Raw genomic sequence first — 72089 nt, 5'->3', positions numbered from 1 at the left:
GGACATGGCTCCCGACAGAGATCAACTCCGGGCCATGACTTAAAAGGATAGAGAAAGCTTCAAGGAATACGCTCAGAGATGGCGTGAAGTAGCTGCTCAAATCTGTCCACCACTTGAAGAGAAAGAAATGACTAAAATCTATCTCAAGACATTGAGTCCATTTTACTACGGACGAATGGTTGCAAGTGCACCAAGTGACTTTACCGAGATGGTAAACATGGGTGTGCGGTTAGAAGAAGCAGTTCGAGAAGGACGCTTGAACAAAGAACTAGAATCTTCTATTGGTCCTAGAAAATATGGAAGTTCTTTCCAAAAGAAAAAGGATCAAGATGTTAGCAATGTCTTGCACAAAACCAGAAAGAGGTTTCAACCTCAGGTTGCAACAATAACTCCGGTTGTTAACTCAGCGCCAGCTTATCAACCTCAGGTGTCGCAACAACCATTTCAACAAAGGTCACAACAACATCAGCACAGGTTCGACCTCCAAATTACAACAATCGGGTTTCAAGGTATCCTCCTTTTGACCCCATGCCAATGCCGTATGCGGAATTATTTCCAACACTACTGGCGAAAGGACTCATTTAGACAAGGAGCCCTCCAAATCCTGCAAATGAATCATCACATTGGTTCAAGGCTGACCAATCTTGTCCCTATCATCAAGGGGCACCAGGTCACAACATTGAGAGATGTCTCAATTTCAAGATCGACGTTCAAAAATTAGTGAAGAGTGGGATGTTGTCCTTCAAAGATACTAATCCCAATGTCCAGGCAAATCCTTTGCCGCAGCATAAAGAAGCTTCAGTGAATCTGATAGATCAACACTCCAACATCATTCAAATCTACGACATTCGTCAGATAGGGGAGAATCTTGTCAAGATGCACGCTAGACAAGCTGGATACGGCCATGTGCGACCTCACAACTACTTCACATGTGAAATTTGTCCAAAGAATAATCAAGGATGTGCTGTAGTTCAAGCTGCATTACAAGAACAAATGGACTTAGGATGGATTCAACACAATCTGGTCAAAACTGAGTACGACGTCAACATGGTTCAAGGATGTCCAGGAGAATACAAAATCTACAAAGTTGAAGATCTCGAAGGATTGGTAGTCAGGTTCCATAAGACTTTAAATGGACTTGCCTACTTTGGAACAGATTTCCATCCTTACAGTAGATGCAGAATCTGTCGAAGAAATTCACGAGGATGTTTGTGCGTTCGCAACGACATTCAGAAACTAATGGATGAAAATACCATTATAGTTCTTGCCAACAGAGAAGATGATGAAATCTTTACCGTGTCTCCTCAAATTAATCAAGTTGAACCAACGCAAGTCAAGTATGACAACAGGAAGACAGCAATTGCTCCGTTAGTCATCTACTTACCAGGTCCTGTACCGTATGAGTCCAGCAAGGCTATACCATACAAGTACAACGCTACATTCTTTGAAAATGGTAAGGAAATACCATTACCGTCTGTTGTCAACATTACTGACGTTAGTCGAGTCACTAGAAGTGGACGAGTCTTCAATAGAACAACATAAAATGTGGAAAAGCCTTCGGTAGAAATACCACATAGGCAAGACAATCATCCGACCAATGCTGTTCAAGCAAAAGAAAATGATGAGATCTTGAAATTAATCCAGAGGAGTGAATACAACATCGTAGACCAGCTGCTACATACTCCGTCTAGGATATATGTTCTCTCCCTACTATTGAGTTCTGAAGCTCATAAGGAAGCTCTACAGAAAGTTTTGGAACAAGCTTTTGTAGAACCAAGTGTTACAGTAAGCCAATTCAACAACATCGTTGCCAACATCTCCGCAAGAACTAACCTGAGTTTCAATGACGAAGATCTTCCCAAAGAAGGAGTCGACCATAATCTGCCACTTCACATCTCAGTTAGCTGCATGAATGATACCCTCACAGGAGTCCTAATAGACAATGGATCCTCTCTCAACGTTATGCCCAAATCAACATTGTCAAGATTATCCTTCAAAGATTACCCGCTAAGGGACAGTCACGTCATCGTCAAAGCATTTGATGGATCAAGGGAGTCAGTTTTTGGAGAAGTAGATCTTCCCATAACTATTGGACCTCAGACGTTCAATATCCCAGCACAATACAGTTGTTTGCTAGGTCGCCCATGGATTCATGAGGCTGCGGCAATTACTTCAACGCTTCATCAAAAACTGAAGTTTATAAGGAATGACAAATTGGTAACTGTATGTGGAGAACAGGCTTTATTCGTCAGCAACCTGTCATCATTCTCCGACATAGAACCAAAAGAAGTCGTTGGAACTAAATTCCAAGCACTTTCCTTGGATAAGGAAAAAGGAAAGGAGAAAGCAGCATCTATTTCTTCCTACAAAGATGCAATCCAAATTGTGAAGGATGGCACTACCAATGGTTGGGGGCACATTAATATTCCTACCAACAACAAGAACAGAACAGGAGTTGGATTCTTTCCAACATCATCAAAGGCTATTCTAGGAATTGAGGTAGTTTTTCCAATTCAAGAAACTTTCCACAGTGGAGGATTTCTTCAACCTGTTCAACAAACAGTCAATACCATCGGTACGGAAAACACCGATGAGAATTTTGAAGTGGAATGTATGTCCTACCTTCTCGAGGCAGGATACATAGCCCTATCAGAGTCTGATTCACCTTGTTGTTATCCAACTAAAGAATCTGAAAATAAGACTCAACCAAGCAGTGACGAAGTTACAAACAGCTTCACCACCAGAAGTCATGGTTCATCAGAAGAAGTTCCTCCTATCCCCGAAGAAACTTGGGATACATTAGGAGAACCAAGCGGAAAATTCAACTACATGGTGAAATACTCCGCTCCTGAAAGTTCAAAAATCTCTCTTGAAGACATTGTTCCAACTGGATGGAACATGGATTACGAGTTCCTCACTCAGCCAAAAGAGATATACAAACCTTGCTATTCATTATCATCGACTGGCGAAGTCATCATTGAGGATTATATCCCCAAGTCACCTTCCGAGGCTACGGATTTAGAGTATACATACCTAGTCAATGCCATCTTGGGAGAAGAGCAAGACCAAAATACAGAAGAGGATGATCTCAAAAGTGTCTCCGACAATGACTCTCTCCATTCAGAAGATTGGAAGTTTCCTCAAAAGAAAAACCGACATACTCCACTTGGAAATGGGTATGCTCACACCGCTCAGTCTGTTGAAGTAGAGGAAGATCGTCTGAGTGTTGCAAAAACAGTGGTTGGTAAATCAAGACCTACCATAGGCCAGCTTAAGCCTAAGGTTCCAGATTACCTAGTGCACAATGGGGTTCGCCATTATTGGACAGCTGTTGAAGTTTCGACTGTTGTTCGCACTCCTAAGTAGGAACTTTCACCGTTATTTTATCCTCTCACCATAGCCCAGGGTGAAGAGATGTTTCATAGGGCTTTGCATTTTACTATTTCTTAGGAAAATGTCCCTCTTTGCTTCGCCCAAAGCAATAGAGTTTTGTTTTATAGGTTCTTTGTTTCAAGAAATGACTGTCGATAAATAAAAATGTCATTTTGTTCCTTCGTTAGTTTCTCCCTTTTCTTTTTTCGGAAATTGGTAATCCTAAAAAAAACCCTTAAAAAACATAAAAAATTCTATTAACTGCATACACCGAGTCTTCCCTCGTTGTCTAAATAAAACTCATCACACATATGCAGATTAATCATAAAACACCCCGTTGAAACGTACGATCGTATGACTTCTCCAAGCTCTGGGTTTCTTGTATTCGAGGCAGAGGAAGAAGAAGACGAAGAAATATCAAATGAAATTTCACGGTTACTTCAACAAAAGGAAGAGGCCATTCAGCCATACAATGAGCCTCTAGAGATCATTAACCTTGGTTCCAATGGAAACAGAAAAGAGGTTAAGATTGGAGCTTCGCTCAGTTCAGAGATCAGAGAGAGTTTGATACAGCTGCTTAGAGAATTCTCAGATGTCTTCGCTTGGTCCTATCAGGATATGCCAGGGTTGGATACCAGTGTAGTGGAGCATCACTTACCATTAAAAGCAGAGTGCCCTCCGGTTAAGCAAAAATTGAGAAGAACTCATCCGGAGATGGCTATGAAAATCAAAGAGGAAGTTCAAAAGCAAATCAACACTGGTTTCCTCTTCACTTCAGAATACCCTCAGTGGTTAGCTAACATTGTTCCCATTCCTATGAAAGACGGAAAGGTCCGCATGTGCGTCGACTATAGAGATTTGAACAAAGCTAGCCCTAAGGATGATTTTCCTTTACCACATATTGATATGATGGTTGACAGTACAGCAAAATCCAAAGTTTTCTCATTCATGGACGGATTTTCGGGATACAACCAAATCAAGATGGCACCTGAAGACATGGAGAAAACGGCTTTCATCACCCCCTGGGGAACGTTCTGCTACCGCGTTATGCCTTTTGGACTAAAGAACGCAGGGGCAACATATCAAAGAGCCATGACTACACTTTTCCACGACATGATGCATAAGGAAGTGGAAGTTTATGTGGATGACATGATTGCCAAATCAGAAAATGAGGAAGATCACATACAGAATCTGACAAATTTATTTCAACGCTTACAGAAGTTTCAGCTTTGCCTGAACCCCAACAAGTGTACCTTTGGTGTTTACTCAGGAAAACTCCTTGGTTTCATCGTCAGCAAACGAGGAATTGAAGTGGATCCAGACAAAGTCAAGGCAATTCAAGAAATGCCTTCACCCAGAACCGGGAAACAAGTTAGAGGATTTCTTGGACGTCTGAATTACATCTCAAGATTCATATATCTCATGACTGCAACTTGTGCTCCAATTTTCAAACTTCTACGGAAAAATCAAAGTTCCGTTTGGACAGACGATTGTCAGAAAGCGTTCGAAAGCATTAAGGAATATTTGCTCGAACCACCCATCCTGTCTCCTCTAGTGGAAGGAAGACCTTTGATAATGTACTTAACCGTCTTAGAAGATTCCATGGGTTGTGTCCTTGGACAGCAAGACGAGACGAGAAGAAAAGAGCATGCCATCTACTACCTAAGCAAGAAATTCACTGACTGTGAATCCCGCTACTCCATGCTCGAGAAGACCTATTATGCTTTGGCCTGGGCTGCCAAGCGTCTCCGCCAGTACATGATTCGACATACTACTTGTTTGATCTCCCATATGGATCCAATCAAGTACATCTTTGAGAAGCCTGCCTTAACTGGGAGAATTGCCCGTTGGCAGATGTTGTTATCAGAATATGACATTGAGTATCACGCACAGAAAGCCGTGAAAGGAAGTATCCTAGTTGAGCACCTGGCTCACCATCCACTCAATGGTCATGAATCAACCAGTTTTGACTTTCCAGACGAGGACGTTATGTACCTCAAGATGAAAGATTACGACGAGCCACTACCAGACGAAGGACCTGAGATAGGATCCCAGTGGGGCTTAATTTTTGACGGAGCTGTCAATGCTTATGGACGAGGAATTGGGGAAATCATTGTTACCCCTCGAGGTACCCATATTCCACTTACTGCCAGATTAACTTTCAAATGCACAAATAATGAGGCCGAATATGAAGCTTGCATCATGGGTCTCGAAGAAGCCGTGGATCTAAGAATCAAACACTTGGACGTATACGGAGATTCTGCTTTGGTCATCAATCAAATCAAAGGAGAATGGGAAACACGCTAACCAGGGCTAATCCCTTACAAAGACTACGCGAGAATATTGTTACCATTCTTCGACAGAGTAGATTTTCATCACATTCCTCGTGAAGAAAATGATCGGTAAAATAGAAAGTGTACTATTTTGCCTCTTGTAATAATAGGGAAAATTCCCCAAATATCGATCTCAGGGACTACGCAGGAATGATGAGTTCAATTCAAAGTTCAATTAAACAAAAACTTCAATTGGGTTTTGTTTGGTGATTATCACTTAGCGAAAAGTAAAATAAGCAGTAAATGAAATTGACTTTTTAACAAATATGAGTAACATGCTAGGGATAGTGGATGATTGACAATGTAACAACTCTGAAATCTCTATTGCAATAACTTATTTTCAATAATCAATTACCGGTTCTTAAGGTTGTTTGATCCTAAGTCCTTAGTGAAAAACCTTTGATCCTTCATCCTAAACCCTAAGTCCTTAGAAGCTTATATGATCGTCTCTACCGAAATAATCAGGGAAGTCTTTTATTAAAGTTCTTCGAGTATTTATTTCAGGGGGAGATTATTTATCTCAGGGGGAGATTGTTAATCTCAGGGGGAGACATATTCATATGCTTATGCTATAGCTGTGTAATTTGTCTTTTGCCGTCTGCTCTTTCTGATCGCAAATTCATATCATTTATATATGTTTTTGTCATCATCAAAAAGGGGGAGATTGTTAGAACAAGATTTGTTCTGATCAATTATCTTAGTTTTGATGATAACAATAATATGAATTTTGCTTAAGATAATATGGTACTCTAATCCAATGCAATTTCCTTTTCAGGAAATATATAAAGAGTATGCATAATTCAGCGCTCAGAAGCTTTGTCTCAAAGGGTTCAGCATGCAACATCAGAACATGGTCTGGCAAGACATCAGAAGATGGTCGAAGCAGAATCAGAACATGGGTCTATGGAAGCATCAGAAGAACATGAGATCAGAAGCACTGAAGTTCTGATGGTATCACGCACAGAAGCACTTCAAGGTCAGAAGATCAGAAGATGCTTTGCACCAAGCTGTTTGACTCTGATGATATTCAAACGTTGTATTCACAAAACATCAGATCAGAAGGAAGTACAAGTGGCAAGCTACGCTGACTGACAAAAGGAACGTTAAAAGCTACTAAAGGCAACGTCAGTAGACACAGCGTGAACAAGGCTCGAGGTAGTTGACAAAAGCGTATAACATTAAATGCGATGCTGTACGGAACACGCAAAGCATTAAATGCACTCAACGGTCATCTTCTCCAACGCTTATAAATATGAAGTTCTGATGAGAAGCAAGGTTAACGATTCTGCACAAAACAACTCATATTAACTTGCTGAAACTCTGTCTATTCAAAGCTCAGAATCTTCATCTTCATCAAAGCTCACTACATTGCTGTTGTAATATATTAGTGAGATTAAGCTTAAACGTTAAGAGAAATATCACAGTTTGTGATTATAGCTTTTAAGAAGCAATTGTAATACTCTTAGAATTGATTACATTAAGTTGTAAGGAACTAGAGTGATCGTGTGGATCAGAATACTCTAGGAAGTCTTAGAGGTTATCTAAGCAGGTTGTAACTAGAGTGATCGTGTGGATCAGAATACTCTAGAAAGTCTTAGAGGGTATCTAAGCAGTTGTTCCTGGAGTGATCAGTGTGTGATCAGAAGACTCTGGAAGACTTAGTTGCTGACTAAGTGGAGAACCATTGTAATCCGTGCGATTAGTGGATTAAATCCTCAGTTGAGGTAAATCATCTCTGCGGGGGTGGACTGGAGTAGTTTAGTTAACAACGAACCAGGATAAAAATAACTGTGCAATTTATTTTTATCTGTCAAGTTTTTAAAGCTACACTTATTCAAACCCCCCCCCCCCTTTCTAAGTGTTTTTCTATCCTTCAATTGGCATCAGAGCGCCGGTTCTAAGGTGCAAGCACTTAACCGTGTTTAGAAAAGATTCAGGAAGAGAAAAACGCTTCAGTAAAAGATGGCTGATGAAACTGCAAAGTCTACATCTACATCTGGCTCTGCTGAGCAACACAACGGTAACAATGGTTATACTAGACCGCCGGTATTTGATGGTGAAAACTTTGAATACTGGAAAGATAAACTGGAAAGTTACTTTCTTGGTCTAGATGGTGATCTATGGGATCTTCTGATGGATGGTTACAAACATCCAGTAAATGCCAGTGGCGTAAAGCTGACAAGGCAAGAAATGAACGATGATCAGAAGAAGCTTTTCAGGAATCATCATAAATGCAGAACTGTTTTGCTGAATGCTATCTCTCATGCTGAGTATGAGAAGATATCTAACAGGGAAACGGCCTATGACATATATGAGTCTTTGAAAATGACTCATGAAGGAAATGCTCAAGTCAAGGAGACTAAAGCTCTCGCTTTAATCCAGAAGTATGAAGCCTTCAAGATGGAGGATGATGAAGACATTGAAAAGATTTTTTCAAGATTTCAAACTCTTACTGCTGGATTGAGAGTTCTTGACAAGGGATACACCAAGGCTGATCACGTAAAGAAGATCATCAGAAGCTTACCCAGAAGATGGGGTCCTATGGTGACTGCATTCAAGATTGCAAAGAATCTGAATGAAGTTTCTCTGGAAGAGCTTATCAGTGCCTTGAGAAGCCATGAAATAGAGCTGGACGCAAATGAGCCTCAAAAGAAAGGTAAGTCTATTGCATTAAATCCAATATCAAGAAATGCACTAACGCTTTTCAGGCTAGAGAAGAAGATCCTGAAGAATCAGAATCTGAAGAAGAAGATGAACTGTCCTTGATCTCCAGAAGGCTAAATCAACTCTGGAAGAACAAGCAAAGGAAGTTCAGAGGCGTCAGAAGTTCAAAGAAATTTGAACGTGGAGAATCTTCTGATGACAGAAGATTTGACAAGAAGAAGGTCATGTGCTATGAATGCAATGAGCCTGGACACTTCAAGAATGAATGTCCAAAACTTCATAAGGAAAATCCCAAGAAGAAGTTTCATAAGAAGAAAGGTCTTATGGCAACCTGGGATGAGTCAGAAGATGATTCAGACTCTGAAGATGAGCAGGCTAACTGTGCGCTGATGGCGACAGAAGATGACGGATCAGAATCTACATCAGAATCAGATTCTGAAGAGGTATTTTCTGAACTTACTAGAGATGAGTTAGTTTCCGGTCTAACTGAACTTCTGGAATTCAAGTCTCAGATTAGTCTCAAATACAAAGAGCTGAAAAAGCTATTTGAATTTGAAACAAAGAAGCTTGAGTTGGAGAATTCTGAATTAAAAGAAAAACTTTTAAAATTATCCAATAATGTTGGATCTCCTTCTGATTCAGAAAAATCCACTCCTAGTCTAAACCATATTCTGAAAGAATATGATTTAAGTTTCAGGAAGTTCTTATCTAGAAGTATTGGCAGAAGTCAGCTAGCTTCTATGATATATGCTGTGTCTGGAAACAAAAGAGTCGGCATTGGTTTTGAGGGTGAAACCCCATACAAACTTGAACCTGTTGATGAAATGAAATTCACATACAAGCCATTGTATGATCAGTTCAAGTATGGCCACTCCCATGATATTAGGCACACTTCACATGCTCAAAGCTTTCACATAACACACATCAAAAAGCATGTGACACAACCTAGGAAATATCATGAAACTCACATTAAAAATTATCATGCTGTTCCTCCTATTGCTTACAATGTTAAACCCAAGTTCAATCAGAACTTGAGAAAATCTAACAAGAAAGGACCCAAGAAAATGTGGGTACCTAAGGATAAGATTATTCCTATTGCAGATATCCTTGGCTGCAAAAAGGACAAAGCACAACATGTCGTGGTACCTGGACTCTGGATGCTCATGACACATGACAGGAAGAAGGTCTATGTTCCAAAACCTGGTGCTTAAGTCTGGAGGAGATGTCAAGTTTGGAGGAGATCAGAAGGGCAAGATAATTGGCTCTGGAACTATAAAGTCTGGTAACTCTCCTTCCATTTCTAATCTACTTCTTGTAGAAGGATTAACACATAACCTCTTATCTATCAGTCAAGTGAGTGACAATGGTTATGATATAATCTTTAATCAAAAGTCTTGCAAGGCTGTAAATCAGAAGGATGGCTCAATCCTATTTACAGGCAAGAGGAAGAACAACATTTATAAGACAGATCTGCAAGATCTTATGAGTCAGAAGGTGACTTGTCTTATGTCTGTTTCTGAAGAGCAGTGGGTCTGGCACAGAAGATTAGGTCATGCTAGTTTGAGAAAGATTTCTCAGATTAACAAACTGGATCTTGTCAGAGGACTCCCTAATCTGAAATTCAAATCAGATGCTCTTTGTGAAGCATGTCAGAAGGGCAAGTTCTCCAAACCTGCATTCAAGTCCAAGAATGTTGTTTCTACCTCAAGGCCATTAGAACTCTTGCACATTGATCTGTTTGGCCCAGTCAAAACAGCATCTGTCAGAGGGAAGAAATATGGATTAGTCATCGTAGATGATTATAGCCGCTGGACGTGGGTAAAATTCTTGAAACACAAGGATGAGTCTCATTCAGTGTTCTTTGATTTCTGCATTCAGATTCAATCTGAAAAAGAGTGTAAAATCATAAAGGTCAGAAGTGATCATGGTGGTGAATTTGAGAACAGATCCTTTGAAGAATTCTTCAAAGAAAATGGTATTGCCCATGATTTCTCTTGTCTTAGAACTCCACAGCAAAATGGAGTTGTAGAACGAAAGAATAGGACTCTGCAAGAAATGGCCAGAACCATGATCAATGAAACCAATATGGCTAAGCATTTCTGGGCAGAAGCAATAAACACTGCATGCTATATTCAGAATAGAATCTCTATCAGACCTATTCTAAATAAGACTCCTTATGAATTGTGGAAGAATAAAAAGCCCAACATTTCATATTTCCATCCTTTTGGATGTGTATGCTTTATTCTGAACACTAAAGATCATCTTGGTAAGTTTGATTCCAAAGCACAAAAATGTTTCCTTCTTGGATATTCTGAACGCTCAAAAGGCTACAGAGTATACAATACTGAAACATTGATTGTAGAAGAATCAATCAATATCAGGTTTGATGATAAGCTTGGTTCTGAAAAACCAAAGCAGTTTGATAATTTTGCAGATTGTGATATTGATATATCAGAAGTTGTTGAGCCAAGAAGCAACGCATCAGAAGCAGAGCTTCTCAGAAGCAAAGAATCTGAAGATCAAGTATCAGCTTCTCTGGAGAATCTAAGCATTTCTGAAGAACCATCTGTCAGAAGATCATCCAGACTCATCTCTGGTCATTCAGAAGATGTCATTCTTGGAAAGAAGGATGATCCAATCAGAACAAGAGCATTCCTTAAGAACAATGCAGACTGTCAATTAGGCCTTGTATCTTTGATCGAGCCAACTTCTGTTGATCATGCTCTAGAAGATCCAGACTGGATAATTGCTATGCAAGAAGAACTGAATCAGTTTACAAGGAATGATGTTTGGGATCTTGTTCCTAGACCAGATGGATTCAATATAATCGGTACAAAATGGGTCTTCAGAAACAAGCTCAGTGAGAAAGGTGAAGTGGTAAGGAACAAAGCCAGACTGGTGGCTCAGGGTTATAGTCAGCAAGAAGGGATTGACTATACAGAAACCTTTGCACCAGTGGCCAGGTTAGAATCTATTCATCTATTAATTTCATTTGCCACTCAACATAACATCACTCTTTATCAGATGGATGTTAAGAGTGCCTTCTTAAATGGTTATATAGATGAAGAAGTTTATGTCCATCAACCTCCTGGTTTTGAAGACTCTATGTCTCCTAATCATGTTTTTAAATTAAAGAAATCGTTGTATGGATTGAAACAAGCTCCCAGAGCTTGGTATGAACGCTTAAGTTCTTTCCTTCTGGATAATGGTTTCACTAGAGGAAAAGTGGACACTACTCTCTTTTGTAAAACCTTTAAAAGGGATATTTTAATTTGTCAAATATATGTAGATGATATTATTTTTGGAACATCTAATGCTACACTTGGAAAGGAGTTTGCTGAGTCCATGCAGGCTGAGTTTGAAATGAGCATGATGGGAGAACTCAAGTATTTCCTTGGAATACAAATAAATCAAACATCAGAAGGAACGTATGTTCACCAAACCAAGTATGTGAAGGAACTTATGAAGAAGTTTAATCTTCTAGACTGCAAAGAAGCCAAAACTCCTATGCATCCAACATGCATCCTAGGTAAGGATGAGGTAAGTAAGAAGGTAGATCAGAAGTTATACAGAGGTATGATTGGATCTCTTCTATATTTGACTGCTTCTAGACCTGACATTCTGTTCAGTGTTTGTTTGTGTGCTAGATTCCAATCAGATCCTAGAGAATCTCATTTAACTGCTGTTAAGAGAATTCTAAGGTATCTGAAAGGTACTACTAATGTTGGCTTAGTTTACAGAAAATCTAAAGAATACAACTTAGTAGGATTCTGCGATGCTGACTATGCTGGAGACAGAATTGAAAGAAAGAGTACTTCAGGAAGTTGCCAATTTCTTGGAAGTCATTTGATCTCCTGGTATAGCAAGAAGCAAGCAACTATTGCTCTATCAACAACAGAAGCAGAATATGTCGCTGCTGCTGGTTGCAGTACACAGATGCTCTGGATGAAGAGTCAGTTAGAAGATTATCAGATATATGAGAGTAACATTCCTATATTCTGTGATAATACTTCTGCTATATGTTTATCTAAGAATCCTATTCTTCATTCAAAAGCTAAACATATTGAGATTAAACATCATTTCATAAGGGACTATGTTCAGAAGGGTGTTATATCTTTAAACTTTGTGGATACAGACCATCAATGGGCTGATATCTTTACAAAACCCCTGGCTGAAGATAGGTTTAAGTTCATTCTGAAGAACATCAGTATGGATTTATGCCCAGAATGAGAAGATGAGAAGTTCTTACGTATGAGTATCTTCTGAAATGAATGTGGATTTTTTTTAGAAGTTCTGATTGAAATCTTTTAGAAATTATGATTCGGTTATTACTAACGTTTCATTGTCTAAGTTGATTCAGAACCTCTTTTAAAGCAAAACAGATGTGACGTTTTATCTCGGGATGGTAAACCTGTCGTTACTGTTCATGGATAAGCGCGCGTGCAGTTGAAGGGACGCCGACCATAGGTAACTGTGCTAGTCACCTCATTTGTCTTTATTATCTCTCCTCATGTCACGTAACATTAAATGCTATCCATCATTTGTTTCATTTTATTTTCTTTTAAATACTCTTCAAACGCTTCTCCTTCCCTCCTATATTTTCTCTATTACACTCTGTCTCTGTTTTTCTTCTCTATCTCTTTGCATTCCTCATCAAGTTTTTTCTCTCTCTCTCTCTCCTGTTTTTTTTTCTCTTGCTCTTCATCTAAATCTTTTGAAATATTCTTTTTGATGTTATGACAAAAAGGGGGAGAAGATAAATGAAAAATGATTTGATTAATCTATCAGTTGCTTGGTATAGCTCCCACACATTGACTAACAAGAACTGCAAGTTCTATATGGTTTAAGTGTTTTGCAGGTATAAAGAAGTGAAGAGAATCTTCAAAGCAAACACAAGAAGCAAAACCATAAGAAGTGTTATTCTGTAAAAAGAATAAACTCATGGAAACTGAAGCAAGCTGAGTGCTGTCAAGCTTCAGAAATCAGAAGCAAGAAAGAAGAATGAATCAGAAGCACTGATAATAAGTGTTTGATCCATATCTGACAAAATTCTATTTGCTCTGATACATTATTTTACCCTATATGGCTCTGATACATATCATGTGTTCGAATATACATTTTATGTTCTGACTCGTTCATGCTGACTTTTGTCGTTTAGTTTTTGTTCTGTAACATTTCAGGATGTAGAGATGCTCTGATGATGCTCTAGTACATTCAACAATGTTCTGATACAAATCTAGCATGAAGTGATGATTGGTAGAAATTCAAAGCTCTGAAGCTATCCGAGGGAAGCAGAAATCAGAAGCTGTGAATGTTCTAAAGATCCAGAAAACTCAAGTTCTGAAGCTGTCCTAAATGGAAGCAGAAATCAGAAGCTGTGAATGTTCTGAAGATCAAAGAAATTCAAGTTCTGAAGCTGTCCTAAATGGAAGCAGAAATCAGAAGCTGTGAATGTTCTGAAGATCAAAGAAATTCAAGTTCTGAAGCTGTCCTAGATGGAAGCAGGAATCAGAAGCTGTGAGTGTTCTAAGGATCTAAAGAAATTCTAGTTCTGAAGCTGTCCAATGGAAGCAGAAGTCAGAAGCTATGAATTCTCTGAAGACAGAAGCTTATATGATCGTCTCTACCGAAATAATCAGGGAAGTCTTTTATTAAAGTTCTTCGAGTATTTATTTCAGGGGGAGATTATTTATCTCAGGGGGAGATTGTTAATCTCAGGGGGAGACATATTCATATGCTTATGCTATAGCTGTGTAATTTGTCTTTTGCCGTCTGCTCTTTTTGATCGCAAATTCATATCATTTATATATGTTTTTGTCATCATCAAAAAGGGGGAGATTGTTAGAACAAGATTTGTTCTGATCAATTATCTTAGTTTTGATGATAACAATAATATGAATTTTGCTTAAGATAATATGGTACTCTAATCCAATGCAATTTCCTTTTCAGGAAATATATAAAGAGTATGCATAATTCAGCGCTCAGAAGCTTTGTCTCAAAGGGTTCAGCATGCAACATCAGAACATGGTCTGGCAAGACATCAGAAGATGGTCGAAGCAGAATCAGAACATGGGTCTATGGAAGCATCAGAAGAACATGAGATCAGAAGCACTGAAGTTCTGATGGTATCACGCACAGAAGCACTTCAAGGTCAGAAGATCAGAAGATGCTTTGCACCAAGCTGTTTGACTCTGATGATATTCAAACGTTGTATTCACAAAACATCAGATCAGAAGGAAGTACAAGTGGCGAGCTACGCTGACTGACAAAAGGAACGTTAAAAGCTACTAAAGGCAACGTCAGTAGACACAGCGTGAACAAGGCTCGAGGTAGTTGACAAAAGCGTATAACATTAAATGCGATGCTGTACGGAACACGCAAAGCATTAAATGCACTCAACGGTCATCTTCTCCAACGCCTATAAATATGAAGTTCTGATGAGAAGCAAGGTTAACGATTCTGCACAAAACAACTCATATTAACTTGCTGAAACTCTGTCTATTCAAAGCTCAGAATCTTCATCTTCATCAAAGCTCACTACATTGCTGTTGTAATATATTAGTGAGATTAAGCTTAAACGTTAAGAGAAATATCACAGTTTGTGATTATAGCTTTTAAGAAGCAATTGTAATACTCTTAGAATTGATTACATTAAGTTGTAAGGAACTAGAGTGATCGTGTGGATCAGAATACTCTAGGAAGTCTTAGAGGTTATCTAAGCAGGTTGTAACTAGAGTGATCGTGTGAATCAGAATACTCTAGAAAGTCTTAGAGGGTATCTAAGCAGTTGTTCCTGGAGTGATCAGTGTGTGATCAGAAGACTCTGGAAGACTTAGTTGCTGACTAAGTGGAGAACCATTGTAATCCGTGCGATTAGTGGATTAAATCCTCAGTTGAGGTAAATCATCTCTGCGGGGGTGGACTGGAGTAGTTTAGTTAACAACGAACCAGGATAAAAATAACTGTGCAATTTATTTTTATCTGTCATGTTTTTAAAGCTACACTTTTCAACCCCCCCCCCCCTTTCTAAGTGTTTTTCTATCCTTCATGGTTGTCCAACCTAAACGATAATCATACATCAATTCCGATTTGTCCGAAAGGAAAAGCATTAGAAACATCAAGAGAATAAATCAACAATGAAAAACATGATTGTTATTGCAATTGCAAACTCAGAGTCATTACAAAGTAAACATAATAATGAATAAAGACATTACAAGAAATTGGAGGAGATTGAATCTTCAATTGCTTCCGTTCATGAAGATCTTCTTCTCTCCCAAACCCTTGCTTTCTCCAATCTTCTCTTGTATTCTTTTCTCCAATCTGTCAAAGGTCCCTCTCTCCTTACACAAACCTTGTTTAAATAGTATTAGCATCAGTCTAAGTGTCCACAAAAAGTCCAAAGTAACCTTAATACAAGATAGAGTAAAACAGATCAAAAAGTGAAGTTTCTGTCCGCATCCATCTACACGGGCCGTGTTGATTAACACGGGTGCCCGTGTTGATTTACTGTTTCACGTGACTTTTTTCTTTGCTGCAGGCCCATCAACATGGGCAGTGTTGATTAACATGGGCGCCCGTGTTAATTTACTGTTTGACGTAGCTTTTTCTTTGATGCAAGCCCATCAACACGGGCAGTGTTGATTAACACGGGCGCCCATGTTGATCCTGATTTTTCAACTTTTGGATTTCTGTAGCGTCCAACATTCAGCTTTTAGTCCTTTTGAACCTATGCATCAACCTGCAACACTAACACTACCAAATCGAAGCATAAAGAAGATCTTTTGACATAAACTCTAAACCAAATGCAATGCAATACTATAAATTAATAAATATGATAAACTTAACTTAAAAAGCAAAAAAACAACCGAATGTGTTACCGAGATGATGAATTTGTGCTGGATGAAAGACATAACTTAATAGAAATGGTGACCAATCACAACCCCAAACTTATCTCATTGCTTGTCCTCAAGTAATGTATTGAGACTAAACAGAGGTCACCCACGAATTTCTCTCTCCACAACACAGCTGTGTTATTCGTAACTTGGCTTTTCCTTCCCGATCAAGCTTCTGATTTCCTGAATCGAACAATCTACCACACTTTCACATCAGAGGACTTCTTTACCTGCAAACTTTTCACACTCTCACCAGAACTCTCGGGGTTAAAGTGTTTGCACTCACAGTACCAAAGTATGCAATATCAACTCTTAATTTTGAATTTACTCTATCTTCACTACACAAACAGATTTCACACACTTTATGAGGTCTTTTTGGTTGTAACAGGGCTCAGGTATGGTAGGATAGACAAATGAATGGATAACAAAGGGTTTTGGGTTCGGCATTCATGTTATTTTTCTCATTTTTGTGCCTCAATAGTTACCTGGGGTTTATTCAACTTTGATTCTTCACTCATTTTTCTATGAGCATGTTTGAGTCTTTAGTAACGGCAAGTGCTTTTATCTTCTTTCTTTATTTATTTAAATTTTTTTTTTATTTCTTTTTACGCACTTGCTCTTTTTCTACGAATTGTCACCCCAAACTTAGCTTTTTGCACACTTTATAATTTACAACAATCATGCCGAACAAAGGTAGGAAGTGTATAGTTACGGATGAACAAGGGTTTAATTCAAACAAAAAGGCTAAGGCTCAACGGGGTTCACAAAGGATAAACATAAAGTAAAGGATGGATAGAAAGGCTAAGGGTTAAACAAACAACATGCCTCAGTGTGTGTCCTCATGTTGTGCTGTGTAAAAAGAACATACGCAAAATCAGAGTGATAAGGTCATACCTGACTGAACTCTCATGATGATATTTTAGTGTTTGGCCTTTGTACTCTCACCATGTTGGTTATGCTTACAAGCTCTGAAGCCTCCTCGTGTCATGTGGTTTCTTTTCCGACTCGGGTATACCATACAACCATTTCGGTCTGGTGTTACCAAATCGCGTCCAACCTTTAATTTTATCATTTCATGGCTGCATCAACTTCCGGGGTGCCTCGGGAGATCAAGTACGGGGAGTATCTTTCATCCACTAGCTATCAATCTCGGGTTCATCCAACAACTATCTCTCACTCTGTAACACAATGGTATACCAAGGACGAATAGAAATGCTAAAAACAAAATAAAAAATAGAAACAAAAGAAATGCAAGAAAACCCCCCCACACTTGAACTAAACATTGACCTCAATGTTTTAGCCCACTGCGGAAAGGACTCACAGAAGGTACATCAACTCCAGCTGTCGCTTTCAAGCTTTCACAAGAGAAATCTCCTTTTTATTACCTGAAATAAAACAAAACAAAAAGACAAATTAATTATTAAAAGTGTGGGTTGCCTCCCACAAAGCGCTTCGTTTAACGTCGCATGGCTCGACGGTCCATTACCTTTTATTATGGAGGGTATTTTCTCTTCCACACCTGGTTGCTTTTCACCTCCGTAATCAGAAACTCATGATGATGAAAAGTATGGACAACTTTTCTCTTCAATTCACTTTCCTCATTCATCTTTTCACCTTCCTTTTTCTTAGAACATTTGGTGGCTATAGGAGTTGGTTCCACCCGAGAGGCTATGCTTGACACTTTTTCTTGGAGCTGTTGAGGCTTTTTGTATTTTTCCTCACTTTCTGTCATACCACCAGAAGTTTGATCATTTACAACCGCCCTATGTTTCTTAACTCCTAACATCTTCAAGGTTACTTCTTCATCAAATGATTTCAGCATTAGTGTCCCTTTTTCAATGTCGAAAATGCAGCGGCCTGTCGACAAAAATGGTCTCCCAAGAAGGATAGGAGTTTCTTCGTCTTCCAGAATGTTCATAATGTGGAAGTCAACAGGGAATACAAACTTATCAACTTCCACTAGTACATATTCAGCTACCCCATAGGATTTCTTAATGGTGTGATCGGCGAACCTTAACTATGTCTTACTTTCACTAATCTTTTCCAATTCAAGCTTTTTTAAAATGGACAGAGGCATTAAACTCACACTAGAACCAGAATCAAGGAGTACCTTTTTAAATGTTATATTCTTGATAGTGCATGGTATCGCCACCGCCCCAGGGTCTTTCCTCTTTATTGGGATCTTTCTTGCAGACAAGACTATACCACACTTCTCGGTTGCAATTTTTGGTTCTCCTCCTAGTGATCTTTTTTTCGCCAACACCTCCTTCATAAATTTCTTATACAAAGGCATGTGCTCGAGTGCTTCAAAGAAAGGTAGATTCACCTCTAACTTTTTGAACAAGGCAGTAAACTTCTTAAAGTCTTTCTCTTTTGAATCCTTCTTTGTCACTCTGGAAGGGAAAGGTAGTTTGATCACCGGTTCAGCATCTTTCTTATTTTTTTCTTCAAAGGGTTTAATCGGTGGTACCACAACTTCTGGCTCTTTTGGATTCTCTCTTATTTCCAGATCCACCTCTATTACCATGGGGTCATCTATTTCCTCTTTTTCTTTTTCAGATTCTGCTACTTTCTTACTTCTTGTAGTAACAACATTAATCTTCTTTTGGTCTTTCGGATTTTTCACAGTTGAACACGAAAAAGTACCTTGTGCCTGTTGAGTGAGATGTTGTGCTATTTGACCCACTTGAACTTCCAGATTTTTGATCGAAGCTGTGGTGTTCCTGTGGTTGTTTCTGGTCTCTTCTTGAAACTGAGAGCATTGTCCAGCCAATCTCTCAATAGCTACTTCCCACTCTGCCTTCTGAGGATTTTGTTGTTGATCTTTCCAAGCGAAGTTGGGATGATTCTTCTAGCTTGGATTATAGGTGTTAGAATACGGATTGTTTTGCCTCAAGAATTTGATTTCTTCGATTTGCTTGGGAGTAGCAACACAACATACAGTTTGATGAGGGCCATTACAAATTTCACAGATTACAGGTTGAGCTTGTTGGACTTGAGAAACCTGTTGAGCACCTATATTCATAGCCTTTAATCTCTTTTCTACCTCTGCAGCTATAGGATCTTTAACCCGAATTTTTGAGGTTTCCAACTTCAGATCAATGACTTTTTCAGGTTTATTTGTACACCTGTCATACAACTCCAAATGCTCATTTGCAGCTATCGCTTCAATGATCTTGATAATGCTGGAGGCTGTTGTGAAATTTGTTGAGCCTCCAGCTGCTGTATCGATCAACTGCTTTGTTTTCATTTTTAGCCCACTGACAAATATTTGCATTTGGTCAGTTTTGTCCATGTTGTGAGTAGGACATACCACTAGGGTCCTCTTGAATCTTTTATAAGCATCTCCTAAGAGTTCACCCTCCTGCTGCTTGAAATTCAAAATGTCATACCTCTTCCTTATAAAGACCGAGGCGGGAAAATACTCATTCAAGAAAGCCTTCTCCATCTCTTCCGATGATGTGATACTGCCTGCTGGAAGAGAATAGAACCACTCTTCTGCTTCTTCGGCCAAGGTGAATGGGAACATTCTCATCTTCTTCGCCTCTTCTGTATGCCCTTCAACTTTTAAAGTCGTACTCATGGTCAGAAACCTCTGCAGGTGCTTGTTTGCATCTTCATTAACCTTCCCGGTGAAAGGTTTTCTTTCCAGCTGATTTATTGTGCTCAGATGCAATTGAAAATTTGCCACATTTACCTGTTGGTTGAAAATTGTTAGTCTACCACCGGTGTGTTCGTAGCACCATAGTCTCCGAGAAGTCTTTCAGGTGGAGGTGGATTCTCGCCCATAACGTCCTCTTCACTTTCAGAATCTGAAAGAACTGTCACAACTTCTTCTTCAGATTCCAGTTTCTCTTGACGAGCTTTTCTACGCCTTGCGTGCAAGGTTCTTTCAATTTCTGCGTCAAAAAGAAATTCAGCTGAGCCCTTACCTCGCATACACAGATTAGACAAATATTAGGATTAGAAAAAGAAAAAAAATAAAAAGTGCAGAAAATAAAATTTTAGTTGCAGAACAACAAAATTCTAATTGAACTCAACTTAAACTCAATATTATGGCAGTCCCCGGCAACGGCGCCAAAAACTTGATCGGTAAAATAGCAAGTGTATTATTTTGCCTCTTGTAATAATAGGGAAAATTCCCCGAATATCGATCTCAGGGACTACGCAGGAATGATGAGTTCAATTCAAAGTTCAATTAAACAAAAACTTCAATTGGGTTTTGTTTGGTGATTATCACTTAGCGAAAAGTAAAATAAGCAGTAAATGAAATTGACTTTTTAACAAATATGAGTAACATGCTAGGGATAGTGGATGATTGACAATGTAACAACTCTGAAATCTCTATTGCAATAACTTATTTTCAATAATAAATTACCGGTTCTTAAGGTTGTTTGATCCTAAGTCCTTAGTGAAAAAACCTTTGATCCTTCATCCTAAACCCTAAGTCCTTAGAAATTTACGATGAAATCAAGCAATTAAGTTATCAAGAATATCCGGTTACTATAAGGTAATCCTAGTCCTAGGTAATATCAATTATAGCATATTCTCATGAAAGCATTATCAATGGTTGTCCAACCTAAACGATAATCATACATCAATTCCGATTTGTCCGAAAGGAAAAGCATTAGAAACATCAAGAGAATAAATCAACAATGAAAAACATGATTGTTATTGCAATTGCAAACTCAGAGTCATTACAAAGTGAAATCAGAGCCACCCCCTAGCATTGGGGGGTTTAGCTACTCATAGTATTCAACGAAAACATAATAATGAATAAAGACATTACAAGAAATTGGAGGAGATTGAATCTTCAATTACTTCCGTTCATGAAGATCTTCTTCTCTCCTAAACCCTTGCTTTCTCCAATCTTCTCTTGTATTCTTTTCTCCAATCTGTCAAAGGTCCCTCTCTCCTTACACAAACCTTGTTTAAATAGTATTAGCATCAGTCTAAGTGTCCACAAAAAGTCCAAAGTAACCTTAATACAAGATAGAGTAAAACAGATCAAAAAGTGAAGTTTCTGTCCGCATCCATCTACACGGGCCGTGTTGATTAACACGGGTGCCCGTGTTGATTTACTGTTTCACGTGACTTTTTTCTTTGCTGCAGGCCCATCAACATGGGCAGTGTTGATTAACATGGGCGCCCGTGTTAATTTACTGTTTGACGTAGCTTTTTCTTTGATGCAAGCCCATCAACACGGGCAGTGTTGATTAACACGGGCGCCCATGTTGATCCTGATTTTTCAACTTTTGGATTTCTGTAGCGTCCAACATTCAGCTTTTAGTCCTTTTGAACCTATGCATCAACCTGCAACACTAACACTACCAAATCGAAGCATAAAGAAGATCTTTTGACATAAACTTTAAACCAAATGCAATGCAATACTATAAATTAATAAATATGATAAACTTAACTTAAAAAGCAAAAAAACAACCGAATGTGTTACCGAGATGATGAATTTGTGCTGGATGAAAGACATAACTTAATAGAAATGGTGACCGATCAGAAAAAAATTTGGCTGATGCATTAGCCACACTCCCTTCCATGATTAGGATAAATCATTGGAATGACATTCCTCTGATCGATGTTATGCGCCTGGATAGGCCCGCTCATGTTTTCACAGTAGAAGGAATCATCGACGACAAACCGTGGTATCACGACATCAAAAACTCTCTTCAAAGGCAAGAGTACCCTCTTGGGGCATCAAAGAAAGATAGAAAGACTTTGAGAAAGTTAGCTGGCAGACTCTTCCTGAATGAAGATGTTCTGTACAAGAGAAATTTCGACATGGTTCTGCTCAGATGCGTTGACAAGAAAGAAGCAGAAATACTCATGAGAGAAATACATGAAGGTTCCTTTGGTACTCACACCAATGGACACACCATGACAAGGAAAATACTGAGAGTAGGGTATTATTGGCTGGCAATGGAGTCAGATTGCTACCAGTATGCAAAGAGGTGTCACAAATGCCAGATCTACGCCGATAGAATTCACGTGCCACCATGTCTTCTCAACATACTCTCTTCCCCTTGGCCTTTCTCCATGTGGGGAATCGACATGATTGGAATGATCGAACCAAAAGCGTCCAACGGACATCGCTTCATCTTGGTAGCCATAGACTATTTCACCAAATGGGTTGAAGCAGCTTTATATGCAAACGTCACAAGACAAGTTATCGTCAGGTTTATCAAGAATCACATCATCTGTCGCTACGGCATTCCTAGCAAGATAATCACTGACAATGGGTCAAATTTGAACAACAAAATGATGAAGGAACTATGTGAAGAATTCAAGATTGAACATCACAACTCATCTCCTTACAGACCAAAGATGAATGGAGCTGTAGAAGCAGCCAACAAAAACATCAAGAAAATCATTCAGAAAATGGTCATCACTTACAAAGATTGGCATGAAATGCTCCCGTTTGCTCTTCATGGTTACCGTACATCCGTACGTACTTCAACTGGAGCAACTCCTTTCTCCCTTGTATATGGCATGGAGGCAGTCCTACCCATAGAGGTTGAGATCCCGTCAATGAGAGTCTTGATTGAGGCAAAATTTACAGAAGCCGAGTGGTGTCAAAACAGATTCGATGAGTTGAACTTAATCGAAGAAAAGCGCATGACAGCTTTATGCCACGGACAGCTATATCAACAAAGAATGAAGAAAGCTTTCGACAAAAAGGTTCGACCTCGCACAATCAAAGAAGGCGACCTTGTACTCAAAAAGATTCAATCTTTTCTCACAGATTTGAGAGGGAAATGGACTCCCAATTATGACGGCCCATACGTGGTTAAGAGAGTTTTCACGGGAGGAGCCTTAATATTCACGACTATGGATGGAGAAGAATTCACCCGTCCTGTGAACGTCGACGCAGTCAAGAAATACTTCGCCTAAATAATTAAAAGAACAGCTCGCTAAGTTGAAAACTCGCAAAGAGCGACTTAGGCAAAAAAGAGCGTCTCGGTGGATCGAAAACTCGAAAGGGCGATTCAGGAAAAAATTAGAGACATAAAAAATATATAATCAATCCCGGTAGACTTAAAATCTGAAAGGGGTAGTTTACGCAAAAGTTAGGGATATATGGCAAGTAACTGTGTTCAGGAAAAACTTGATCATTCGAAATCCATAGCGGAGTATTCATCATCGGTAGGTCATCTTCTACGAAGCACGAATACAGCGCAATTAAGAGTGGAAGGGAAAGATAACGGTCATCACGTTTCATCGTAGTCCTTTTCCCGAAAATTGCCAATTTCCAACTTTGTAAATATTCTATGGAATCAAGCATTTGGCTGGTTACCATTTCATAAATAATAATTTGAGCCTTGTGCCTTTTCTTTGCAAATCTAGTCTTTTTCAGTTTCTTAAAATGCTTTTTTAGTTTAAACAATCATTTTCTTGAAACAAAATGTTTTCATAAAATAAAATTAATTTACTTGCAAAAATAAAGGTGAAATTTCTTTCTAAGGTTTACAAACAACAGGAAGAATGCAGACAGTTGCTCCAAGAACGGTTGAGACTCCGGGAACCAAGATTTCCCCATGAGGTCGCTTTGCGAACATCTCCCGATGACGGATCATCACTTCAAATCATATCACTCACTTCAAAACAGCGGGCAACTGATAAACCATTTATCCCCAACGGAGTGCGTATCTCAAGGAGAAGACATCTTCTGATCATCACAAGATTCAAGTCGTATCATAGGATTTCACATCCGCGACAATTCTATTCACATTCACTTTACATTTTATAATCATCATATTCATGCATATCACACATCATAATTACATAATTAGCATAGTCTAGTTAGGCTTTGATCATGCTAGTGCCCGAGTCACTTGGGCATTGTAATACGGTGAACTGACTTTAAAGAAATGTTGCGGTAAGCAAGAGTCGCCACCGACTTTTATTTTATCCAAATTAATTAGAAAGGCTAAAAGAACAGGAAAAACCTTTTAAATAAAATAGGGTTCGAGGGGTAATTATGCAAATGGAAGGTGTAAGGCACCCTTTGCATCCATGGTTTTCCATGGGCTCTTAACTGCTTTGCTCGTTTTGAAACCAAAAGTTTAGAAATGTATAGAAGATGAAGAAACAAGGACTTTATCTCGTAAATGAGTGTAGCCTTGAAAGTGTTTAGAAAAGAAAAAGTTGATAAAAGACATTTTAGCCAGAGCAAGGCAATTAGGGGCAATTACCTTATAATTTGAAAAAAAGAGTTCTTTTAGCCTTTCAGGGTGAAAGGGTCTATCCATGCCATAGAGGGCAGGAAGCCTTTCATTTGGAGGTAAACGGGTCATCGAGTTATCATTCGCCACAAGACTGACCCATGCCATAGAGAGGCAGGTAGTCTAAGGGAAGGATCAGAATAGCCTTTTTCGTAGGCAGCCAGAGGATACCTCAGCCTTTTTCGTAGGCAACTTCCGAGGGTCGAGGTCATATTAGTGTATCGAAGGCAGCATCATTAGGGTCGTATGACCTTTATTTATCGAGGCAACATGGCTGAGGTATCCTCGTATTCGAGGGACTGACTATTCTGCAAAAAAACACAAGGCAACAGGCAACGAGGCAACAGAGAGGTTACCCCAAAAGTGTGCGTGGGTGCAACAATCACGTGATCATGTTCAGTTATGTTATCTTGTAAAATTACGTGATGCTAATTCAATTAATAAGTTGCACTCCCTAGAATTACTAACCACACAGTTTAATATAAACAGTAATAACGGGGAAGGGAAATTTTAACCAGCGGAGGAGAGGGAAATTGAAACCAGCGGGATATAATTAAAACAAAGGGTTTAACACAAGTAATAATTGAGGACAGGGTTTAGTGTTACCGATACGCGTAACTTTGGCAATTTGACAAACCCTGAAAATTGGAAACGAAAGAATAAACAAAGAAGGGTGAGTGCATTATCGGTTCGGAGGCAAACGAGGTTAACCCTAAAAATAAAAGGATAAAGAGTTTAAAAATAATTAAATAAACAAAGAAAAGCACTTAGCTTTGCATTTGATCTGATATGGTTGGCAGTCGGAGGAAACCTCGGGATTAACCCTGAAAAATTGGCAAAGGCAGAAAAATAGATGGAGTGAATGTATGCACAGTTCAAAAATATAAGGGCAAACCCTAAAATCAAAAGGAAACAAAATAGACTTTTAAATACTTAGCTTTTAGAAGGGCGTGGCGCGTGGTCGGAGGATTTTGTTTAACCCTGAAAATTTGGCACGAAGAAGAGAAAGGGAAATGCCAACCCTAACAATAAACCCCTAAGGTTTATTAAGAAAACTTGTTGTGACCTGAATGCTATAATCAGGTGTGGTCGAATCTTTAAGGTTCACCATGGAAAGCGTTGGATCAATCCATGCATGCACAAGCTATGCATGTCTGCAAAACAGTCCAATGCTCATGATGGTAGTACCTCGCAAAAAAAAGTGGTAGTAAGGACATATGAGAAAATAACAAAAATTATAAACAATTATCGATAAAAAAACAAACAAGAAAAATTTAAATTAGGACTAAATCAAATTCTAAAAAGAAAATAAAAATTTAATAAAAAAAGCTAATCAAAAAATTGTTTTTGTGTTTTTATATGGGAAAATAAAATCTAACTAAATATTTTTGTATTTTTGTTATAAACTAAATTCTAAACAAAATTAATTAAATTATAATAATATATTTTTGGATGAAAAGAAAATTAATGATAATTTTTTAGATAGAGCAGCATGTGATGCGCTGCTATCTAGTACCTTTGGAAACCAAAGTTAATTTTTTATGTTATAAATTAAAAACAACATCTAATCAGAATTTGACAAGTGGCATTTTAAAGAAAACATAAAAAATAAAAATAAAATAAAAGGGCACCGCAAAGAAGATTGAAACATGGTGAGCCGCCCCCTTATGCCATGTATTATTTTTGTTTAGAATTTTTAGGAAAAAATTAAAACATACAAAATTTGACTTTTCAAACCTCTAATGACCCTGTATGCAATAACAGGTAGTATTTTGAAAAAAAGCAAGCACAAAGCACAACAACTTATAAACATGAAAAGAACAACTTTCTTCTCTTCTCAACCAAACAATCATTCATCTTTTTAAACTCAATTTCTTCTCCATATTAAACAAGCTTCAAGACAGAACAAATATTCACCGCGCGACCCATGAAATTAAATAAAAAAGGAGCAAATAAAGCTTACAAGTGACGGATTTGAAGATAGATCCGACGGGATGTCGTCGACGGCGGCTGAAGCGGCGGAAGAGATGGAACACATACGTTTGATGCAGATCGACGAAGCGGATCGGGTATCGTCGGAGGTGCTTCCGATGGCTGGGCTTCACCGCGATTTGACGGTGGCTGAGAGTGGTGGATCCCGGCGGAAACGGTGTTTCGCGGCCGTGCGGTTGCTGGAGTTTCGCCGAAGGTTCTCAGTTGTGAACAACTTTCTTCATCATCATCGGTTCTACTGTGTAGTTGGCTGCAAAAAAAAACCTTGATGCAAATCGTTAGAATATGTAAGGATTTGTAGTAATTAGTATGGATTTTGTGTAGTTTGAATACATGAGAGATGACTAAAAATATGAGAAAAAAACAAAAATTGTATGAGTAACAAAGTGTGAAAAATTTTGTTAATTGTTAATCTTGGTATTTACAGTGTAAAAAATTATATGTGAGTGTATAGTGTAAAAATATTAAAATGATGGTGTGCAGAACAAAAGGGTGCAAGCTTTGCACATGAATATCAGTGACGTGAAAATAAGGATTCAATTGGTGGTATGAGGATGAAAGTATATGGGTTTGTTGTGTATGTACAGTGGTGAAATTGTACGTGAATCCCGTGAAAGTCAGGGTCTTGTTCCTATTTATAATATACAAAATTAGGTTAAATTTAATGGACCATAATTAATTAAAAAATAACCAAAAGCCCAAACAAAAAGAATTATCTTAAATGAGTTTTTTATGATTATATTTAACTAATAAAAAAAACTAACCTAAAATGTAAAAAATGTGTAGAATTTAAAATCTTTTTTATTTTATTTTTTTGGAAAAAGTAAAAAAACTATGAAAATTAATTTCAAATAATAAAGAACAATTTTTTTGTGATTTTAAGAAAAAGTCATTTAAAACGGAAATTAAGTTAGTAACAAAAAAATAATAATAATAATAATAATAATAAAGAAAACTGTTAGTAGTGAGACTCGAACACGGGATCTCGCGCTATTGTATCTTTCACGCTCAAATTCTTACCAAGTACGTCAATTCATTTATTCTAAATAAAATGGCGTTTGTAAAAATATGAGGGCAAATTTTGGGGTATGACAGCTGCCCCTGTTCAATTGTCTTAAACCTGAAGATGTAGAGTGGTTTGTATGCCAGTCGGTATCTGAAGGTGGAAGATGATTGAACACTAGAATACCAAGAAATTTGCCCTAGCTGAAGTAGGGACCTTTGTCGGAAATGGGCTTGAAGATGCCATCCGGTGTTGTGAGTATGAAGTGTTTTGAGAAGTAGTTATTTGAATGTTGATCGTTACGGAACTGCTTTTAGATTTTGAAAAGTTGATCTGAAGGTAGATCGTTAAGGAACCGTCCAAGGTATCGACTTAGATCTAAAGGTAGATTGTTAAGGAACCGTCCAAGGTATCGACTTAACTCTGAAGGTGGATCATTAAGGAACCGTCCAAGGTATCGACTTAACTCCCCAGGTAGATCATTAAGGAACCGTCCAAGGTATCGACTTAGATCTAAAGGTAGATTGTTAAGGAACCGTCCAAGGTATCGACTTAACTCTGAAGGTGGATCATTAAGGAACCGTCCAAGGTATCGACTTAACTCCCCAGGTAGATCATTAAGGAACCGTCCAAGGTATCGACTTAGACCTAAATGTAGATTGTTAAGGAACCGTCCAAGGTATCGACTTAACTCTGAAGGCGGATCATTAAGGAACCGTCCAAGGTATCGACTTAACTCCAAAGGTAGATCATTAAGGAACCATCAAAGGTATCGACTTAACTCTGAAGGTAGATTGTTAAGGAACCGTCCAAGGTATCGACTTAACTCTGAAGGTGGATCATTAAGGAACCGTCCAAGGTATCAACTTAACTCCAAAGTTAGATCATTAAGGAACCGTCAAAGGTATCGACTTAGATCTGAAGATAGATAATGTTTATTTTGACTGCAGTAGTAACCTAAAGAAGGTAAAGTTAGTTTTCTTTATGCCATGTCATGATGCATGTAATGCGTTTATGTGACAGGATTCTCAAAATAAATGAGAACCTCGCATGTTATGTACGCACTTTTCGCGATGCTTTATGTATTATGTATGAATGTGTATGCAATTGTATGAATATGTTTATGACATGTGATATGTGAATATGATTTTTTGTTGTCTCGATTGAGAAAATAAATCTCTGTATCCTTGTGATTTTACTGTCCGATCTTATCTTGAAGGTGCTCAGCTGGGGATTTATGATTTCTGCTTGGGGACGATCAGTAACTTGATGTACCCTGATTGGGGATTAGAGATATTAATACACCATGTTGGAGAAGAGAAAAGTGTTGGAGAACCGGTAGTGTTGAAGATGTAAACTTTGTTGGGGAGCCATGTCTTTGTCGGGACGAGAGCATTTGAAGATATCTTCTTAATGATTACTCTGTGGGGGATATGATCCTGTGTAACCGGCTTTGTGGAAAGGCATGAATGCTTTGAATATTGCCCCCAGTGATTTATATTGATTAGGACACACCACTGAGTATTGATTAAGATGTCAAACTGGACTTGCATAGATTTGCCCCTGCTAGTAGGGACTTTTGGAAAGATTCGCCTCGCGAGGACTTGATGAGATGTGCACTATGGGCGTCATGCCCCTAGTAACTAGTATGATGCCTCTGACTGATTGGGAAGTAGCTTCAGACCCACTTGGGTGTATGCCCCTGATTGTGTTGGCATTTGAGAGATTCTCGGAATCTTGACTTAATTACCCCAGATTGACTGGATAAACCATGTCATGCCCCCTTGTACACATAAGAGACATTGCTTCTGAAGTGATTTTGTCTGTCGGGATAACTTTTAGTCATTAGTTGTACCATGTGCAAATTCTTCCTGATACTAACATTCGAAATTATGTAGAAAAATATGTTTAATAATGAATTCATGAGATGCAATGCATACGTTTGTCTTGAGTTTTTTGGAAAAACATTAAACAGGAGATGTAAAAGCGCGATACAAACATGATTTTTGTAAAAACGTGATGTTTTGTAAAAGACGAGATACCAACTCGGCATTTGTGGTGAACCTTAAGGAGTCGGGATACCTTTTTGATGACAGTATGCTTTCGAACTAACCATGCTTCAGTTAGGACTTTTAAGGGTTGTAACGTGGCTCGGATCACGGTCTAAGAAACAAAGGATAACGGCTCAAAATTTGATTGTACCCACCCCTCTTCGTGATGATCTTCGATCCTAAGCTCAGTTAATTTAACTTGCATTCAGTTTCCAAGAGACTTTTGGATTTTCACTTTTGATAACGATGATGGTTCTCAAGCAAATAGAAATTTTGAGATGGCAGTCACTTCTTCCTTTTGGTAGTCACATCATTGTGTTGTTCAGGAATTTATTGACTTCTCTTTTTTCATCTTTTTGATATCCCTAACTTTTGCCTGAACTGTCTATCTTGAGCTAACGGGATGCCTTGATTTTTGTTCTTTTGATTTTTGACTTAGCATGCTTTGTATATGTTTTTTCATTTTTTTTGTTTGAAAGGATATTGACTGCCTTGCTTAATGATTGATGAACCATCATTGGCTTTTGATCGACATCTCCAACACTTCTTTGATGTGTGCGGATGAACGCTTGTGATTGAAACCTTCGTTGAAAGGTGTACTGAATGGTTCTCTTAAAATAGAATGCACAACCAAATTAACTGAGAACTACCCTGCCCCAGGTTATGATCAAGGGTTTTAATTTTTACAAGAAAGAAACTTCTACTTCTTAGGCTCAAAGGAGTTGACGAGGGATTAACATCCTTATATCTCCACTGTTTAGGAATTGAAACAATGCCTGTACATCGTCAGCATAGTCCGCTCAAAAGCATACCGTATGAGGTTGCGGTATCGTTTTTGTCATTCTCCCTCAAAAGGTATACAGCTTTAGCAGGAGTTAAGTATCATAAAACATATGCAAAGTAAAGATGCAGTTTAAATGAGTGATAACGAAATAATTTATTCAAGACAAGAATATGCAATGCACTGATGATGATTATTAAAACAGATAATGTCTATCATGATTCAAATGTTTAAACAAACAGAATAAGGACTTGCAAACGAAAGTAGAACTAATGATCCAAAAGTTCGTCCGTCTAGACGTCAATCAGTCTTGTCATGACTAGGCATAGGAGCGGTGATCATCACAGGAGTCTTGGGATGAGGGAATTCAATTTCTCCAGCATCGATCATGTCTTGAATCTTGTTCTTCAATGACCAGCAGCTATTTGTATCATGACCAGGACTATCAGAGTGGTATGCACACCTCACATTAGGATCATAGCTACGAGCAGAAGTACTAGGATTCTTAGGGGGATCCTTTAAGGAGATCAACTCCGACCTCAGTAGGTGTTGTGGTGTCGTTTTCTTTACCTCCCCGTTTCACTTGGGAGGACGGCACGCTAAACCCTTCACGCGAAATTTGGAAGGAGAATGCGCCCGTGGTGGGATGAATTTTGTTTCAGTTCTTCCTACGATATCACACGAACTTTCTTATTGGTCCTACGAGTAGGAAAGGGAAAAAAAGATCTCAACTAAACCCTAGGAGTTTGCTAAGTGTGGGGATTTCACCTAGACTAGAAATTCTGGAGTCCGGGGGGTCGGTTATACATAGGGAAGTGTTTAAACACCCTACATATCTGTAGTACTCTACAGGAACCTTCTCTGTGTCATTGTGATTGTGTTTGCTGCTAATGATTGGGAAAGTTTCTCCTTTGTGTTAGGAGAGAGAATTGAATTGATTAAAGAAAGACAGACAGATAGACAGACTGACTATTTTTGGTATTTTATTAGCTCGCTGAGATTCCTTGTGAACCTCATGCCTACATATCCCTAGTGGAAGTCAGAGCTTAATGTAGTTCGGGGAACTAACTAGGGAAATTACTTGTTTTTGGTGCCTTGCTTGAAGCTCAAGGTTGAAGCTTGGAATTAAATCTCTGTTTACAGTAAAGAGACATGAAATCATCTTTACAGAGAGGTATTTGTACTATTCTACCACAAACATTTAAAAGTGACAGAAAAGCTAAAAAAAATGATGTTTCATTAAGAGGGGAGTCTACTTGGTTGATCAAGTATGACAGCCATCGTGCCTCTAAAATGAAAGAAAGATGCTCATCCAAATTAGGGAAAGTGTACAAGTCTGGGGATGTGCCAGAGCATGTCTTTCAGAGTCCTAAATGGGAGACATTGAATGAAATTGAAATTGAAATGTTTGTTTGTTTGAATGTGGTAGAGTAGTAAAAATATCTCTCTATAGAGATAAGCTATGTCTATTTACTATATGAAAGATTTGACTTTAGCTGGCTTGAATGAGGCCCAAGCTTGAGGCTTTTTGATTGATTTTATTGATTTATTGAAATGATAACTCTACTGGGGAGTATTTAAACTAAGGATTTTTTGGTGTTCTGTACGAAGCCCAGAATTGAGGCTGACTCTACTTAGGGAGACTCTATTTGGGGAGATTATCTCCTAAGAGAATGAATCTTTGATTTTTGAAAGACTGATTTTGGAGGCTAACCCTTTCCAGGGGTTTTGACTTAGCTGGAGAAATTGTCTGTTAAAAGACTGACTTTATCATGTTTTTTGGAGGCTGACCCTTTCCAGGGGTCGTGACTCTTTTTGATTAATTGACTTTGGAGGCTAACCCTTTCCATGGGTTTTTATTGAAATGATGGATTGATTTGGAGGCTAACCCTTTCCAGGGGTTTTGACTCTTTTGGTGAATGGCAGAAAGATTATCTAGTGGAGACTTCTTGTTTAAAGCCCAAGATGAAGGCTGACTCATGTTGAGGATAAGCAAATATGGATCCTAGACTCTGCTAAGGAAGATTGATGAAGATAAGGGTGACAGAGACTGTCCATGTCTCTCATTCCAAAAGGTGTACTCAATGCAAAATTGAGATAAACTTGGCTTGTTAAAAGTCTGGTTTAAATTGGAAGAAAACTCACCAGGGTAGGCTAAAAGGTGACTAAAGACCTGTTCCTATGTTTATAAGAAACCTGATGGGTCCTTGTATACAAGCTCAAGAGGAAGCTGGAAATGCTTTTAAGAAGCCTGTGGGTCCTTGTACAAAGCCCAAGAGGAGGCTAATCGAGGGTCCTTGTTATAGCACAAGAGAAAGCTATGTAGTTTTGAACTTATTTTGGCTCTAAGCAAATGGGTAAGAGGTTTCACCGGGAATAATTCCTCTTTGGGTGGATGTGTCCTATATTTTTGGATTCTAAGGTTTTTGCCAAGATGTTTCACTGGGAATAATTCATCTTGGGGGTTTGAACTACAGATCTCTAATTAGGAAAGAGCCTTCACCGGGAAGACATTCTCAATCCTAGGTCATATTCCTATAATATATATATATATATATATATATATAGTTTAACTGTCCTAAGGTTTATACTCAAACGTAGTTCTAAACTAATATATATGCACAATTTATATTTGACAGTAATTTAAATAAAGACTGTAAATTGAAAGCTTGTAAAGCCTAACCTGGATGGAGCGGAGGCCTTTGAAGAAGTATGTACAAAGCTTTACCAGCAATTGATGGATAACAGTTGAATATATATATGATAAACAGTTAATGGTTTTTGAAAACAGAAGAAGTGAAGATGGACAAAGGTCACATAGGTATCTGAAGAGTTTCACCGGGAATAATGCCCTTCAAATACCAGAAGAATGTTTTGAAAACAGAAAGAAGATTTTGAAAATACAGTTTTGAAAACAAGCTAAGAAGAGAAGGTGTTTGGGACTTACACTCTATTAGAGGCCCAGTACTTTATAGTACTGGTGTAAAATTAGTTTTGAAAATGATTTGAAATAATATAAGGTTTTGTTGTTTGAAAACCTTAATTATTCGATTTATTCGGAGATTGAAAACAGTTTTGAAAATTGACAGAAAGTCAACTTAATTAAGGTAAAGAAAAAAGATCTATGCCTAATTAAGACCTAAATAATTAGGGTTTTATCATAAACTTTATTTACAAAAATAATTAGGTTAAAACAAAATGAATATATGCATTTAAAGTATTTAAGAAAACACTTAAAACATACTATTTTAGACCTAATAAAAATATATGAAATAAATAATATTTTTATGATTTTTTTTATTATTCATAAAATAGATATATTAAATAACAAGTGTGTGAAAAATGAAGTGAAAATGATTTAATTTGATAGGTTAATTAATTGTGTAAAGTTGTGAAGAAATCAAATGGGAAAAGTGATAAAAAATAAGGTTTTGTCACCTAGAGGGATTGAACTCACGCCCTCCAAGTCACACACCCAAAACCAAACCACTGGGCCAGCGCGCGCATGGTGATAGTAAACTGACTCCTTTGCAACTCATATGTTATTCAAGTGTATAGAAGCAAAAAGAAAATAAAATCAAAAGGTCTGGGGCGAGGGGGATTCGAACCCCAGACCTTGGGCACGCGCAACACACAAACACTCTTTACCACTGGGCTATCACGTTTTAGTCGTTTATGAAACAGGTATCATTCAAAATAAAATAAACTCAACCCTGAATTTGAAATTTGCGCGCCACCACCATTGTCATCTTCAACCTCAAGTTCTCAGATTTTGAATTTATGAACTTGCTCATTTCTCAACCATTTGCAAAGATGTAAAGATGAAACTTATTCTAAATTCACTCACGATCCTAAATATGTAACTAACATAAATTTATATCAACTATATCTAACTAATTTACCAGAAATCGCGAAGAACCCTAAATTTTGAAAATCAAATTAAATGACTATACTGAAAGATAAATGAATGATGATAGAGGGTTTTCAATCCTCTGATGATGCTTAACAAGATAGAATCGAGCTTTATCACAAAGAGTGCTTAAATTAAAGAGGTAGAGTTCAGAAACTTACCTCTGAAAATGGAGGTCGTGAGGATGATAGAGAGCGCCTGGGCTTGTATGAATGATCCCAAAAGCTTCCTTGTGGTTCAGTGATGCTAACTGAATGCTTGTTGTAACCTCAATCCTCCTGAATTGTTCTATGGACCTCCCTCGATTTGAGCTTCAAGTGAACATGGAGGGTGATGATTCTTGAGTTACAGATGAGCTGCAGCCATCTGAACAGCTTCACTACCTCCTATGGAACATGCCTGGATGCTTAGCTTGATTGGAAACCTTCTGAATTGCACTATGGACCTCCAACTGCAACTGCTCCAAAGTGAGAGCAACAATGGTGTTCCTCCACTTACAGAAGTGATCCAGGTGCTTGGATCACCTCAAATGACCTCCCTTGAGATGTTAGAATGCTTACTTTCCAAAGATGAGCTCTGGTTTGAAGAAAACGATTCTTCTTGCCAAAGAACTTTGAAAAACAATAAGCATGAGAAGAGAAAGAGAAAGCAAGGAATTGAGTTGCTTTGGTGTGTTTTTCTACTGAAGTATGCTCCCCTATTTATAGGTAAATGGTTCAGTACTGATTGAGAGAGTGAGCTTGCTTAATGAGAGAGTTTTGGTTTCTTAGCCAAGAAGAAAATTTGAAAAGATCCTAAATGCAATGATGCATTTTCGGGCTAGCTTCCCCAACCATTGATCTTGTATGATCCAAGGGAACATTTCTGATTCAGAGGAGAGTTCTAATTGGCTTAGAACAAGATTCCTTGATGATTCATCATTTGCCATAAATTCAAAAATGCAATCATTACATAATCACATGCCTTTGTTTTTGGGAATCTTCTCTAATCCTTATGCAATGATGAATTTGGATGTGTGGTATGGTTTCAGATGTATTAGAGGTCGTGTAGCATCACTTAGTGAAGCAAAATGCACAAAATTGCAAAGTTTCAAATTGTACATGACCTATAATTTCACTTCATGAGGCCAACTTTGAACAAGCATAACTCTTAGCTCAAAATGAATTTGGAGAAGGTTGAACACAATTTGGAAAGCCCTAAACATCTACTTCAAATCATTAGTTTGGAGTTTCTTCAGAATCCTTTGGCAAATTTGTGAAAAATGAGGCCAAAGTTGGAAGAAAACTAGGTTAAAACACTTAGAAAAATTTCTAAGTGTTTATGACCTAAAACTCCAAAATTTCCAAAACTCTTAAATGATTGATCTTTTGAAAAAAAGTTCCTTTGTAAGATGTTGTTTTATTTTGCAAGATCTACAACTTTCATGTTGGAAGTTTTTTGAGTTGTGTAGGTGAAATTTTGAGTTCTCACCATGCCTTAAAAAACCCTAATTCCCGACTTTTTGCTCCTTGATGAATTTCTTTGAATTTCTTTGGTCAAATGACTTTAATATCCATATATTGATGATATTGATCCTTGAAAGTCATGGTTTGACCAAAAATATCAAAAGTCAATGGTGATCCCATACAGTTGACTTTTTCCAAATAAGGTGAGATTTTGGACTTTTGTGTAGAAACAAGATCTTCTCCTTAAATGAATGATGTAAAGGGATTATATTGAGGTAATAGAGACTCTTGGATCATGTCTTGAGTTTTAGATCCATGCCCTGATTAAAAGTCAACTATCTTGGGGAATTAGGTCAAAAACCCTAATTGTCGACTAGAGGACAATGATGACTGTAGACTTTGAATTGAGGTGTAATGTCCAGTGGATCTTGTCATATGAGTTATTTGAAGATGATTGATGTCTTTGAATGGTCCCCTAGGGCTTTTTAGGGTTTCCCAAAAGTGTTCCCTGATTTTAGTCCTTGATAAGGCTCCAAACCCTGGTCTGTTGATCTGAGTAATTTTGTACTTAGATGACTGGGTGTCTAATCAATCATAGGTGAAATAATGAAGCTCTTGAGTCTCATGATTGTGTTAGAGACTAATCCTCCTATTGATTGATCCTTTGCCTGAGTTTTCTTGTCTTTGAACACCCTCGATTGAATGTCAGACTGCTCTGGGTACTTACTTTGACTTGATGAAAATCCTGAAGATATGTCATCTCAGGGGGGTCAAAAATTAGGGTATGACAGGTGTTATAATGCTTAAGCCAGTGACATATTGATCTGGGTGAATTGACGCTTAGGTGCATCTGACTTGCGTCTTTGTTGTGGAACTAGTGTAGAGGTCAGAATTGTCCCCACAGATTGGTTGTGTCCATTGCGACCTTTCAGATTGTGCACAACATTGTTCGTGATGAGAGAAACGGGTCATACATTTAGACCATATGTGATAGAGGACGTCAGAGCAAATAGACCATATATATTGAGGGATATCATAACGAGTCGTACATTTAGACCTTGTCTGTTGAAGGATGTCAGAACGAGCCATACATTAGACCATATCCGAAGGGGAATATCAGAACGAGCCATACATTAGACCATATCTGAAGAGAAATAGCAGAACGAGTCATACATTAGACCATATTTGTTGAGGAATAGCAGAACGAGTCGTACATTAGACCATATCTGTTGGAGGGTGTCAGAACGAGTCATACATTGGACCATATTTGAGGAAGGATATCAGAACGAGTTATTCATTAGACCATATCTGAAGGAGAATACCAGAACGAGTCCTACATTAAACCATATCTGATGAATAATGCCAGAACGAGTCATACATTAGACCATATCTGATTGAAGATACCGGAATGGGTCATGCATTAGACCATATCTGATTGAGAAATACCAGAACGGGTCATACATTAGACCATATCTGATAGAGAATGCTTGCTCGTTAGAGTCGATGAGTTATTTGACGAAGTTTTGGAATGTAAAAAGGCTTGTCAGAATGAATCTCCAGCTCGATTATATCTGAGAGGAATGATTGTCGAGGCGGAACCTGAAAACAAAGTTAGAAACATGCAATGTCATGAATGCAAATGAAATGTTTTCAAGGATCTTTAAGGCATTTAGTTAGCAATATTAGAAAATGATTTGGTCGCGTCTTTGTCTGAAGAAATCAGAATTTTGTCTTTGAACGTCTTTCTTTGAGAATCAAGCTCACCATATCGAGTGGGTCATCGCCTCTGATTCGCTGATACTTCTGAATTGGAAGGTATGTGGCCAGAGGAAAATAAATCCTCTTGCCCCTTGCTAGGTACTGAGTCTTTGAATTGGGAGTTGTGTGGCCAGAGGAAAATAAATCCTCTTGCCCCTTGATTAGGAAATCAACCTTTGATAAGGGCACCTGAAATTGTGCGCCCTAAATTCCTAAGATCCTTGAAAGGGTTAGTTAAATCATGTTATGCTTATGATGTCATGATGTCATGATGTTATGCGAATGCAGTTCATTAGGCATAGTGTGGGGTAGTAAGGACAAACAAGTCCTTTTAACAAAACCTGCAAGGAAACGAAAGTTAGTAGCAAACACAAACAAGTCACGCAGGTCACACAAGTCACACAATTTTGCCTTATGGTTAGGCTTGCACGTGGTCAAAAGGTATGTACCCTCCTCCTGAAGTTTAGTTGGTTCAAACCTGTCCTATATAAAGATCGGGTTCTAGGGAGCTCATATCATTGACCTTTCTCGAAGGCGCTTATCTCAGTTCGGCAATCGAATCGCCAACCGAAAAGGTCCTGAAAGTCCAGTCCATATGAGTGTAGCTTCGAGTATCAACCAACTTCAGTCGGAACCAAAGCCAGCCATCTCGCTACTTTCTAATAGGCTAAAGTCAAGTTCGACTAAGGTTCTAAGGGCAAATTAGTGCTTAACGACACCACGCGGCAGCCAAGCATTTCCTCAGGTCGGATCCCAAGGAACACCAGGACAAACCAATGTGTCACACTAACGATGGCCATCAGATCAACCACATCAGTATACGCTGTGCAGTCTCCTTGATCTCATGCCATATACCTAAGGTACTCAGATCCGGGTTAGGATCTTTCACACATCAAGATACCCAAAACAGCCCTGCAAAAATAAAGCAAGCAAAGCAAACAATAGAAAACATTTAAGGTGAATCCTAAACTTTTAAGGTAACCCCTCTTTTATCGAAATTAATCCCCAGCAGAGTCGCCAGTTCTGTAATACGGTGAACTGACTTTAAAGAAATGTTGCGGTAAGCAAGAGTCGCCACCGACTTTTATTTTATCCAAATTAATTAGAAAGGCTAAAAGAACAGGAAAAACCTTTTAAATAAAATAGGGTTCGAGGGGTAATTATGCAAAGGGAAGGTGTAAGGCACCCTTTGCATCCATGGTTTTCCATGGGCTCTTAACTGCTTTGCTCGTTTTGAAACCAAAAGTTTAGAAATGTATAGAAGATGAAGAAACAAGGACTTTAGCTCGTAAATGAGTGTAGCCTTGAAAGTGTTTAGAAAAGAAAAAGTTGATAAAAGACATTTTAGCCAGAGCAAGGCAATTAGGGGCAATTACCTTATAATTTGAAAAAAAGAGTTCTTTTAGCCTTTCAGGGTGAAAGGGTCTATCCATGCCATAGAGGGCAGGAAGCCTTTCATTTGGAGGTAAACGGGTCATCGAGTTATCATTCGCCACAAGACTGACCCATGCCATAGAGAGGCAGGTAGTATAAGGGAAGGATCAGAATAGCCTTTTTCGTAGGCAGCCAGAGGATACCTCAGCCTTTTTCGTAGGCAACTTCCGAGGGTCGAGGTCATATTAGTGTATCGAAGGCAGCATCATTAGGGTCGTATGACCTTTATTTATCGAGGCAACATGGCTGAGGTATCCTCGTATTCGAGGGACTGACTATTCTGCAAAAAAACACAAGGCAACAGGCAACGAGGCAACAGAGAGGTTACCCCAAAAGTGTGCGTGGGTGCAACAATCACGTGATCATGTTCAGTTATGTTATCTTGTAAAATTACGTGATGCTAATTCAATTAATAAGTTGCACTCCCTAGAATTACTAACCACACAGTTTAATATAAACAGTAATAACGGGGAAGGGAAATTGTAACCAGCGGAGGAGAGGGAAATTGAAACCAGCGGGATATAATTAAAACAAAGGGTTTAACACAAGTAATAATTGAGGACAGGGTTTAGGGTTACCGATACGCGTAACTTTGGCAATTTGACAAACCCTGAAAATTGGAAACGAAAGAATAAACAAAGAAGGGTGAGTGCATTATCGGTTCGGAGGCAAACGAGGTTAACCCTAAAAATAAAAGGATAAAGAGTTTAAAAGTAATTAAATAAACAAAGAAAAGCACTTAGCTTTGCATTTGATCTGATATGGTTGGCAGTCGGAGGAAACCTCGGGATTAACCTTGAAAAATTGGCAAAGGCAGAAAAATAGATGGAGTGAATGTATGCACAGTTCAAAAATATAAGGGCAAACCCTAAAATCAAAAGGAAACAAAATAGACTTTTAAATACTTAGCTTTTAGAAGGGAGTGGCGCGTAGTCGGAGGATTTTGTTTAACCCTGAAAATTTGGCACGAAGAAGAGAAAGGGAAATGCCAACCCTAACAATAAACCCCTAAGGTTTATTAAGAAAACTTGTTGTGACCTGAATGCTATAATCAGGTGTGGTCGAATCTTTAAGGTTCACCATGGAACTGCAGGCTCTGAAGCGTTGGATCAATCCATGCATGCACAAGCTATGCATGTCTGCAAAACAGTCCAATGCTCACGATGGTAGTACCTCGCAAAAAAAAAGTGGTAGTAAGGACATATGAGAAAATAACAAAAATTATAAACAATTATCGATAAAAAAACAAACAAGAAAAATTTAAATTAGGACTAAATCAAATTCTAAAAAGAAAATAAAAATTTAATAAAAAAAGCTAATCAAAAAATTGTTTTTGTGTTTTTATATGGGAAAATAAAATCTAACTAAATATTTTTGTATTTTTGTTATAAACTAAATTCTAAACAAAATTAATTAAATTATAATAATATATTTTTGGATGAAAAGAAAATTAATGATAATTTTTTAGATAGAGCAGCATGTGATGCGCTGCTATCTGGTACCTTTGAAAACCAAAGTTAATTTTTTATGTTATAAATTAAAAACAACATCTAATCAGAATTTGACAAGTGGCATTTTAAAGAAAACATAAAAAATAAAAATAAAATAAAAGGGCACCGCAAAGAAGATTGAAACATGGTGAGCCGCCCCCTTATGCCATGTATTATTTTTGTTTAGAATTTTTAGGAAAAAATTAAAACATACAAAATTTGACTTTTCAAACCTCTAATGACCCTGTATGCAATAACAGGTAGTATTTTGAAAAAAAGCAAGCACAAAGCATAACAACTTATAAACATGAAAAGAACAACTTTCTTCTCTTCTCAACCAAACAATCATTCATCTTTTTAAACTCAATTTCTTCTCCATATTAAACAAGCTTCAAGACAGAACAAATATTCACCGCGCGACCCATGAAATTAAATAAAAAAGGAGCAAATAAAGCTTACAAGTGACGGATTTGAAGATAGATCCGACGGGATGTCGTCGACGGCGGCTGAAGCGGCGGAAGAGATGGAACACATACGTTTGATGCAGATCGACGAAGCGGATCGGGTATCGTCGGAGGTGCTTCCGATGGCTGGGCTTCACCGCGATTTGACGGTGGCTGAGAGTGGTGGATCCCGGCGGAAACGGTGTTTCGCGGCCGTGCGGTTGCTGGAGTTTCGCCGAAGGTTCTCAGTTGTGAACAACTTTCTTCATCATCATCGGTTCTACTGTGTAGTTGGCTGCAAAAAAAAAAACCTTGATGCAAATCGTTAGAATATGTAAGGATTTGTAGTAATTAGTATGGATTTTGTGTAGTTTGAATACATGAGAGATGACTAAAAATATGAGAAAAAAACAAAAATTGTATGAGTAACAAAGTGTGAAAAATTTTGTTAATTGTTAATCTTGGTATTTACAGTGTAAAAAATTATATGTGAGTGTATAGTGTAAAAATATTAAAATGATGGTGTGCAGAACAAAAGGGTGCAAGCTTTGCACATGAATATCAGTGACGTGAAAATAAGGATTCAATTGGTGGTATGAGGATGAAAGTATAAGGGTTTGTTGTGTATGTACAGTGGTGAAATTGTACGTGAATCCCGTGAAAGTCAGGGTCTTGTTCCTATTTATAATATACAAAATTAGGTTAAATTTAATGGACCATAATTAATTAAAAAATAATCAAAAGCCCAAACAAAAAGAATTATCTTAAATGAGTTTTTTATGATTATATTTAACTAATAAAAAAAACTAACCTAAAATGTAAAAAATGTGTAGAATTTAAAATCTTTTGTATTTTATTTTTTTGGAAAAAGTAAAAAAACTATGAAAATTAATTTCAAATAATAAAGAACAATTTTTTTGTGATTTTAAGAAAAAGTCATTTAAAACGGAAATTAAGTTAGTAACAAAAAAATAATAATAATAATAATAATAAAGAAAACTGTTAGTAGTGAGACTCGAACACGGGATCTCGCGCTATTGTACCTTTCACGCTCAAATTCTTACCAAGTACGTCAATTCATTTATTCTAAATAAAATGGCGTTTGTAAAAATATGAGGGCAAATTTTGGGGTATGACAGGCATGTACTCGAGTTTCCCCTACAAATCGTGAAAGAACTTTCTTCTTCATAATGACGGTTCATACGCAAGGATCTCCCCAGCAAGTCAACAAATGGTAATCTCCTTCAAAGAGATAGTTTGTTCACTTTTGGAGTTCCCCAGCTGAGATTCTCCCGCAGAGCGACACTCGGCAATCTTCTTCAGACAAGATAGTTTGTTCCGCATTTGAATTCCTCACAGAGTCGGCAAGCGGTGTTTCTTCTCCACGTAGTTCAGATTCCCTGGTAGAATTGACAAGTGGAAATTTGTTTTTCCTCCTGGAAAACAGTTGGATAAATACCCACAGAGTCAATGAATGATAGTCTTCGTCGGGAAAACAGTTCATCCACCTTCAAGCGAAGTCATTAGCCCCTCAAAAGGAAGCCTGATGAAGTTTCTTATCAATCATCAAATGGCATTTCTCCCACAAACGCTGGTGAGAAGTTTGGTGAGGAAACAAACCTTTGGAAATTTTCTCTTTATCTGAGATATTGTCCAAATTATAACTGAGACCAGTTCTGCGATATAGACATCCGGATCGAGGGGAGGTTATCACAACTGAGACAAGTTTCGAGATACGGACATCCGAAACGAGGGGAGGTTGTTTATCATCACTATAATAGAGACCAGTTCCGCGATATAGACATCCGGATCGAGGGGAGGTTATCACAACTGAGACCAGTTTTGAGATACGGACATCCGAAACGAGGGGAGGTTGTTTATCATCATTATAACTGAGACTAGTTGCGCGATATAGACATCCGGATCGAGGGGAGGTTATCACAACTGAGACCAGTTTCGAGATACGGACATCCGAAATGAGGGGAGGTTGTTTATCATCATTATAACAGAGACCAGTTCCGCGATATAGACATCCGGATCGAGGGGAGGTTATCACAACTGAGACCAGTTTCGAGATACAGACATCCGAAACGAGGGGAGGTTGCTTACCTTTTTCTAAGTATCAACGCTTAGTTAAAGAAGATGGATTGCGCATTTTACATTGCCATCCATTCATCAGAATCCGCATAACGTGTTTCCACAGGAGTTTTGTCTCCTCATCCCCCGCCAAGTGCAGCAACGAGATCAGATCATGCAAGGATTTTATTATCACTACAACATCTCAGGAACGCCCAAAATTCGGGCATTCTTTGGTATTTAAGTCTCTTTCACACAAGAGAGGTCGAGATATCAATCTCTCTCCCTCCGAATGAAAGAAACTTAAATAGGGGCATCCGTCATACCCTAATTTTGACCCCCCCCTGAGATGTCATATCTTCAGGCTTCTCATCAGATCAAAACAGATACTCAGAACAGTCACTTGTTCATCTGGTGCTAAATCGAGGATGTTCAGAAACAAGAGAACTCAGGCAAAGGATCAATCAATAGAAGGATTAGTCTCTAATACAATTATGGGACCCAAAAGCTTCATTTTATTCACCTATGATTGATTAGACACCCAGTCATCTGAGTTCAGATTTACCCAGGTCACCTGACTAGGGTTTTGAGCCCATCAAAGGCTATAATCAGGGATCACATTTGGGAAACCCTAAAAAGCTCCAGGATATCTATCAAAGGCTTCAGTCATCTTCAAATGATCCATATAACAACATCCATTGGGCATTACACTTCAATTCAAGATCCACAGTCATCAATTTCATCTGGTCGACAATTAGGGTTTTTGACCTAATTCACCTGGACAGTTGACTTTTAATCAGGACATGAACCCAAAACTCAAAACATGGTTCAAGAACTTCTATTACCTCAACATAGTCCATTCATATCATTCATTTGAGGAGGAGAACTTGGTTCATCACAAAAGTCCAAAATCTCACTTCATCTGAAAAAGTCAACTGTACAGGATCACCTTTGACTTTTAGGGTTTTTAGTCAAACCATGACTTTTAAGGATCAATATCATCAATATATGATTATTAAAGTCATTTGACCAAAGAAATTCAATAAAATTCACCAAGGATCAAAAAGTCGAGAATTAGGGTTTTTAAGGGCATTGTGGGAACTCAAAATTTCACCTACACAACTCAAAAAAATTCCAACATGAAAGTTGTAGATCTTGCAAAATAAAACAACATCTTACAATGCAACTTTTTTCAAGAAATCAACCATTTAAGAGATTTGGAATTTTGAAGCTTTAGGTCATAAAAACTTAGAAATTTTTCTAAGTGTTTTTAACCTAGTTTTCTTCCAACTTTGGGCTCATTTTTCACAATTTTCCCAAATGATTCTGAAGAAACCCCAAACTAATGAATTGAAGTAGATGTTTAGGTCTTTCCAAATTGTGCTCAACCTTCTCCAAATTCATTTTGAGCTAAGAGTTATGCTTGTTCAAAGTTGGCCTCATGAAGGAAAATTATAGGTCATGCATCATTTTGAAACTTTGCAATTTTGTGCATATATGACCTCACAAATGGATGCTACACGACCCATAATACATCTACAAACATGCCATGCATTCATTTTCACCATGGAATAAAGATTGAGGAAGAGTCCCAAAACAAGAACATGTGATAATGTAATGATTACATTTGGGAATTTATGGCAAATGGATGAATCATCAAAGGAATCTTCTCACCAACCAATTAGAGCTCATTCTGCATCAGAAATGTTCCCTAAGATCAGATGGAATCAATGGATAGGGAGCTAGCTCGAAAATGCAATGATCACATTTTGGATGTTCCTTGAATTCCTTCATGACCAAGAAACCAAAACTCTCTCATTAAGCAAGCTCACTCCCTCAATCTGTACAGAACCATTTGCCTATAAATACAAGTGCATTCCTCAGTATCAAACACACCAAAGCAACTCTATTCCTTGCTTTCTCCATCTCTCTCTCTCTCTCATGCTTATGGTTTTTCAAAGTTCTTTGGCAAGAAGAATCGTTTTCTTCAAACCAGAGCTCTTCTTTGGAAAGTAAGCATTCTAACACCTCAAGGGGGTTCATTTGAGTTGATCCAAGCACCTGGAACACTTCTGTAAGTGGAGGAACACCATTGTTGCTTTCATTTTGGAGCTCGTGCAGTTGGAGGTCCATAGAGCAATTCAGAAGGTGTCAAGCAAAGCCAAGCATCCAAACACATTCCTTAGGGTGTAGTGAAGCTATTCAGATGGTCGCAGCTCATCTGTAACTGCAGATTCATCAACCTCCATGTTCACTTGAAGCTCAAATCGAAGGGGTCGGGTAGAACAATTCTGAGGTATTCAAGTCATAATAAGTATTCAGTTAGCATCACTGAGTCCCAAGGAAGCTTTTAGGATTATTCATTCAAGCCCAGGTGTTCTCTATCATCCTCACGACCTCCATTTTCAGAGGTAAGTTTCTCAACTCCACCTCTTTAATTCGTGTACCTTTTTGGTTAAAACTCAATGCCATTTCATTCAGCATCATCAGAGGATTAAAAACCCTCTATCATCAGTCATTTATACTTCAGTATAGCCATTTAATTTAAAATTCAAATTTTAGGGCTCTTCACGTATTTTAGATAATTCAGTAGATGTAGTTAATATAAATTCACGTTTGTTACATATTTGAAATCGTGAGAGAATTTAGAGCAAGTTTGGTCTTTACATCTTTGCAAATGGTTGAGAATTGAGAGAGTTCAGAATTTCAAAAATATAAGAGCTTGAGGTTGAAGATGACAATGGTGGTGGCGCGCAAAATTCAAATTCAGGGCTGAAGTTTATTTTATTTTGAATGGTGGTTGTTTCATAAACGACTAAATCGTTACAGCCCAGTGGTAAAGAGTGTTTGTGTGTTGCGCGTGCCCAAGGTCTGGGGTTCGAATCCCCTTCGCCCCAGACCTTTTGATTTTATTTCTTTTTTTTGCTTCTATACACTTGAATAACATATGTATTGCAATGGAACCGTTACCTTGTCACCAAGCGCGCGTTGGCTCAGTGGTGTTGTTTTGGGCTGGTAACGTAAAGGGCGTGGGTTCAAGCCTTGGTAGAGACAAATCCTTATTTTTTTTATCACTTTTCTCACTTATTTTCTTCACAACTTCACATAACTAATTCACCTATCAAACTAAATCATTTTCACTTCATTTTTCACACACTTATTAATTAATATGTATATATTATGAATAATCAAAAAATCACAAAAAATATTATTTATTTTATATATTTTTATTAGGTTAAAAAAGGGATTATTTTTAAGTGTTTTAAATATATTTTAATACATGTTTTCATTGAAATTTCAAAACCTAATATCTCATAAATATTATTAATGATAAAATCCTAATTATTAAGGTCTTAATTAGGTATAGATATTATCATTACTCTAATTAAGTTGACTTTTTGTCAAAATTCAAAACTATTTTCAAGCTTCAAAAGTAAATAGACGATCGAGGTTTTCAAACAACAGAACCTCGCATCTTCTCAACTTTTTTTCTCATAAACAGTAAATCATTTTCTCTGGGCCTCTAATAGAGTGTAAGACCCAACACCTTCTTTCTTTTCTTTGTTTGTTTTCAAAAACTGTATTTACAAAATCCTCTTTCTATTTTCAAAACATTCTTCTGGTATTTGAAGGGCATTATTCCCGGTGAAACTCCTCAGATACCTATGTTGACCTTAGGGATGGCAAACAGACCCAAACCCGCGGGGCCCGCCCGCACTCGAACCCGAGTCAACGGGTGAAAACTCGAGTTGACTGGGTTTGGGTTCGGGTTCGGGTGTCACCCGATATTTCGGGTGCGGGTTTGGGTAGTGTGAAACCCACGCCCGAAACCCGAAATCACACCCGAATATATATATATATATATATATATATATATATATATATATATATATATATATTTATATATATATATTATATATTATATATAATATATAATATATAATATAATATATATATATATATATATATATATATAATATATAATATATAATATATATATATATATATATATATATATATATATATAATATATATATAATATATATATAATATATATATATATATATATATATATATATATATATATATATTTATATATTGCGGAAAGTTGTAAGAAAATTGTAGGAAAAATATATTTTATGTATTTTGTTGTGGGTTCGGGTTTGGGTGAAAAAACCCGAACCCAACGGGAGTGGGCGTGGATGTTATTTTGTCACCCGAATAGCTTTTGGGTTTGGGTTCGGGTTCGGATGGTAATTTCGGGTGCGGGTTTGGGTAGTATGAAACCCGCACCCGCGGGCACCCGTTGCCATCCCTAGTTGACCTATGTCCATCTTCACTTCTTCTGTTTTCAAAAACCTTTAACTGTTTATCATAAATATTCAAACTGTTATCAATCAACTGCTGGTAAGGCTTTGTACATACATCTTCAAAGGCCTCCACTCCATCCAGGTTAGGCTTTATAGCTTTCCATTTACAGTCTTCATTTAAATTACTGTCAAATATAAACTGTACATACATTGTTTAGAACTACGTCTGAGTGTAAACCTTAAGACAGTTAAACTATATATATTATAGGAATATGGCCTATGATTGAGAATGTCTTCCCGGTGAAGGCTCTTTCCTAATTAGAGATCTGTAGTTCAAACCCCCAAGATGAATTATTCCCTGTGAAACATCTTGGAAAAACCTTAGAATCCAAAAACTAGGAGTTTCTTCCACTCTTAAAACCAGACTTTCAAACAAGCTAAGATTGTCTCAATCCCATATTGAGCACACCTTTTGGAATGAGAGACATGGACAGTCTCTGTCACCCTTATCTTCATCAATCTTCCTTAGCAGAGTCTAGGATCCATATTTGCTTATCCTCAGCAAGAGTCAGCCTTAATCTTGGGCTTTAAAACAAGAAGTCTCAATTAGATAATCTTTCTGCCATCCTTAAAATCCCCTGGAAAGGGTCAGCCTCGAATCTCAGTCAATAAAAAGAGTCAAAATCCCCTGGAAAGGGTTAGCCTCCAAAATCACTCCTTTAAATCCAAAACGCCTGGAAAGGGTTAGCCTCCAAAATTCATTCTTTCAAAAGGATAATTTCCCCAGCTAAGTCAAAATCCCCTAGAAAGGGTTAGCTTCGAAAAATCAGTCTTTTAATAAATAAATCTTCCAGCAGAGTAAAACTCCCCAAAGAGTCAACCTCAACCTTGGGCCTCATACAAGGCATGGAATAATAACTTCCCCTGTTAAGAGTCAGCCACAACCTTGGGCTTTGTACAAGGCAGATAATAGAGTCTCCCAGTGAGTCCTTCATCATCAAGTAGCCACAACCTTGGGCTTTGTACAAGGCAGATAAACCACATTTCCTGTGTCAAATATTCCTAACCTCTAGGATCTTTTCCCCATAGAGTCATCCATACTAAGTTTCCTCAACAGTTAGCCACAACCTTGGGCTTTGTATAAGGCAGAAAACAATATTTTCCCTAGCCAGAGTAGCCATAACCTTGGGCTTCATACAAGGCACAAAAAGAGTCTCCCTAAGTAGAGTTAGCCTCAATTCTGGGCTTTGTACAGAACACCAAATAAAATCCATCAAATAAACACTCTCCAACTAGAGTCAGCCACAATTCTGGGCTTTGTACAGAACACAAAAACTTCTTAATTTAAGTAAATCCCCAGTAGAGTTATCTCTCAAGGTCAATAAATAATAAAATTAATCAAAAAGCCTCAAGCTTGGGCTTCATTCAAGCCAGCTTAAAATCAAATCTTTCAAACAGTAGATAGACATAGCTCATCTTCATAGGTAGATATTTCTCCTATCTCACCACAAACAAACAATCATTTCAAACAATCATTTCAAACAACAATCATTTCAAACATTCTACCATTTAGGACTCGTGAAAGGCATGCTCTGGAAACACACCCAGACTTGTACGAACCTTTCCCTAATTTGGTTGAGAATCTTTCATTCAAGAGGCATGTTGGCTGTCATACTTGATCAACCAAGTAGGCTCCCTCTCTTAATGAAACATCATTTTAGCTTTTCTGTCACTTTAAAAATATTTGTGGTGGAATAGTAGAAATACCTCTCTGTAAAGATGATTTCATGTCTCTTTACTGTAAATAGAGATTTAATTCAAGCTTCAACCTTGAGCTTCAAGCAAGGCACCAAAAATCATTAATTTCCCTAATTAGTTCCCCGAACTACATTAAGCTCTGACTTCCATTAGGGATATGTAGGCATGAGGTTCACAAGGAATCTCAACGAGCTAATAAAATACCAAAAATAGTCTGTCTGTCTGTCTTTCTTTTTTAATCAAAAATTTATTTCCTTCTCCTAACACAAAGGAGAAACTTTCCCAATAACAAGCAACAAACACAATCACATTGACACAGAGAAGGTTCTCGTAGAGTACTACGGATATGTAGGGTGCTTAAACTCTTCCCTATGTATAACCGACCCCCCGGACTCTAGAATTTTTAGTCTAGGTGAATCTCCACACTTAGCAAACTCCTAGGGTTGATTTGAGATCTCTTTCCCCTCTCCTACACGTTAGGACAATTAAAAAGTTCGTGTGATATCGTAGGAAGAACTGAAACAAAATTCATCCCATCCCTGGGGCATTCTACTTCCAAATTTCGCGTGAAGGGTCTAGCGTGCCGTCCTCCCAAGTGAAACGGGGAGGTAAAAAAAACGACACCACAAGTGGCATATAGAATGCAACTGCCTGATCAGTCTAGGATCCACCTTGTTTTTCATGAGTCGTTATTGAAGAAAGCAGTTGGAGACTATCGGGTTCTAGGGGAACTTCCCCAAGATTTGGAACTCACAAATGAGAGTGATGTGTATCCAGAGAAGGTCATGGGCTCTAGGTTGACTGTGAAGGGAGGAGTGATTGTGCATCAAAGTCTCATTAAATTGAAGCATAAGACACGAGAGGATGTGACATGGGAGCATAATGACGTGTTGTAGGGTCAATTTCCAAATTTTTTCCTTGAGGACAAGTTTGTTTCTGTTAAATATGCTTGGATCTCAACCCCAAAATCTACCTCAAGAGGTGAGGTTGCCCTCACATATTTATACACCCAACAGTCCGGGAACCTTAGCAATGTGGGACTTCAAACAAACTCTAACAAACACAAATACCAACTTCAACACCCACCCTCACGCCTAGCGTGTAGGTCTGGGTCAAATGCCCACATTGCAGTCCTTAACCCGGCTCTGATACCATGTGAAATATGCTTGGATCTCAACCCCAAAAGCTAGCTCAAGAGGTGAGTTTGCCCTCACATATTTATACACCCAACAGTCCGGGAACCATAGCAATGTGGGACTTCAAACAAACTCTAACAAAACCAACTTCAACAGTTTCTATGGAGGCGGGAGTTGATAGAAAGGTGGATCAAGTGGTGGGCCTTGACAGTGGGCCCAAGCCAAAGGTTTGGAGGGTTTACAAGATAAAGAAAGGGAAAGGAATAAGGGATAATGACGTGGCTATGGCTGTATGATTTGCATGAGAGGTTTCCAACAGTAGTGGGTGGAGTTAGAGAGAATAATCAGCTTAGAATTCTGTTATTGTGCGGGGCTACATTCACAGTGATTTGGGAGCACTACGTGCTACGGGGGCTGATAATGGCTGTCTGTCACTATCAGTTTGTTATTTTGTCATTATCCATTCTCTTACTCTTGTTATTGATTCTCCATTAATTCCAGTGCAGTTTTCTTCCATTCTCTATTTTTTCTCCACTGTTTGCTCATATTTTTACACACCAACCCATCATCTATACTCCAATGTTGCCTTGTTGCTGTCATCGGACATCACTGCATTACCGGAAAAGTTTCTCCTCTATAGTTTATGAACTTTGTGGTTACAGTGTTGATCTCATGGAAAATACATTTGGGATGTTCCATCTCTATGTGCATTTTTGAGTTATGCACATAGTAGTAAATATAGATTTTTATATTTTGCTTCAACATTGGTGGAAGGTGATATTATTACATTTTTCTTAAAAAAAAAATTTAACGCAGAAACTTATTTCATTTTATGAACAAAAACCTCAATTCAATGAATGCTATGATGAAAAAATTACTATACTGTCTTCGCTGCCACCAATGATCCTTCTGTGTTGGAGCCGATGAAGAAACCAGTTCTGATACGAGTTACAACTATTTGCATGGTTAAAACTTAAAATATGTTCGTCCGACCAATTGAATTGTAATTCAAATGAAAGTATGAGTTATTTATATTTATGTTATGGGTAGTTTGATTAGTTATTTGTTTGTAACTGATAGCTATCAATGAACTATGTGAAACAATGTACAACATCTTATGGAGAAACTAAATAGAAAGATAAGAACTTAGAAACAGGAGAAAATATCTTATTAAACCTGAGACCTCTCAAACCTAAATTTTTTAGAAAATGGCTAACAGTTCAACTCAAAGAAGAAAATAAACATTAGTTAACCAATAGAATTTTCAACACAATGAACAATACTTTGTTTAAAAAAAATGGATAATTAGAAGAAACACTTTGTTTCCACCATACTTTTGCTCTGTTTATGATAAAACAAAGACTTCTAGTATTTACGAAAAGATTCATACTAACTTCTAATCCTGAACAAATTAGATTCAAAAACCAATTGGCAAGAAAAAGTAAAACATAATATTTTTTGTGATTATCCAACGCTATCAAGAGGATAATTAATACTTTAGTTTGTAGAATAATATCAACATCAAACCTTCGCAAAATATTCACTGCTTGAAAGCTGAATCAAAATGGAAATCAAGTTGCTGCTACGTTAAATTGTTATCTTTTCAATTCCAACCAGAGGCCACGACATTCACCCATGCTGCCAATGAAGGCGGCAATAAGTATGACACAAAAATCTAATCCAAGTAATATAATTTACAGAAAAAGTAAAAAAAAACAAGAGTAACTTCTTAGCAAAGAAAATCTAAAAGCCAAAAACATCTTACATTTTAGAATTAAAACTTCAGTAAAAGACAATGCATCCATAACGGGGGAAGAGATTCCTCCTTTTTATTGAGGACCTTGATAAAACCTTCAAGACAACAACACAAGGATCCACTTTCTTACAATCTCTCAGATTGATCTCCTTTAGTTGTGTGCAATTTTCAACCACACTTATCACTCCTTTTTCTGTGATATAATGACAACGTGTTAGTAACAATTGCAAAATTCCACGATAACTCTTTGAGATCTCATATATGGTTTTATCACGAACACTTGTACCCGACAAGTTCAACACCTCTAGATGGTAAACTAATATGTTCATTTTTAGTCGTTTCACTTCATTGCAATAGGCCAAGTTTAAATGTCTAATCTTGCAACATTTACTTAGAACTTGACAAATACTTTTTTTAGATACGCGATTGCAATAACTCAAATCAAGATGCTGCAAATTGGGGAAAATATTAGCAAACAATATGATGCTTTCTTCGTCAATCAATAAATTGTGAGCCAAATGTAAAAACTTTAATTGAAGGTTGACATGAAAATCTTTCAAAGAATAAGAATTTTCTTCACTCTCTCTTCTCATATATGTGTGTTCCATTGTGATCTCGCCTAGTGAAGGACAATTTCTAATGAGTGCAAACAAGGCTAATTCTGTGAGCTTGGAACATTGACTAAGGGTTATAGATACCAAACCCGGAAGAAGTAACGACAGCTGGGCAACATGAAGGTTATTTAGAAAATGATTACCTTGAATATGCAAATGTTGTATCCCATGACACTTGGATAATAAACCATAAACTCCATCGTAACTGTAGCCGATACAATATTCAAGAACAAACCTCTTTAAAGGAATAACTTCCCTTGCAATCGAGTAGAGCAAATCATCTGAGATTTTTGAGAAACGTAACTGAAGACAATTCAAGCCCTTCAAACTGACTAATGAATCAACGTAATTTGCATCCTCTTGCTTAATTCTGGAAAGGGATAAAGATTTCAATGTTGGTCTGTCACGGAGAGCTGAAGCAATGATTGCGTCGAGATCATGAGAGTCGAACCAGAGGTCAAGGGAATTAAGATTGGAGAATCTATGGAAAATACTGCGGAGAAAACAAAATTGTCGATGAAAAATTCTGATAGAGAATAAGAGTCTGTTGGTGATGGAGAGGAACTGTTTTGAGACTTGAGATAGAGATTTAAAGTGGCGCTTGCTGTTGTGCTTGATGAGGAATGTGAAGACATGTTCCCAGCAGTCATCGGGTAAATAAAAAAGAGGTTCGGAAAGAGACTGTGGTTGTTGTGAACATTTGAGACACTTTCTCTTCTTCCTTTTCATACCAATAGTGGATGACGCCAGTGGTTGCAAACATTTTTTAGAAGTTTTTTTCTTCTCTTTCTTAGTGAAGAGGAAAGATTTGTTAAACTTCTTCCTTTTGATATTGAAGAAGGATGGAATGAAGCGTCACAATTTTGAGACGTAAGGATTTGGTCAAGTGGGAATTAAAATATAAATTAGGTTAGTTACAAAAAAAAAAAGGAGTACTGAATTTTGGGATTTTCATCTAAATCTTTTTTTATTTGGTTTACTGAATTAGACTTGTTAGAATTTTTTTATTATTATTAAGAGTGTTAAGCTTTTTTTTTTTTTTTGAAATAAGAGTGTTCAGTTTTAAATATACTAATTTTTTTAATATTTATGTTGAATTAATTTTAAAAAAATAAGAAAGTAATATATTTATTTTGCAAAAAAAAAAAGAGCTATTAGATTAATTGAAATACAATAATAATGTAAAGATATTTTACATCAGTCGTATATCCGTGCATCGTACTATTCAATAATATTCATGACAAAAATTACATAAAATTAATGTATAAATCGTATAGACAAATTAAATATGAAATTTGTCCTACTTTTAACTAAACACTTATTAAATATTAAAACAATAAAAATTAAATGGATTTACTCCTAAATATACTGAAGGACAATGTTAAGATAATTGTTTTATTGGATTAATTAAATGGATTTATTATTATTGAGATGTTACTGAGAGTATTTGAAATTGAGAAATAAAATAGTTAAAGTTTAAAAGTACTTCTGTTATCCCTACATTTCCTTACTTTTGAGAAATTTTTGACATCTCTTTTTATTTATATAATATAGTTATTATTACAAAATAAACTTACATAAAAAAATATTGACTCTTTTAAAATAAATAAAAAGAGTAATAAAAAATATAATGTGAAAAAATAGAGAAAGAACACTGAAGGCTATTTTTTTTATTGCCTATACAACTTACAAAAATTATGTCTAGTTGATAAAATTATACCAACTATAACAAATGCTAAGGTGGCAAAAAAAAAGTTAAAAACATCTCGGATTTCTTTGTTTACCCTTCAATTCTATGTTAAAAGCAATAACAAATAAACATTACAAATTCAAAATTAAAGGATTGGTTATATTGCACACTAACTTCCCCGTTCAATATATTTATGCTATTAATATGTTGTTTTTAAGACAATTTGAAATAATTTAAAATGAAATATTATTGATGTAACACAAAAAAAAAATCATGCGTGTAGATAGCTATAAAAACAGTAAATGCTAGACATGATACGCAAGTCTCAATCTCAATATTTTCATATAATGGAACAACTTCTACATCATTTGATCATCATTTGTTAAAAATATATATATTGCTGTTATTGGAAAGTATATTATGATTAAAAATTAATATTTGATTTGCACTTATTGTTTTCAAATTAAACATTATAAATGGTCAAAAAGACTTGAATATTATGGATTAAGGAAAACTAAAATACAATTGCGATCAAAACAACAAATCACCCAACTTTCAATTGAAAGTTAATTCGGCGCGATATAAAAAAAATTACAACCTTTAAAAACAAATAAAAAAAATAGAGTAGAATGTACCAAAAATAAAAATAAAACAATTCAAAAAGGTAAGAATAATAATGTTAGAAACTCTATGTTGCACAATGTTGATTTTAATATTGATTTTAATATGTAATCTTTTAAATATGAGAGAGGAGCAAAAATTTACTTTTAAAAGTTATAGGATTATAATTAAATATGATGTCAATTAAATCTTTTTTATTTAATTATATTCAAAATATCATCTATGAATGGTTGGATGTAATCATGATATAAATTTCTTTTTATGAAAGGGAATACCAATTAATCTCTTTTATTGATATAATATATCAAAATTGAATTATCAAATAAAATAACATACCAACTTTAATACCATAACAATATTTAATTATTATGACATTAAATTATGTAAAATACTATTCTTACACCATTTTTTATATTAATACTTACAAGGTTACACCAACACTATTCATCGTATTTATACGATGAAAAGTGTTTTTGTTTTAAATTTATTTTATAACACACATATAAGGTTGTGTCATTAACCAACTTCATCATTGCATCAATCAAAAGAATATGCAATAATAATATGCTCTTTCAAAGGTTAATCACAAAAATAAACCTTAAAACAATGTTCTGCCGCGGCGCATTCTCGTTTTAACCTAACGTCTTCATCAATGGATCCTCTGTTTCCTCACATTCTTTTTCCTAAAACCTCTATTCTATTCCTACTATCCTCAATCCTCCTCTTTCACCAGGTTTTGTTATTCCCGGTCCGAGTAAATCTATCAAGTCTTTTGTTGAAGCGCTTGGTAATGTGTGTGATATCCCAACAAGTCAGTTGATGGTGCCATGTGTGAAGGGAGAAAGACTCTCTATCTCCATACCAGAAGAGAAATATTTATTAGGACTGGACTTCTGCAAACATAACCTCCATGTAAAGATTTTGTGGCCTAAATGATCCAGACCTCTTAAGGTGGTTTAACTCAAAGTGATGGTTTCGTCTTTATGAAGCTCTATCGCGAATTAGGGCATTACTTCACTCGATAACGGTTTATTCGAGTTCACTTTCTCCAAATTAGAGGACGTAAGAAGGGTTAGGTCTTTATCTTCATGGAACTTGAGTCCTGGAGTGCTAAAGTTATTTCCGTTGACGCAAGATTTTATCCCAAACAACATTAACCATACTTCTGCACAGGTTTGGATGAGAATTCATGGACTCTCTCTTCATAAATTAAATTCGCTGTAGCAAGTAGTCATGGTACCCCAATCTGTATAGATTCGACTTCTAACAAGCCTCCGGTTGAGAGATCCTTCATACATTTTGTGAGGGTGCTGGTGGATATTAAATTGATGAATGAGTTAAGAGACAAGATTTTAGTTGAAGGATTTGGCTATGCCTTCTTTGTTGATATTGAGTACGAGAAAATTCTAGATCTCTCTCACTGTTGTAAAGCTTTGGGTCACTCTGGTACAAATTGCAGGAGGAAAGCGCAAAGGAGGAAATTGACAAGGGAAAGAAATCAGAGCAGGTGAATTTTAAAACAAAGACTAGATCGAACCAAAGTTAGAAAGATTTTCTAGTTAGTGAAAATCAACCACAGGTCATGGGGGTCTTATTGTTTCTATCGTTCCAATGGAAGAACCTTTTGGTACGATCTCACCAATTTTAGGTGTGGGAGCTATTGATAATAGAGGGATGAATGAGGTGGAAAACATATGTTCAGAAGACTCTAAATTCGTGGGAGCTATGCAGCTCATCATCCCTGAAGATACAATTGAAGGCTCCAAAAATCCCGAGTTTCTAAAGAACTCTTGGGCCAATATGGAAGATGGTAAATGTAACACCCCTCTAATACCCCACGGCAATTAACAAAATTAAATCAGAGTAAACATGCAAAGGGTGTCACAATTCAAAAATAGAAGAAAACACACGTTCGGCATATGTCATGCATTCACTGAAACATCTGAAATTATAACTCATTAGATAAAAATCATGTTTACACAGCGGAATCAAATCATCAAGTCAACATTACATTGTTAATGTATCAGACTTCAAATAAAATAAACAATAGAGTTATAATCGAAACTCAAAACATCGCGTCCCCAGTGTTACATCTATCAGAGCATGACACCGACACAACAACTAAACCGACTTATGAGCTAATCATCACCAAGTCGAAAGCAGCTATCCTCAATCTGAAAATGTCAACAGTAAGGGTGAGTCTCATCACAGTTAACAAATGTTATTGCATCTTAAATAACAACAGATCATAGTCATATCATTCACCCAATTGCATCATATTTAGATTATCAGGAACATCCATCATTTACACAATGCCAACAAAACACATCTTTCAAACAGACAATCATACTAAACATTAATTCAACAAAACACGCAACCAACACATCATCAATATTTATAACACTGGAATACTTTCAATCATGTTATAAAAGTATGCATATGTATGAACTGACACTATGCATGTGGTACCAAAATTCGTGAATCATATTCACAGGACTTCTCTCTACGATACTGCCCTTCAAATCGCTCACACCCCACATGGGCACACGATTAACCTCATCAAATGGGAATAACCCATGACCGATACAACGTCATCAAGATACGACCCTGCCGGCACAGATTCCACATAATGGGAATCATACCCTTCACTGATCCAACACACCCTTATGGATACAGTATCATCAATGAACATGAATGAATGCAACATATACAACATACTTATACCATCATCATCATCATCATCATCAACATCATCATTATCATCAAGTATGTTTATATACATTAGCATCATTCAATACAATCAATCAACATCATACAATTCTCAACAATTCATCACATCATAATGTTTCTCAAAACAACATCTTATATTGTCACATTTCATCATATATGTCAACAATATATCATCCAATTAAACAAATCGTCACATGATTAATATTTCAACATAGCATGTATTTAACACATTTCATCACATATATGTACAATACATCATTCACCAAGACATAAAATCATATTTAAAAATAATTGGATTCACACCTCATTCCATCATTTAAAACACGTAGACTATCTCGTAAGATTCATCGTGCTCGAAACGGCACTAAAAACGGACCTACGGTTCGAAAGTTACACATCATTTAACTTTTCCAAGAAAACAACTAACGCTACAGCACGCGGCGCAACCGAAGTTCGCGGCGCGACCTGAAGCACACAAAACACGCTCGCGGCGCCAACCTATGCACGCGGCGCGATGCGAGAAAACAAGTACGCCTTCGCGGCGCCAACACGGGGACGCGGCGCGAACTGGCAATTTCACAGACTTTCAGGTCTGCGTCAGATCCTGCGATCTCACCCAATTTGAGTCCAAAACTGACTCTAAACATCATATACATGCAGTTAATCATCAATTGCATCATTATTCATCATCACACATCAAACAACACATAATCAATCAATAATCCATGCAATTTTCATCAATTCATAACCTCCCTAAACCCGACATATAATCCAATTGACTCAACAACATCCCTAATCAATATTATTATCTAAGAACACGATAATAGATGATAACCGGAGAGTCCCCCCTTACCTTAGCCAAGAGTTCTTGATTGGTCTCTCCCTCCATTGCTCCTCTTCACGTACCAGCTTTCCAATCCCTCATCTCCTCTGCTCTGCTTTTTCACGTTTCTTTCCCTTATTCCCCATTCTTATTATTTTATAAAATAAACTTTAATTGGAATAAGACTTTTACTAACATAACACCCCCTCATTCCTTAACATCACACATGGCCCAACACCATAACCATCCTTTTCCAATTAAATTCTACAAATCACCAATAATTTTAATTATTAATTAAATTTCCATTTAAATTAAAAATTAAAATATACGGGTGTTACAACTCTCCCCCACTAAAAGAGTTTTCGTCCTCGAAAACATACCTCAAGTAACCAGCTCGTATAAGAGTCCTCCACCTGACTCTTCAGCTCCCAATTAACATTACCATCGGTCAATCCTCAAAATCCATCTGACATAACCAACAGGAAACATGTTTCATACATTCAAATCTCAGTTCTTACGTCGCATTTGACCATCCAAAGGTGTACCACTCATTATATCTCCAAAAGGTTAACTACAATAGAACATTGAGGCATAACCCATACAATACGCTCAAAAGCCGAGTAATACAATTACACAATCTATAGTATGATCACACTGATCAACACTGCAGTAATGCATACCATCTACCAAACATACCAACCTTAGACATACTCTTCCATCTGAGCGATAAAATAATACTTACACTTTTCACCAACCGCTTCCTTCAAGAAACTCAATACTCATATTCCTATACCATTGAATTCCAATTATCTGACTCCTCTTAAGTCAAGCCATCGATTATCCAACACTTTACATTCCGTTTTTTTTTTCGCACTACTCTGATTACTCATCACAATCATCTATACCAAATAGATTTCTGAGTTTCACCCGATTCCGACTCTCTTTACTCATTCGTTTCAAGAATCATTCTTCTTCATTCATGGTACCAATTTACCATTCAGTAATACTTACTCGCACTCAAAAACAATTTCCAGAGTTACTACATCTATTAAAACATCTTAACCATCAGAACAAGTACACACACAAGTAATTATAATCACGCTCATCAGCCTCAATACGCCATTTCTTACAAAACAACTCAAATTGAGTTTCGCTCTTTTCTAAGAATTAAATCAATTCCTCCTTTCATAGAGTATAATTCCTCATTATATCTAGAATCTACAATAAACCCTTAACAACAACACAAAATTATTACAACGTCATATAGCATCAACTCTTCGTTTTAATTTCGCCGAATACATACTCGTTAACTACGTACAACCGTAATAACATATTCATCATCTCGGCAATTATTCAAAAGAGTTATAATTCTTCGACACGACATCCTTACATCCACTGGATTCTAAATCCAACATACAGATCAATACATATTCTCTATGTAGGCTTCCGACATATTAATTCCTCACTTGCCACAAGTAGTACTCATAACACTACTCTACATCACACTTTCACTGCGCGACTCTGATTACTCGTCTTAAGTCATCATCCACCATGTTGCACTCTTTCATATTCACTTCTTCATAAGTTCACACAACATAGTGAGTGATTATTGTCACGGCTTAGCATTCATCACATCTTATACCATTAAGGTAACAAAACAAGTTCGTCTCATTTATATGATTTCCGTCTACTATCAACAAGAGATTAAGGGTGATCAAGTCCTCAATTTGTCAATATTAGTTGAAAATCATATTTAAGCATAAACCGTCGTTACTACATAATAGTGTCCCTTTCCGAGTTTGCACCCAAACTCATTAACATCGTCATAGTCCAATAATTCACTACGGTGTCCTTCTAGAATATCCTTCTGAAGCTCAAAACATCAGTTACACAAATCCAATCACTCAACCTCATTACATCGTTTTCGTCGATTCTGAATTCACCGCCTTTACTTTGGTAATTCAAAGTCAACCTATCGATCAACTCAACATCATCTTTCTGACCTTCTCTAATCTCGTTAAGAATACCACTAGTCATCTTCTAGCATACTCAATCTAACACTATTAGGAGTGCCTTCACATACTAACTCAAGTCTCTAAATTGTCCAATTAAATCCAACTCATTCATCATTAGCACCGACATTTTAAAGACTTCTTACGCAACACAATAGCACAACATTCACAACTCGTGGTTTTAATCCAAATTCTATTACATCCTTCACGTCCAAATATCATCCCACTCGGAATCTAAACAAAGTCTTCCTCACGTCAACAAATGTTAGAAATTCCCTACAATTCTTCTTTTATACTTATCGATACTTTGCCATCACAAATACGATTCCAAGGGTTCTAAAGTTTACTTCACCTTTACTACTAATTTACTCATTCACTAAAATCCATCGGTATTCAAATCATCTTTGTGACCGAACATCTCGTCGACTTATTCATCAACAACATGTTCTACTCCACGTCGTTTCAAACAATCGCGGTAGTAGGCATTCTTATTCAACAAGTTTCACGCTTCCATAACCGACTTCAGAACCTCTCCTCATAGGGTCACTCTACTGTATTTATAACTCTTCCATAAATTAGAACACAATCCCTCCTCCTCGTAGGTTCAAACGGCACATTAATCCGACACTCGGAACTCAAGATATGAATTTTCCAATCATTGCCCGAAAAATGCAACACTGACATCATGCAGCGACACTCTATACGATATATCCAAAACTCCTCAATTGGTAAATTCAATTCTTAAAATTACTCCTCAACAAACCTTCTAATTATTCCTTCGATCCATTCAACACTGACACTGACATCCCGTGCAGTACCAATAAACAAGTCTAGTTATAAGAACAAGAGTAACCGTAACTTCACCTCTTTCCAACGTCATCCTGTCACAATTAAATATGTTACAGCTGCTGCAACTATTTTTATAACAAAGTTCATCTCGTTAGTTTTCCGACGCTTCAAACGGAACTCAATTCGGATGTCCAGAACTCCAGTTATGAATTTTCGAAGTTCCGCAGCTATTCAGCAATTTTCCTGCGTTTTGCTTACGAAAATCTCTCTCCAAAACTCATTCTCTTCAACCCTATTACATTCCAAACAGCCCCTTATCGTACCTCTTCACTTCCAAACATTCTTATGACTTAAGCAACACATCCTATCGCCGAAGTGTGATTTCTGGAACATTACGACAGCAATCCTCTTTGCCAACTTGCAGCTGAATCTCTTCCGAGACGTAAAGCTACTCAACTGACATCTTCGCAGTACACCAGTAGAGCTGACACACCGCAACTTTCCAATTTCCTCCTCTTACAATAACTGTCAATTACCTCTAATCATCTTCCTTCAAGATGTTCCAACTCAATTCCCAGTGAAGTCTTAATTCCATGTCACCTTCAACTCGGGAAACAACAAACTCCAACAACGCTCGCACTGTTGCCAACAACAGCCTACTGAATCAATCTTCTTACAACTGAAACATGACCGAGAAGCGAAGCTTCTCCCCCACTTGTTTCAATCCATCACCTGCAACAAACAACCAAGTACCGATAGTGATTCACTCACATGTCGCGTACCAAGGGATAAAACACCAATAGTATACAACTGTCGTGCAACTCAACTGACTCGACAATTGGCCGGACGGACCGACCTGCTCTGATACCACTATTGTAACACCCCTCTAATACCCCACGGCAATTAACAAAATTAAATCAGAGTAAACATGCAAAGGGTGTCACAATTCAAAAATAGAAGAAAACACACGTTCGGCATATGTCATGCATTCACTGAAACATCTGAAATTATAACTCATTAGATAAAAATCATGTTTACACAGCGGAATCAAATCATCAAGTCAACATTACATTGTTAATGTATCAGACTTCAAATAAAATAAACAATAGAGTTATAATCGAAACTCAAAACATCGCGTCCCCAGTCTTACATCTATCAGAGCATGACACCGACACAATAACTAAACCGACTTATGAGCTAATCATCACCAAGTCGAAAGCAGCTATCCTCAATCTGAAAATGTCAACAGTAAGGGTGAGTCTCATCACAGTTAACAAATGTTATTGCATCTTAAATAACAACAGATCATAGTCATATCATTCACCCAATTGCATCATATTCAGATTATCAGGAACATCCATCATTTAGACAATGCCAACAAAACACATCTTTCAAACAGACAATCATACTAAACATTAATTCAACAAAACACGCAACCAACACATCATCAATATTTATAACACTGGAATACTTCCAATCATGTTATAAAAGTATGCATATGTATGAACTGACACTATGCATGTGGTACCAAAATTCGTGAATCATATTCACAGGACTTCTCTCTACGATACTGCCCTTCAAATCGCTCACACCCCACATGGGCACACGATTAACCTCATCAAATGGGAATAACCCATGACCGATACAACGTCATCAAGATACGACCCTGCCGGCACAGATTCCACATAATGGGAATCATACCCTTCACTGATCCAACACACCCTTATGGATACAGTATCATCAATGAACATGAATGAATGCAACATATACAACATACTTATACCATCATCATCATCATCATCAACATCATCATTATCATCAAGTATGTTTATATACATTAGCATCATTCAATACAATCAATCAACATCATACAATTCTCAACAATTCATCACATCATAATGTTTCTCAAAACAACATCTTATATTGTCACATTTCATCATATATGTCAACAATATATCATCCAATTAAACAAATCGTCACATGATTAATATTTCAACATAGCATGTATTTAACACATTTCATCACATATATGTACAATACATCATTCACCAAGACATAAAATCATATTTAAAAATAATTGGATTCACACCTCATTCCATCATTTAAAACACGTAGACTATCTCGTAAGATTCATCGTGCTCGAAACGACACTAAAAACGGACCTACGGTTCGAAAGTTACACATCATTTAACTTTTCCAAGAAAACAACTAACGCTACAGCACGCGGCGCAACCGAAGTTCGCGGCGCGACCTGAAGCACACAAAACACGTTCGCGGCGCCAACCTATGCACGCGGCGCGATGCGAGAAAACAAGTACGCCTTCGCGGCGCCAACACGGGGACGCGGCGCGAACTGGCGATTTCACAGACTTTCAGGTCTGCGTCAGATCCTGCGATCTCACCCAATTTGAGTCCAAAACTGACTCTAAACATCATATACATGCAGTTAATCATCAATTGCATCATTATTCATCATCACACATCAAACAACACATAATCAATCAATAATCCATGCAAATTTCATCAATTCATAACCTCCCTAAACCCGACATATAATCCAATTGACTCAACAACATCCCTAATCAATATTATTATCTAAGAACACGATAATAGATGATAACCGGAGAGTCCCCCCTTACCTTAGCCAAGAGTTCTTGATTGGTCTCTCCCTCCATTGCTCCTCTTCACGTACCAGCTTTCCAATCCCTCATCTCCTCTGCTCTGCTTTTTCACGTTTCTTTCCCTTATTCCCCATTCTTATTATTTTATAAAATAAACTTTAATTGGAATAAGACCTTTACTAACATAACACCCCCTCATTCCTTAACATCACACATGGCCCAACACCATAACCATCCTTTTCCAATTAAATTCTACAAATCACCAATAATTCTAATTATTAATTAAATTTCCATTTAAATTAAAAATTAAAATATACGGGTGTTACAGTAAATATCTCAACATCCAAGGAAGAACAAACTTACATTGAGTTTGGAAACTTTAAATCAGTTTTATCCAACACTCAAGTAAAGAAGAAAAGGAAAAAAGTCAAAACCAATGATGCTACCATTAGCAAAGCCAAAGATGGTTCTCAAAAGCCTTCTTGATGAAGTACCTCTTCTAAAATGTGTGGGGTCGGCCCGATTCCCCATCTAAATTGTCTCTAAAAAATTTGCTCAAGCTTCATAGCCCAGATTTATGTATTCTTGGTGAACCGTGGATGAGTCATCTGAAGTTTCCGCAGGCCTTCTGGGATAAACCTAATCTTAAGATGTTTACGGTTATTAATAGGAATCAGCTAGCTCCTAATATTTGATGCATTTATAAGAAAGAGTTTACCCCTCATGTACATCCCACAACTGATCAAGTATTATCTTTTTCCATCTCTATTGACAACTACATAATCTGTTTTGCGAGAGTTTACGCCTCCACCTGCTATATTAAAAGGATAGGCCTTTGGAATGATTTATATTAGGCCTTATTACTTAATAAGTCTCCCTGGTGTCTTATTGACGATTACAATTCGATTATGGGCGCACATGACCGTCGTGGCTCAAACTTCCCTTGGAACCTTCATATGGAGGAATTTAAGAATTGGAAAGACACTACTAGAAAATTTATTGTTAGTGACCGATTTAGTGACAGAAAAATTTTAGTCACTAATTAGCCATCAAAAATTGATATTCATGAGCCAGTTTTAAGAGGTCACAAAATCGATCATTAAAATAAATCAGCCACCGATTTTGAGACAAAAATTTGGTGACCGCGTATTCAGTCACGAAAAAATATTTTTATATACAATTTAATTTATATATAAAATTAGAGACCGAATGCAACAATCGAGGCCAAAGAAGGCGAGGGGGTGGTTGCACCACATGCAACACTCGAGGCTGAATATGGCAAGGAGTGGTTGCCACATCGAAATGAGAGGGACCCTGAGGTCGTGCAAGTACAAAATTGGAGAGCCAAGTAGTGTACTTGGCCTTAGATATAAACCTGGCCTCTAAGAGGTCTTTTACAGCTAGTTCGGCTGCAGCCGTTTTTTCTGGTGACTGTTTTCTTCTTCTTTGAGCGATGGCCTTGCAGGTCGGATCGATGGTTAGGTGATGGCAAGCCACTTCTGGGTCAAATCCGGACATTTCTGCAGCGCTCCAGGCGAATAGATCGGCGTTCTCACAGAGGCAAGCTTTGAGTTGCCTTTTGGCCAGGTTTGGCTGGTCCGACCCGATCTTTACTCCTCTGGTCGGATCTTCTCCCAAGGCTATGAGTTCAAAGTCTCCGTCCGGAATTGGTCGGAGGATCCCTTCGGATATCCCTGAGTTGATGCTCTGCTCTGTCGAGGTCGACAGTGTCGATGCGGGGCATAGATTTGTTGGTTTTTGGAGTAGCACTGGTTGGTGTCTTTTCTTGGGACGGTGTCTTTATCGCGCTCAGGCCCTTGGCGGAGGTTTCGAAACACCTCCTGGCTGCTTCGATGTCGCCGTTCAGTGTCGCTACTTGTCATTTGGTCGTATAGTATTTGAGCTTGAGATGTACGGTTGAGGGAACTGCGATTAGTTCGGCCAGAGTGGGGCGTCCGAGGATGCATTGGTATATTGATGGGCAGTCGATGACTAGAAACTGGACTTTTACTGCCCTGGTGGTCTCTGCCGACCCGATCGAAACTATGAGTTCCACGAATCCCCATGGCTTGGTTACAGTGCTATTGAATCCTTGTAGGTCCGATCCTACGTATGGTGTAAGGTGATTGTCGTTCAACTGCAACGTTTTGAACAGTTGGGAGTACATGATGTCTACTGAACTTCCCTGGTCGGCCAGAATTCGTCGTACGTCAAAGTTAGTCATCCTTGCTCGGATGAGAAGCGAGATGGTCGCGTTAGGTGCTCCTCTAGGCAATTCCCCTTTATAGAAGGATATTGAGGATAAACTGCCTATGGCTTAGTCGGAGTTTGAGGCTATGTTTGCGCTGGCCGAGATTAGCTCGTCGAACTTGCGTTTTACGGATCCGACGGTCAGCTTGCTGAAACCTCCGCCTGATATGACCATTGCGGACGGGAACCTCTCCCATGTGTTGTGGGAGGAATATGTGATTGTTGCGTTGGCCCAGTCAGAGAGGTAAAAATCTTTCGGCCTGGTAATGCTCATGGCCACTTGCATGGCGGGTGTATCCTCCGCCGGCTTTTCCTCGGTGACTGGCTTAGCTTCTCTAGCGGTCTCCTTCTTCTTTGCATATTACTTTAGATGTCCCTCTCTGATTAATATCTCTATGGCATCTTTAAGGTGGATGCAATCCTCAGTGTTGTGCCCGTGGCCTTTGTGGAAACGGCAGAATTTCTATTTATCTACGTTTGGCCGGGCGAGCAAGCTCTTTGGGAACCGGACCTTGCCCGTCTGAAACTCGGCGTTTGCGCATTCGTTCAAGATGCGCTCCCTTGACGTGTTTAGCGAGGTGTACTCTCGGAATTTCCCTGCGGGGGCTTTGTAGTCCTTGGGGTCCCGTGTCTTATCATCCTTCTTTTTGTCAGTCCCTTGGCGAGACTCATCTTGGCGGGCATTTTTACTGCTCTCTTCGTGCCTGGAATTGCGGACAGCGTGGGCAGCTTCTTTCTCCTCATACTATATGTAGGCTTGGGCTTTGAAGAAGAATTCGTCAAGAGTGGCCAGTGTTTCAATCCCGACGGCTTTAGCGAAGTCTGAGCGTGGTCGGAGGCCGCGTTCGAGCAAAAACTTCTTCATATGGGCAGTGGTGGATACTTGTACGGCTTCTTTATTGGATCTTTCTATGTATGCCCGTAAAGACTCGTCCTTTCCTGGGATAATGGCTTCCAAGGAGGCTTCTGACTTTGGGTGTCTTCGGGAGGCCGTGAAATGTCTGGAAAAAAGCTTTCCGAGCACCCTCCATGATGTGATGGATTCGTCTGGCAAACATTTATACCAAGTCATGGCTCCTTTTCGTACGGTGGTCGGGAACAAACGGAATTTAATGGCGCCGGGCACTCCTCTGTAGTCGAGAAGGGCGTCGATGTTCTCAATGTGCTCGTCTGGATCTGTGGTCCCGTCGTACGTCCCTAACGGATGGGGTTTTTTTAGACCGGTTGGTAGGGGAGCCTCTAGAATTGCTTGGGATAAAGGACCGCGACGCTCTTCCTCGTCGTCGCTGGCGGAGGGAGAGATAGATCGACTCTGGCTGCGCCTGCGTCGCCTTCGGTTGTCGTCGTGTTTACCCGAGGGTGACCTAGATCTCCTTCTTGGTCGCGGGGACTGCGAGCGATGACGGGAATGCTGATCGCTCGATCGTTTCTTGGAAGATGGGTCCTCATTCTTCGAGAACGGGTTTTGTGATCGGGTTTTGACATATTGATTTGTAGATATAGCCTTACTTGAGTGACAAGTTTTATCATCGTGAAAACTTATCATTACTCACAACAATAAATAGTAACACTTCTATGAAAAAAGAAATAATTATTTAGTTATTTTCTTTTTAACTAGCTAAATGCTCGTGCTATGCACCAATTTTTTATTATATATTATTATTTAAATGTTAATAAAATAATAAATGAATGAATAATTAAACTTATTTAAGAAATATAATAGAGATTTGTGTTTTGATGGAATTCTTAAATATTTTCATGTAATTGAATGAAATAATTATATTTATCAAAAACTTTTTTATTTATCTACATCAAACTGTCAAATTTAGCTTATACAAATTAGAATCATAATTGATTTTGTGATTCCAACAATTATTTTAAATTTATGAATTAATGACAAATATGTGTTAGCTTTATTTTGATATTTATTAAAGATAATTTGTATATATATTCTTATAATATTAATATCGAATAATTGGATTGTACTTTTGTCTCATGTTTTTTTATTAATCAATAATAATTAAAATTCTCACATATTTTTATGTATTTATGTATAAATATGTATCTAGTAATGACAAATATTTTTCCGGTATTTTGAACTCTGACATATTTAATTCTATGAGTTTGGATCACATGATACTAAAATATTGATTTTTTTTTAAAAGAATCCAACAATGGGTTCCCTTACAAAGATCACAAGACAATCCTACATTATATAAGAGATCTCATACTTTTAAAATTTTATCTAGAGGAGAACATATTCAAAAGCGGCTAACACAAATATAGAAGGTAAGGTCTAGTCTGTCCTTCTATTTATGGGGAGATTAAGGTGGATTTTATCCTCAACGAGGGTGCTCTCCATCTTTTATATTTAGCCGGAGAAATTTTGTGAAATATTCTTTATAAATTTATCAATAATAAATACTTGTTTCAAATTTTTTCTATGTATTAGTGATAAATATTTGTTTCGTATAAAGTTTAATGACAAATATTTATTTCATATTTAATATATGTTTTAATAGTTTATTTAATAAATAGTTTTTTCGAAATTAATGTGACAAAATCTAACCAATATTTAATGACTTATTTCAATAACAATAATGTATAAAAAATTATAGTTAGTGTATTTTATGAATTATAAATTTATATAATATTATTATTATCATTTTGTTTTTTATTTATAACAAATTAAAATTTCATTTAATTTGATGAATTTGTGAAAAATGTATGTCCTGTGTATGAATTGTTCAATTCAACCATTAATTTAGTGATTTTTTTTAATGAAAAATACTAGTTAGTTTAATATGATTTTAACAGATTATTTAGTAATAAACATTTGGGTCTTATATACATTTGTATGTTTCAATGAATTTTTTAGTATATCATTTCTAAGAAAATAATATATAAAAGTTATAACGAATATATTTGAAGTACTTTTATTTTGAAGTTAATAATATTAAAAACATTAATATTAATTGAAAAGTATTTGGCGTATTAATTATATATATATATATATATATATATATATATATATATATATATATATATATATATATATATATATATATATATAAAAGAAGTCAACAAACTAAAATTAATAATATATAAAAAAGTGTTAGAACACGTGGAAGTAGAGAGGAAGCATTCTATATGTAACAACTCAAAAGTAAAAAGGCTGGCAGACTTTTGTGAACCAAAGAAGAAAATTATACCCTGTACCCCTACGTTTATCCTAATACTCCTTCAAAAAAAAATTCGGACAAATTTACCCCTGTATAAATAGTAAAAATTACAAAATTTTTCACTATTTCACTCATTTTCACGGTTACACAGCGTTTGAGAAGAGGGAATTTTTTTGAGCCAAAACCGGATAACCCAACCTCGTCAGTTCCGGTTCACATTTCATTTAAAAAGTAAGTTTTTCAAAAAAAAATTCTCAGCCGGATAACCCAGCTATGGGGTTTCCGGTTCTGTTCGTTTTCTTCCGTTACCAGCCGGATAACCCAATGATGGGGTTTCCGGTTCCTTTTTTCTCAGCCGGATAACCCAATAATGGGGTTTCCGGTTCTTCTTGCCCTCAGCCGGATAACCCAACAATGGGGTTTCCAGTTCTTCTTGCCCTCAGCCGGATAACCCACCCTTGGGGTATCCGGTTCCTATTTTTTTTTTTAGTTATTTTTTTTTGTTTTTAATATCATATATTATTTTTAATAACATTTTATTTAATTGTTAACTATTTTATTTTTTATTTTTTTGTGGTTCGAAGAAGAGGAGGTGCGATCGACGAAATGCGTCAAAGAGGAAGACAACGTCGAGAGGCTGATGGCGAGGGACAGCAGGGAGCTGCTCATGAGGTTGGTCCGCAGCATCCGGCATTTCCCGGAGGACCTACTGATACATCTTTACTGGTTAGATATCAGAGGCACGTTGCCTGTCATTTATGGTTGGGCGAGGTACGTAAATATTTTCTTAAATGTTTTTTTAAATTACATGTACTTATATATTAACATATATTACAAATTATTTTCAGGAGAGACGACCAAAGCCGACCTTAAAGGTTGCTGCACGTGGCACCAAATTAATAGGATGGGTTCCGGCAATGCTCCCAAGGCAGATGGAAAATTGGTTAGTTGCATCTGGCATGTCATCTTTGCAGCATACTAGTTTGGCCAGGGTAGATACGCATCTATTATCTGCTTTTGTTGAGAGATGGCATCCTGAAACATCGTCATTTCATATGCCGTTCGCCTCTTCTCTTGTAGCAAAATTTTGACCAGTTACAAAAACATCAGTTGTATCCACACATGTTTGAGTTACATCGCATTTCTTCAAAGGAGGATCCACACCTAAATATATAAAATTAATTTAGTTTAATATATAATTAAAAAAAATTAAAAAAATAAAAAAAAAACGAAAAAAAAAAGGAACCGGAATACCCACAAAGAGGATATCCGGTTGAGACACACAACAAACCGGAACACCCACCCCTGGGATATCCGGTTACGCAAAATTGAAAAAAACGAACCGGAACACCCACCCATGGGTTGTCCGGTTTTGGATTTAACTAACCGGAAATCTGCATTTTCGGATATCCGGTTTAGGCAACGTCACAGTCCCCAACCCTCATTCGTCCGTACAAACAGTAAAAATGAAAAAATAAAAAAAATAAAAAAAAGTTAAAAGTAAAAAAAAGGAAAAAATTCGAATTTTTTTAAAATTGTAGGGGTATTGGGATAAACATTGGGGTACGGGGTATAATTTTCACCAAAGAAACGGATCTTTTGTAGGCCCATTAAGAAGAAAACAAAAAAGAACCGGTTAGTTTTAAAAATAAAGGATGACACAACACAAGGCCCACTTGTGGGAGCTATTTCCTCTTTCATACAGGTTGGTGATAATATAGAACTTGGAGAAACCATTTATTCTGAGAAGCTAATTAACAAACCTGTTGAATCTTAAATTTGTAGATGTAATCAAAAAATTATTTCGAATTTTGATTTTTCAGTGGAGAGTAAACTTCAGAATTATATTTCAAAATTGGGAGTGGTGGGAGGAGACTAAAGGATGGAAGAAAAGAAAAAATTGGAGGTATTGAAAAAACTGGCAGTAGAGACAACAGAGGGAGGGTTGGTGATAATAAAACAGTTACAATAATCATTGGTTCTTATAATATAAGGGGGGAGGTAGCTTGCTAAAGAGGAGGAGAATTTGTCAATTAATTAGAAATGGGAAGGAGGGCATGATGTTATTACAAGAAACAAAATTGAAAGAGGTTCCGGATTCAACAGTCAGAAGCATGTGGGGTATGGATGATTTTGAATTTTCTTATTCGGGAGCATAAGGCTTATCTGGAGGTATTTTAACTATTTGGAAGAGAAAAGCGGTCACGGCTCTTTTCTCTTTTAGTGGCAAAGGATACCTTGGTAACAAAGTCTCTTGGAAAGAAGGTAATTATTACATTGTTAACGTTTATTCGCCTTGTTGTTTATGCGATAAGCGGACTCTTTGGTCTCAATTATTGCTATTGAAACAAAAATATATAGATGGAGAGTGGATTATTGGTGGAGACTTTAATGCGGTTAAAAAGAGGAATGAGAGAGTAGGTAGGGGTTTTGGTAGGAGTAATGTGGAGTGGAGGGAATTCTCAAAATTTATTGAGGAGAGTGGTTTGGTGGATGTTCCTTGTAAAGGTAAGAAGTTTAGTTGGTTTAGTGGAGATGGTAAATCTAAAAGTAGACTTGATAGATTCCTAGCGGCAGATTCCTTGGTGTCTTCTTTGGGAGTTCTGGGGCAATTGACCGGTCTTAGGGATATCTCGGACCATTTCCTGGTTTGGTTGATAGCGGATAAGGAGGATTGGGGTCTGAAACCATTTAAATTCAATAAGGAAAGGTTTTCCGACAAGAATTTTATTTATTTTGTAGAAAAGGAGTGGAGGGGGTTGGAAGTGTTCGGAAGAGGGGATTATGTTCTGAAAGAGAAATTTAGGCTTATAAAAGAAAAATTGAGGTGGTGGAATAAAACTGTTTTTGGCAAATAAGACTTGGAGGTAGAGGAAGGGGTGAGTGTCTTGAATGCATCGCACGATATCGAGAGTTGGG

At 37.3% G+C, this 72089-nt stretch overlaps 1 protein-coding gene and 1 long non-coding RNA gene across 2 annotated transcripts; both read right to left on the bottom strand.

Moving 5' to 3' along the window:
- Window positions 1-24131: 24131 nt before the first annotated feature.
- On the bottom strand, window positions 24132-32995 carry LOC131639575 (uncharacterized). The gene is made up of 2 exons (XR_009294992.1): window positions 26459-32995; window positions 24132-25683 (listed from the first exon to the last, which is right to left on the bottom strand). It is a non-coding gene; the product is annotated as an uncharacterized LOC131639575 (long non-coding RNA).
- An 18690-nt stretch (window positions 32996-51685) lies between these two features.
- On the bottom strand, window positions 51686-65256 carry LOC131639580 (F-box/LRR-repeat protein 3-like). Its single transcript, XM_058910062.1, has 3 exons — window positions 65114-65256; window positions 51934-52945; window positions 51686-51757 (listed from the first exon to the last, which is right to left on the bottom strand). The coding sequence occupies exons 1-3, from the start codon at window positions 65254-65256 to the stop codon at window positions 51686-51688; spliced, it is 1227 nt and encodes a 408-aa protein (XP_058766045.1).
- Window positions 65257-72089: the final 6833 nt, after the last annotated feature.

This window comes from Vicia villosa, unplaced genomic scaffold (assembly GCF_029867415.1).
Source record: "Vicia villosa cultivar HV-30 ecotype Madison, WI unplaced genomic scaffold, Vvil1.0 ctg.002690F_1_1, whole genome shotgun sequence".
In the NCBI taxonomy this organism is placed as follows: domain Eukaryota; kingdom Viridiplantae; phylum Streptophyta; class Magnoliopsida; order Fabales; family Fabaceae; genus Vicia; species Vicia villosa.
Note: the sequence above shows the minus strand (reverse complement) of the source record. Positions and strands in the feature narration are given on the sequence as shown.

What these genes read in the sequence shown, in the direction of transcription:
- LOC131639580 (XM_058910062.1), bottom strand. Translation starts at nt 65,256, where the DNA reads ATGTCCGGATTTGACCCAGAAGTGGCTTGCCATCACCTAACCATCGAT. An exon ending in AAAGACCTCTTAGAGGCCAG is followed by an intron (nt 52,946 to 65,113) that starts GTTTATATCTAA and finishes TTTTCTCCGCAG; the next exon opens with TATTTTCCATAGATTCTCCA. An exon ending in CTTGTGTTGTTGTCTTGAAG is followed by an intron (nt 51,758 to 51,933) that starts GTTTTATCAAGG and finishes TACTTGGATTAG; the next exon opens with ATTTTTGTGTCATACTTATT.